The 72,089-nt window shown below is 46.1% G+C and overlaps 1 protein-coding gene and 2 pseudogenes across 1 annotated transcript; all 3 read right to left on the reverse strand.

Annotated features, from left to right (window-relative positions):
• Positions 1 to 16,406: 16,406 nt before the first annotated feature.
• LOC146188297 (uncharacterized) lies at positions 16,407 to 17,704 on the reverse strand (annotated as a pseudogene).
• Positions 17,705 to 17,709: 5 nt separating this feature from the next.
• LOC146188298 (uncharacterized) lies at positions 17,710 to 21,052 on the reverse strand. Its single transcript, XM_084605022.1, has 4 exons — positions 20,860 to 21,052; positions 19,524 to 20,759; positions 17,825 to 19,402; positions 17,710 to 17,729 (listed from the first exon to the last, which is right to left on the reverse strand). Exons 1-4 carry the CDS (start codon positions 21,050 to 21,052, stop codon positions 17,710 to 17,712), a joined length of 3,027 nt encoding a protein of 1,008 aa, XP_084461148.1.
• A 40-nt stretch (positions 21,053 to 21,092) lies between these two features.
• On the reverse strand, positions 21,093 to 22,045 carry LOC146188299 (uncharacterized; annotated as a pseudogene).
• Positions 22,046 to 72,089: the final 50,044 nt, after the last annotated feature.

The following is a 72,089-nucleotide window of genomic DNA, read 5'->3' on the forward strand; positions in this document are numbered from 1 at the left end:
AAGCTTGGCTTGTCTTACAGCCTACGAATCTCCCGGAAAGTGCGATATCCACAGATGGCCAGCCAGCTGGTAAGTAGGGAATATAGGTTTTTTTTTGCATTTTCGAGAAAAGAAGACAATTATTTTAAGGCTACCATTGCTGTTGACAGCTCGTACTCCAGTTTTAGAACTTGTACAGGTGGTCGGAAGACAATTATACCTCCCTTTTTTGAAGCTTCCAAATTTATCCCTCTAATAGTTATTCCAGCTACAACTTCAAAAATTTTCTAAGCAGAATTATTATGATGAAAAACAAATATTTTGCCTATGCACTTACTTCCACGACAGACATCAGCTATTATAAAAATAGTCCTCTATTTATGTTGATTATACCTTCAAATTCTCTAATAACTGCTTAGCGAGCAGACTTCATTGATGAGTTTGGATAGGTACATTGAAGTCATAGACAAGAGAAATATATCACTTGCTGAAAATCAGAAAAAATTGTTCTATAAACAGCTGAATTATTTGACGCCAACCATCACACGAAAACATAATGAAGACGTGAATCATACAGGAACTGAACGCTGGCATATGTTGGTAACTATGGTGTCATATTCAGCGGTCTGTTCCATTTTTATTTTGCTAGCTGTATCACTTCGCACATAATGCCCAAAAAGTTGATGATATGCTTTCGCTTATTCCTGTATCGAACTTTTCTGAAAAGCAAGAAGAGTATCTGCATGATGAAGAACAATATTGCGAGCAGTTCGGATTGGGCACCGTACACAGGCACTGTAAAATGCCATCAGCAGACATTGCGTTTGCGCAGCGGTTTCTGTGTTCAAAGAATGCTGACAGGGACGCCGGAATCGAGGGTGGGGATAGGGGGGCAGGGGTGCGGGAGGGCCGATGTCCTCCCCATCTCCTCGCCCGGCTAGAAGTATTGTTAACGTGACTGCTTTAATGGCCCCGTTCATCGAAAATCGGCGAGCGTCCGCCGGCGTTGGCATTGTCACAGAAAAATTACGAATTCACGAGCATGGTTCTAGCGAGTAGCTGGCAGCTGACATAATCGTACACTGACTGGGCGTACTCGCTGCTCCCATTACGTTTGGCAGGAGCTGCCAACTTGGGCCTCTCCTTTCACATGTGACACCAGAATCAGGCTGCCAGCTGGGACTCTTGCATTCACGTAACCCTTAGGCCACGCAGGCACGTTCAAATGGCTAGGAGCGGGGCGTTATAATGTGGGCTGATCACCTGCTCTGTCGCGTCATACCCTTGTGTCTCTCATAATTTTATGTTGGTGCTCAGCCACTAATTCCTTCATCTGACTTGAATGCTTACATTTTTTTTTTCCTGTAGCCTAACCTCAGCCTTCCGCATTTTCATAATATTTTACATTGTTGACGCCCACAAAATACTAAAACAGGCAAGAATAAGAGATGCGAGCCGTAATTTTGGTGTTTATCAAACAGCATATTAGAATAAGAATAGGCTTGCGCAGGCACCAAGGTAAGCTAGCCTTGCTAGCTAGCTTCGTTCAGCGCAGTAACGTGAGAAAGGGTATGAGTGATCGAGTATTTTTCAAATATATAAAATTAAAAAACGAAGAAATTAAACACAAAACGGAGGTTTGTTCGCCCGCCACTTAAAATATGCTTTCGGAATCACTGAATACTCAGCCTGTAATGCAGAGAAATATGGTGCAGTTAAGATGTAAACAAGTCATACATAAAAACATTAAAAAAAATATCTTATGTTGCTTAAGTGGTGCCAATAAGTAGTGCAGGAAAATTTAATTTATTATTTTCTTTTCATAGCGTCTGGAACCTGCTCTGGAATGGGAGAAATGAGTCAACAGGTCCTGAAGCGCCCTTCAAAAGGTGTGTAAAGATTTATTAGCACGTTTGATATAAAAAATCCATACTAAGTTCAGCATGAAGGGGCAAATATAAAACGTCTGTGATGAAAGTGTCGGAAATGCTTAACAAAGCTTCTTTTTATACACTGGAAGCTGAAAACTGATAAAAATGTGCTGTTTTTTTTTTTTTTTTACCCTGGCACTACAATGTTTAAGAATACCTACTTCAGTTTCTCCACTTTGGACTATTGTCCATTTAAAAAAACTAGCATAGGTGTTTTTGTTTCAATTTCAGCCTTTTAGTGTTTTTAATTGTGCGCAGCGATAAAAAAAAGCTGGATTCAGTAATGAGTAAGAAGAAAATTAAATTCATGCCAGTATCCAATGTTGGGGAAGGAACCATTGCTGCACGTGCAGAAGCGCAGTTGACCATGAACATCAAATTCAGTTCAGTTTGCTTGTGCTTAGTTCTGGAGCTGGAAAAAGGCAGTCTGTCCAGCATGTCAGGAGTAGTAGGTGCCCATAACCACATTAGTTGTTCTTGTGTGCGTAAGAGAGGTAATAGTTGTATTTTAATGTTTTACAGTTTTGGGGAAAGCGGAACCAATAGATAAGACGGTTGGAACTGTCGGTGAAGATGGTCAGGTGAGTGCTGCTTTCCATTCATTACATTTAGGTTTTGTCTAATGATTGTTGGCTAAGTCCATTGAAAGGCACATGGAGACCTCATTGTCATTCTTCTCAATGTGTAATCTAGTCTGGTTAAGCAGACACTTCAGGCTCTAAAAAAACGTCAGAATTTCTGTACTGAGGTAGTGTCATTAAAAAGCATTATGCACATTTACTATAATGTCGGTCAATAAGTACAAGGGCATTCCTCTGGGCTGTGATGCATTTGAAACACTATTATATCGATCCCAACTCTGTTATTTATGGCCCGAAAAAAATCCTATACAACTTTACTGCTTTAATAGTAATGACATTTAAACTACACTGTGTGTAATTAGGAATGACTGCCTGGTTTCTGCCCATTAGCTGGAAGGGCATTTAACTTGTTGGTGCTGCTATATTTAATTATTTTAGCTTCAAACAATGTTCTGTTTGTAAGGCACATAACTGGAAGAGAAACTACAAGAAAGGATCTGCATTTTAGAGTGCATCTTGGCGAGCATATCAGCTTTTGCAAAATTGAAAGATGGCTATGGACAGAGGCAGTATAGACAAGAAAGCCATTTATGTCTTATAGTTTGTTGCATGTAATTTAAAAAAGAATGGTAGTGTTTTCATTTTAAACACGCGATCATCATCAGCGACACTGTATCAGCGGCACTGTACGAAAGATTCTCCCATATACAGTGCGTCCAAGCTAACATATCCTAGGGTTAAAAACTCCTACATTTGAGGTAGGCCAGAGAAACCACTCGTATACAGCTGCAGCGCACCGCAGGCAATTTCTTATTTTAAAAATAACTGATTATTAGATAAGAAAATTTTTTAATTTACTAACTATTGCCTTTAGACGATAAATATGATTTGAAAAGTTGGAAAGCACCTTCCGAAACCGCCACTCCATTCATTTCCAATAAAGAAAGGCTCACGCGTATGTTCCAAGTTCTAAAGAAAGCCCGTGAAATATGAAAAATATCACGTGACTAACGTATTCGCGCGCCACGATTTTGGTGCTGTCTGTCATGGTTTGAGTGAACGAAATTAGCTGCGGCTACGACTAGACGGCCCAGTTCCAGCAGTAGGCTGATATGTTGGCGATGGTTGTAGCGAGCGTGGTGAGCTCGCAGCAACAGCACCGTCACGTGCGCCGACTACCTGAAGCGAGCAAAGAAACCATCAAAGACATATCGGCCTGCGGCTACAATGGGGCTGTGGACACGACCCCAACTAATTTCGTTCATTTAAACTACGATTGAAAGCACCACAATCATGGTGCACGAATGCGTCAGTCATGTGATATTTTTGTATTTTGCGGGCTTTCTTTAAAGCTTGGAAAAATTATACATCTGAGGCTTTGTTTATCGGAAATAAACTAAATGGGGGTTTCAGAAGGTGCTATCCAACTTTGCAACTCACATTTCTTGTCGAAAGGTAATAGCAAATGAGAAAAACTGTCTGAATTACTTATTTTTAAATTTTATAATAGAAATTGCCTGCGGTTCGCCAGATGGCAAAATGTATACAAGTGATCTCTCTGGCCTATATCAAATGTTTCACTCTTCAACTATTGGCTGTAGTTAGCTTGACACCCTGTAGAACTCATATTGCGTTCCTGTGTTAGCTGTGCTAACCTCATCTTGGCAATTAAGCCTCCTAATTTTATCTACCTTGCTGAGCCTCCCCCACCTTCTAGGCATGACTTCTCTTGGAATACAGACCATCAACCTAACAACCTTTGGTTATCCTGGCTTTGCAAAACTACCGATCCCCATTTTTCTTCAATTCGATTTTTAAGTCTGTTTTCTGAACTCACATTTATGTGTTGACAAATCTTTACTTTTCTGGCCCCATATGCTACACCTACATTTTTCTTTTCCAAAGTTTGTTCCATTTTCCTCATTTTATGATGTTATTGTCCAATCCGATAGGTTACCTTTAATGAGTAAAGTAAATTATAAATAATCTGTTCTTGTTAGTTTTAAGCTTCGTTCAATCAGGTGCTATTGTCTCTTCAGCAAGTGGAATAAAATGTTATGAGTGAAACATGGTCAGATTTATTAAATATCAGCTGCATCAAGTGCCTCTTCTCATTATTTTGTTGTAAGCCACACTACAATTCCCTTATGTATTTACAGGTTCATCTTGGCCATGGAAGTTACATGGATCAAGAGACATGGTGTAGGCTTTTCAATCTCCCATCGGACTCTGCCTTCTGCAAGCAGATGGCTGTGTACCTGTGGGGGACTGAAGTCCTTGCCGGAAGGAGTGTGACTGGCGCCCTTTCAAACAAAGCAATCTCGAAGGGTGCGACAAAAGTTTTCCCACCACTTTCTCCTGTGAAAGTGGCGTCAGTGTCAGGTAAACAAAACACTTTTCTGTGTACTACACTAATGATTTCATTGGGTTTTATGGCTGCATGGCTTAAATAGTGAACACCAATTTTTGTTTTCGGTATATTTTGAACTGATGGTAGTAAGAGCTAATTAGTGCGCATCAACAAGCTGAAAAAACGTTTTGCTTATAACAGTTATAACAGTGGCTGCTTCTTTGGATGCTGTTCAGGGTGAGGTCGTTCGGAGCATGCAAAACTGCTTTGTCATCATCAGTGTCTGACTGCATTCGTGTGTGTGTTCGCTGGCAGGAACTCAAAGTTATAATAAATATTCTGTATCATTTTCATAGTCTAACTTGGTTAGCGCGAAAATAAAGCCATACCTGCATTGATTCCTCTGCAAGTCTTTATCAGTACAAAACAATATGCGTTTCTCAGTTACAAATCTGTACAAGGGAGTCACCTCATCGTGATCAGTGCAATAGATGCATTTTTACATACTAACACATGCAATAAACAGTTCAGCTTCTATGTAACGAACCTCCATGTAGCGAATTCCTCGATATTACGAAGATTTTTAATTCCCCGATGCCACCCCCTTTGAAGTGCATGCATTTCAAAACTTCATGTAACAGACATGTCGTGGCTGTTGAACTTGATATGAACTCGCAGCGCCAACTGTCTGTTAGCTAGTGCTGAATTACAGGCACTTTGGCAGACCCTCCAAGTTTGAGGACGTTAAAACACGTACTGAATTGAAAGGAACGTCTACGAGAGTAACAAGCGAACGCAGTTTATACAACGTGCCATGTTTCAGCGCCGACGCCGCATCTACGTGCCTGACACAGCAGTCTCCACTGCATTTGCTATCAGAACATTGTGTTAAAATGGCGCTAGAAACACGTACAGATAGAAAGACAAACACGCACTGCGCTGATCTATCTGTGTGTTTCTAGCGCTGTTTTAACATAATGTCCAACCAATTCCCCCATTAAGCCACTTCCCTATCAGAAGATTTCACTACAACAGTTCGCGCTTAATAGCGGCAAAAATTAACAGAAAAAGGCAGAGCGTGAGAAGTGCGCATCCATCGCTGCCACGCGGTTGCGGAGTGTGCCCGCGACGCGAGGCAGCGGCGATTTCGTGACGAGCGATGGGCCAGCGGGAACATACATGAACACGCAGACAGCTCCTCGCTCGGTGAGAATGGGGCGGTGCGAAAGCGTGTGCTCTCCCCAAAACTGTTTCCTCCTCCCCTCCCCTTTGTCTGCTCCCTCGTAAGTCTTGTATACATGAGCCCGACGCAAGCGGGTCGGGTAGGGGGGAGCCGGTTGTCGAGCTGAGCCAGCCCGACCCGTCCGGGTTTACATGAGCTCGTTTCTATCGGGCAAAGATCGCTGCTACACCGTGCTCAGACGAACAGCTCACGGTCCCGTCCCCGACCAGCAAGGAGGCAAGAGAGGAGGTGCCTACCCGACGCGTCAGAGTATACATGCCCCTCGCCCATCGGGTAGGGTCGAGCCAACCTACCCCCTGCAGTCGGGCTGGCGGGACCCGACCCGACGGTCCTTTAGCTCGACCCCCTAGCGTATGCATGAGCCCGATAGCCCGTTTTTAGCCCGACAATCCTCCCCGACCCGAATTTGTCGGTCTCATGTAAACCCCCTGGTAGATGAGTCGCGCGAGCTGCGGGGTGGAGGTTGCCGCCGCAGGCGCGCAGCGCCATTCGCTCAGTCGAGGAACATTTCACCGGTTCTATAACTACGAATGGTGCTCATTTACTGTGAACACTTCCATGGTGCACGGTTTCTTCTAGAATCAATTATTAATCTGGTTTCCTCCTTTTGGATCTACACGCGAAAACTGTGAATAATGAAAACCTAGATGCAACGAATAATCGCGGATATTTTACAATTTCGTTATAACCAGGGTTAACTGTAGTAGTCGGGGCTAAGCAGTGTTGAAGTAGTGGGCCAATTCTTCCAATAATATTTGCGGGAAATATTTAAAGTTAAAAAAACAGATAAAAGATTCTCTAGCAAATGTATATGTTATGAATGATTTTACTGTGCAGATTCCTTCTGGCATTATTTGGTGGAGCGGGGCTGCAGCGATGAAGAACTGACCAAGCGCCACAAGTTGTTGCCGCGGTACTTGGTCCAGAAATGCTCAGATCTTCGCCGCTAGAGTAAGTTCTGCAGCAAATTCCTTGTGCTGGGTAACAGAGCAATTGCGTGCTAAGCACTTTTTTCTGTGCAGTTATGCTTGCTTTGGGGTACGTATAGAAAATCAGAAAATGTGACGTTGCAGTAGACGACAAAAGCTAAAGTATGAAATAAGAACTACTACAGGCCGTTCTAGTAGAGAAACACTGGTTCGCATGAGCCGGAATCTGTAAGAGCTTTAAATGCTGACTGATCCTATGTAGGCCTGTGTAGATTGTTAAGGGCTTCAAGTGGCGAAATAAGTGGAACATATCAGCTCTTTGGTTTTTTTCTAATTAAGCTTTTTTTGTGAAACAGCTTGTTTGATGCCCGATACAGAAGCTTAGTGTTTTGGCATTTGACTGCTCATCTTGTAGTCCTGGGATTTATCCAGGCAATGCCAAGCGTGGTTTCCTGAAACTGAAAAATGGAAATTGTCGAGTGCTTTGCATTGACATGCTGTGATTTGGCAATGTACATTAACGAACACAATACCAGTGAAATTATTTTGGAGCCTTCCACTACAGCATTCCTCAAAGCCAGTGTCAAGAGCATTAAGTATTGTTTTCAACTCATAGGTACTTTCTTGATAACTGACAGCAGTCTTCCTTCATTGAAATCGATTTTTATAAAAGCACATTTAGTGGTTTATATATTTAATTGAAATCTGAATTTTTTTTTCATTCAGGTGTTCCTGTTCAAGTGCCAGGTGCTGATCAAGATGGCCCATAGATGTTAAATAAATGGCGGCAATTCTGACAGGTGTTGTTCTACATGTCTTTTTAGCAGGCTCGCAAATTCTTGTGGTGAGCTGCCTAATAATGACCATGATTTCATTAGAAAAGTTTTTCCGGCATGAAAGTATATGACGTCACAATATAAAAAGTCACAGTACAGAACAACACACTACAGAAAGTCAAAATACAGAACTACAGACAATGTACGACACAATACAGAACTACAGACAATTAACATCACAATTCAAAACTATAGACAACAGAACAACAGACCACAGAATGTCAAAATACAGAACGTCAGACTGCAGGTCAAAAATACGACAAGACTACAGAACATCAGAAATTTTCTGTAGTTTTTTTTTTACTGGGATGGACACGCCGAATGGCATGGGCGGGGGTGCTGTCTTCGCTCGAGTGGTCGTGAGGTCGGTTCGTCGTGGGGTCGGTAGGGTCGGCTTTGGGCTCTTCCTGGTGTTCGTGTGTTGTGGTCAGGGCTGGGGACGAGGCTGGGGACAGTGGCTGGTCGGGTCTGAGCAAAAAGGGCTGCGGCAGAGCTGGGCGGCGATCTCCACGGGCTTTCGGCAGATGGACCCGGCGTACTGTTGGCTTCGACGGTGCAAGGCGAGGATGGGGATGAACCGCACCTCTAACCAAATGTTACGTGGTGGCATGACAAGTGATGGAACACGGCGACATAACAAATACAGAACGACGCGATAACATGACAATCAAAAATGCTTTAATGGCCAGCGGGCCTGGCGCGAGCGCTCTGCCCCACGCCACTGCCCGCTTCGTCATCTTCGTAGCAATATAAACACCTATTGTGAAAGAATATAATGTCCTAAGCGGAAATACGATTATTCGGGCGAAAACAAATCGCTGACAAGCAGCGGGCACGTACCAGACCTTTTTTATTGACTACGAGCGAATTTGGGCAGTTCGCTTTTGGAAGGAAGGTTTCCACCAGCTACTGGGAACCTCGACTATCTTGCGTCAAGCTTCCCGTATGGTTACCACTCGAGCATAAGAATGCAAACCAATATTGTGAATATACTGCTGGGGATCAACGCACATATGAAAGCCAAAATTGTAAATTCCACTGCCCCACCTCTATTGCAAAAATCAGTGCTGCTGTGTCCCAGCGCCCCAGTGCCATACCTGATTATGGGCACAGTATGACGCTAGAGACTGGGCGTACTGGGTCGCGGCATACTGACACGTCGCACTGGTTGCACTGGTCGCCCGGAGAAAAAAAAGACGCCTCGGACAAAAAGTAAAAGCTGAAAAGCAACAAAGCACCCATGCTACATTTAAAAAGCTAAAGAAAATAAAAAAATAAGAACTAGGCAAAAACAGAAACTGCAGCACTAGCACGTTTCGAACTCAGTACCTCTTACTCCGCAGCTTTATATGCTAACCACTAGGCCGCGCTGAGGATTTCTTTTTCTTTCGAGCAATTTAACCAGGTCGCATTTCCCAACCTGTCAATACATAGTTACACCAGCATCAAGCTCTGACTATCACACATCAAAATTCCGGGAGACATATACATGCAGCAAGTAAATGTAACCAGGCAGGAGGTCGAACCTGCGCAGCATATACCCACCGCAACATAGCATATTGTTCTCTGAACAGACACTTCGATGAATGTGGTGGCTCTGAGTGGCGATCGTTCATGCAGCTCTTCCCTCTTCCTCATGCTTTGTCCCATGAGCACGAAAAGGTCACATGGCGCCTCAGAAGCTTCTTTTGTAGGCAAAAAAAAAGGTTATAGTATAGGCCGTAATATAAATGTCCTTCTTGAGAGTCCGTTGAAGAACGTCCAAAAAACCACTGTATCACGGCAATATACAAAGCAATGATCTATAGTTTCTAGCTGCTGACACAGGCGACAGTCTACTGACCATGGCACAAAAGTCTCTTTTGCAAGGAGCCAGGTTTTGACAGGCAAGGTTGATGTGTGAAGTGAGGACTGGGAACATTTGAAACATTTTTGCATGTTATGTCATGATCATATTCATAGGATTGGGACTTCATGTTTCGAATGTACAGGCTATTGCTGCCGCTCTAACAATTACAATTTCTTGACCATTGCAGCTTGCTGCCTTCTCTCACGACTTGTAACTAATGTTCTGGATGCCTATGCGCACTATTTTGTGCGCAGGAATCATTTTAACATGTTGCCTTTGGAATCGCTGGTGAATGTAACAGCGCCGGCTCTTCGGTGGTGCTCTGCTACTGTGGCCGTAATTCTCGCTGAACAAGTAGCTGTAGCCCAAACCTCCAAGGAAAAAAGTGTGACCAAGCTTCAATACCGGCAAGCGCAGCAGCGAGGACATTATTTTGCTGGTAAATAGATTTCCATTATATGTAAACATTTCTGAAACTGATGCGATGGCCGAGTGCTCGGATAATTTATACGCATAACAAGAGGTCAGAAGCTTCAGAAACACGCAAAATATCAAGCATTACAAGCACTGTATGTTTTTTTCTGTCATGGCCCATCGGTCGGTAAACTACTCTCTTCCTTGCTTTATTTTTTTCTTTCTGCTGTTTATACTGGGCCGCGCTGTACGCTACTCTCTGTAATGCGTAGGCCCTGTTTGGAGCCTGCATTGAACATTTTGGCTGTAAACATTATGTCAGAGTGCCATCAAGATCAGCTGTGAAGTTTGATATGCATGGTAGCACACATTATTCAATTCCAGTATTGGTTGCACGACATCATTAGTGTGTCATGAGATATCAGAGGCGCGGCGATTGGGGTCTCTTACGAAGCGCTCGAAACGACCTACCGAAACATGAAAACTGGCAACAATATACTGCTTTTGTTTTCTTACAGGTGCGCCACAATTTCGCAGCAGAAAGCGCCTACTTGAACCATATTTTCCATATGCGCCCCGATGGTCGATTGCGAGTACGCTGTTGCCAGGTTGGCCCCTGAGGGATGCTAACCGGAACCAGTGCGGCCCCAGAACACATGCAGCGCTTCGCGGATGCCAGTGACACACCCAGTGTCAAAAAGCTAATCCCAGCGTTTTTCTCCCATCGTACCAGGGCAACAAGTGTCTTCCCGCCACTGCTTCAGTGAATATCGCAGACCTCCAGCATACCCAGCAGATCCAGTGCGAAACAAGCGCGAAACATTTACTGGTTTCGCACTGGAAGACGCTGGTAGACGCTGATTTTTGCTAGGTTCAAAATATGGGGCTGGAACATGCAGTCCCGAATCATCGGTCTCACCATTCTCGAGAGAACCGAAAACACTCTACACCACTATCAAGAATACACCGAGTACTCGGTTCGCAAGCAGCAAGGCAGTCAACAAGCAAACACCTCAACGGGTTTCGTCCCTTCTCTACTAGGCAGGGCGTTAGGGGCGCCTGAATCTGCTCCCACACATGCATCTAATTTCGGCTAATAAAAACATATGCAGCTTTGCAAATTGCTGTTTTACATGCCAGATCCACATTTCGATGCCAGTAGACGCTGATGAGTGGCATTCGCTCCGTCGATGCTGCGTCGTTTGCGGCAGTATCTGGTGCGTATACATACGACGAGACCCAGATAGTCACTTTAGCCTACCGCAACCGCTTTTGTAACGTCGCAGAGAGCTGTGACGGCTGCGATCTCCATGCAGCGCAGCGCAGGATGCATATCGGCAACGTCTCGGGCCCTCACGACTGCGTCACGACAGCTCGACCAATCGCAGGCGGCGGCGCGGCCCGCGGTGTGTCTCGAGTTGCTGGCTGTGCCGGTCGCATGTTTTAACTAAGAAAACGACAATTGACACTTGTTTCTGTTTAAATTTATTTAGACAGTCGAGTTCGCGTCGTGAGAAACTGTTATAAGCTATAAAATTGCGATTGCTGCAAGAAGTGCTGCAGTGTCCCTTTAAAGGTATACTGAATAAAAAAATTGCTGCCGAGATTTCCAGCGGAGATTGTAGCTATCGCATTGGGAGCGACCAAAACAATCCACTTTATGAACAGAAATGACCGGAAAGTAAGTATTTTAATGAATATTTCTTAAATCGCCGCACCTAGCGGGCTCCTGTACCACTATAAAACTGGGAAACAGCTGTCAAGAAATTTATATATTCATTCATGCTTTTACTATTTCTTACACATCAGAGTTGTAAGGGTGGCTATTCTTCGTGGCTGCAGACAACACATAGCTAACATCTATACCAAGAGTGATATCTTTTCTTTTTTTTTCATTTTTCATGCCTACTGTGGCCCGTCTATAAACATGTGTGACTTCAGATTTCAGTTTGGTGCATGTTTCACTGCTTTTCCTTTCCTGGTTGGTGTCGAATGTGCCTGGGGACAAGGTACCTGTACTGGCAACAGTAAACCACCAGGTAAGGAAATTACATGTTTACCGCTCTTATACTTGTGCTGACAGAAATACGCTGGGAAAAGGCTATAATACCCAGATTAACTGTTTTTACATTTTGTTTTGTGTTTGTTGCTATGCCATCTCATTTAAAAACTGGGAAAGACTGGTCAAGAATATATTTTTTTATCTATTCTTTGTAGGAAGTTTATGCATTCATGTTTTTACTGTTGCTTTTGCCAGGTGCTTGGATATGCATGGAGATAACCGCTTATTTCACCGCATTTACCATACAACATATATTAAAACACTACTTGGCTAGTGATCAAACTGTAGGGACTAAAGCGGCTCATTGTATGGCACATACAACATCAGCCTACAGTCGCTCGTACCAGAGAAAGCATAGAGGATTATTTATTTTGTTTAACAATATCGAAAATCATGAGTCGTTTGATACTCCAAATACACTAGTTTGTGTCTTCTACGATCTGCCATTTCTTCTAGAATATTTGTGGCTTTACTGAACGGTTCAAAGCCGATTTTCTTTAAATGTGGTGTCACGTAACACCCCTTTGAATTTTTTAGTCTAATGAAAAGTGAAATTGTGATTTCGCACTCCATATTTTTTTGTAGGCAATCTGTGAACAAAAGTTTTTATTAGGCACCAAAAAGTGGCAGTGGAGTAATTTTTGTAACTGAAGATGCACTTGTTTTTCATCGTTTTTCAAAACATGGTAAATTGGTGAGCAATAAGAGGCCTAATCAGTTTGTCATAACATGTATACCTTGGAAAAATATTTATAATAATTTTTAGCTCAACTGCCTCATGACTGATAAATATCCTCCCAAGAAATATTAAGGAAACTTGCCTTTTTCTTAAGGGCACTGTAAAGTGTAGATTTTATCTTTTTTTTTGCTACATATTTATCTTTGCATGAATGCAGAGGGTAATGCTTTTCTCTGTTCCATGCAGGTTCACCTCGGCAAGGGAGTGTACATCCCAGTAGAGAGATGGCAGTGGCTCCTGACACGGCCCAAGGATTCTCTGTTTTGCAAAGAAACAGTGAAGGCGCTTTGCCTGTGTTAGAGCTCAAAAATAGGAGTGTGACAGGGGCCCCATGTCGCCGCTTTCTGAACGCGGACTCCATTCAGCCTCCAAAAAAAGCCTTGACCCCTCACAAGTTGGCAGCTGTAACAAGTAAGTGTTTGAACATTGACCTAACTATCTTTTTTCCAGTCATTTTCATGTTGTTTTAAGCAGCACAACATCCTTCACATTTGTGGAGAATAAGAATTCCTTCATATTGTTTTGGTGTTTCTTGACGGATTTCAACAACTCATTTGTTTGCTTTGCAGATGGATTTGCTGCATATATTAGCAGGAATGCAAGTGATCAGCTGCCTCCAAGCAAGCGCATGCAGAAAATGAATAGATATATTGCAGAAATGCTAAAAGACATGAACAGATGAAAAATCGAATCATGCATATTGGAAGACAAATAAATAATGCCGATATGGCAGTTATTACCAACATTCTCTTATTGTATATTGTAGAACACCTGAAAAGGAATTATATGGTCATGGATTCCAAATCACCTATCCTGCTCAAATCACCCATAATGCCCGTATTGCACAAAATGCCTATATCGCCCATCGCCCATAATGCCCATATTGCACATATCACCCATATCGCCCATATCGCACATATTGCACATATCACTCGTACTCCCCATATGTCAGCATACCACATATCCCCCATATCCAATAATATCGTATGTTCAAAATTCATATGGGAGATTTTCAGTAGGTCCTGCACTCAGCTACTGGTCGCAAAATAAACCCAACCCTAGTATCTTTAAGGGCGGCTTTTATTAAAAGCTGGCAAAGAAGGTGGCACTGAAAGGGAGCGAACCTGCACCTCTGGGAAAAGGATAAGCTCAGAGCACTTGTTATAGCACGACCTGTAAAGTGCTGGTGTAACCGCGTGAAGCGCAATATATCATCCAAAAAGTATGGTTCGTACGTATTCGTGATTTATTACATCGATTTCACGAATGCGATGATCAAGCATACCAACAAAAGCTACAACACAGCCAGCACCGGCCAACATATATGTAACCAATGTTCAGACGAGAGCTCGCGTGCGAAGGTTTCGCGGGAAACAGTGTAGTGCGACACTGACGGTAAAGTTCATTCACGCCGCATCAGTCGTTTGCATGCCCCGACCTCAGTTCTAGAACCGTCAAGCGCTCTGAAAGGGAAGAAAAGCAGGCCATAATCGCTCAACAGGATTTAGCGCTGGCCACACGTAGAAAGAGAAGACGACGCATTTACAAAACTAGGAAGCATCCTACCACATTGTAATGACAGCGAAGCAACTTGCATGCAAGACGATAACTTTGCAACCACACTATTGAGGCAAGCGAGCTAACTTTGTACCATTTCCGGGAGCACCATCGCAGACAGCGCAGGACAACAGCGATTAGGAACTCGTTCGTGGCATCCTGCACCTAAAAAAGCCTGCAGTGGCACCAATGCCGATGAAACATTAAGAGTCATGCACAAAAAAAGAAAAGAAGCATTTATTGAAAGCCTAATTGCTTTATAAAACAATGTGTCAAAACGTTTATTATTCTTATGATTGTGTATAGCTTTTTAATTTGTAGTTTTACTAGTTAGTGTTTGACCTTCCTGTACTGCAGTCGCACTAAACCACTTTTGGTCTCAGCCTTTGCCACCAGTGGACTTCTGCCTTAACCTACCCTTGAGGGCAACATTTTCAATCGACAACCGCTGCTGCAAAGACTAAAGAACATGCAGATGTACAGGCTGTCCAAGGTAATTTTAGCCAAGGGTTTAAAATAAATCATTTGAGGCAGGCCAGGGAAACCAGTTCCATAGAGCTGCCATACGTCTTGCGCACTAGTTTCAAAGTTTTGTTCTTCGATTTATTATTTAGATATTAAGGTTTTTCTCAATGATTAAATATTGACTTCAGAAAATAAATGTGATTTGTGAAGTTGGAAAGCACCTTAAGAAACCCCCATTCTATTTATTTCAGATAAAGAAAGCATCATATATGTTTTTTTTTTATCTCTAAATAAAGCCCGTTAAATACAAAAAGATTGCCGACGATTACTGTACTTCCTAATGCGGAATTTGAGCGCAGCTCAGCAGCTGTTTCACTTTTTCGATAGATTGAGGAAAAGATTTCGAGCAAGATATGTATGTACAATTAAAAACATTTTATTTTTTACTGATATTCATTGAAGAAACACTCCACTGTGATGGACTGTGATGAAGAAAGCCTCGCGTTCGGAGAAATGAAGAGAGAAATTAAGTTATCGGGAGGTCGCAGAAGGCAGCGCGTGGGCCCCTAGGAACGTTGCGGGGCGAAGAGATAGCAGCGACTGACTGATGCCGCTGACACCGCTAGCGAGTCAAACCAACCTTGCTCTGCATTCCAGCTTGGGATGCACGCAGCGTGATCCGCTGATGCCGAGCGAGCCGGCGCTTCGCCAACCAGCAGGAACTCCGGAGCCGTGGAGGCAGAGGAGGGCAGCAGCCCCCCCCCCCCCCCCCCGCCACTATTTATTCAGACAGGGCAGCGCCGCTCCCCTCTCACCGTTTCACTTTCCGACAGTTCACACAAAAATGAGACTTTTGACAAGCACAAAATTCTTTGAAACGAATGTTCTGAGCAAGTTAGGATGCCGCGCCAACAGAAATTACTGTTATAACTGTCAACTACTATCAAAGTACTGTCCCAAGCACAACCATTACTGTCAAAACAAAAATATTTTACTCACTGATCATTTTCACCGGAACTGAAATATACCGTGGGCAAACTACTTTAAACCACATGGTGATCGTTGGCGTGTATGCTCAAGTTTTGTTTGATGTTTCAAATTCATTAGCTGACCTTTTAAGCGCTTCAGTCCTTGCATACATTTCGTTCACTGAGTATTAGGACAGTCTAAAATATTGTGCGAGCGTTTAACCTTTGTTTTGCATATTGCACGGGTAGCACATATTTATGGATAAATTTATTTTGTATTAATTACCCACTGTGTTTTCTGATTTCCAAATCCATTCGAGTAAGCTCCATAAAAGAAAAAAAAATTACCGATGATTACGGTACTTCCTAATGCGAAATTTGAGCGCAGCAAATAAGCTGTTTCGCCTTTTGGATAGATTGAGACAAAGAAATCGAGCAACACATGTATGCGCTATCACAGAATTTTTTTATTTTTCACACGTATTCCTTTAACAAAGACTCCACTAACAGTTCTTGACAGTCAAGAAAGGAAGCTTTGTGGTCGGAGAAATACACTGATATATGTTCGACTTGGTACACCAATGCTTGATTCTCAAAGACGAGATCTATAGAAGTGCCTCGCAAGGTTGTCACAGCCATGGGACGCGTTACGAGCGAGAGGAACGGGATGTTCTCCCGCATAAGTGTGAAGAAATTCCTGTTTGTCTTTATGTCAACATTAAAGTCCCCAACACTAACATCGGTGTGAATCGATGGACGGTTAATGCGAGTTGCAGGAAGTGCACGACGTCTTTCGTAAGTGCCGTAGGGACGAAGTAGGCAGCTACTACCAGCAAGCCGTTGGGCAACTTTGCGGCGCACAGTTCGCCAACTTTATGTGACGTGCCAAACATTTCGACTGGTATTGCAGAGAGACCTGTGCGCAAGTAGATAGCGACTCTCGCCGCTCTGTTGTGGTCTCTGCGAGCACCACAGCAGTATAGGAAATCTATGATTTCGAGAGGCTCTTCGGGATCCATCCAGGTTTCAGCAAAGCAAAGTACAGAAGAATGGCGCAGAATGTGATCGTGGTGTACGTCCTTGGCATGTGCGGCAAGGGAGCGTACGTTAAGAGCGGAGATCAATAAGTAATGCGGCTGTTCAGTCATGGCGAGGCACTTGGCGGTAATGGTGTCAAGTTTGTGGGACTGCAACCGACGAAATTCATCGGCTAGCTTTCTGTCCGGATTGGCTTTTCCGTGGTAGAATGTGAAGTCGTTGTCAGCATTGGTCAGGTAGAGTCCGTTGATGTCTGTAGCGCGACTCAGGGCCATGTATACCAACTTCTGTGGATGATTCTTGGCGTAGGAGTACACGACTTCATCATATGTGCCACCCTGGGATTTATGAATAGTAATGGCGCTCGCCTGCACAACGGGAAGCTGGCATCTTCTTACCGATACCTTCGTCTTCTTGTCGATAACGCAGGTGACGGTACGCCTTTCAATCGGTATCCAGTTGGGTTGAATGTTTCTGTTGAGCTTGCGTAACTGGTGGGATATTGCGGCCGCTACGGTTCCGATCGCAAGTTTGGAGCCAAGCTCCCCGAACTGCAACCATATGCGTAGCGGTTTCCCATGGGTGTCGTTTTCGATGCATTTCAGTGTTCCCACCGATCCATTAACAAGGCCATCGGAAACATCCACGTTGAGGGTGATCATGTAAGGCTTGCCAACGCAAAGCATTATATTTGCTGGCAAATTTCCTATTTCGGCCTTGGGTAACGTTTCGACCTTACGCATGGCCTCTGTTTGCTCTTGCATAGACCTACACCCAACGATTGTATCCTGTGCCGTGCATGGTACAGCATTATCCTGTGCTACTATGGCCTTTGTTGTGTTGTAGTAATCAGATTCCTTGTTGGAGTAGAAGAAGCGTATGCCATCGGGGCAAGAAGCTTCTGCTTCCTGCTGTGGAACGAACCGACTCTCGATAAGTTCGATTTCCTCGGGGTCTAATTCGACACCATCTCCAATTTTGGTAAGCAACGTGGAGAACCTGAGATTGTTTTGTCGTACCACTTTAATGAGTGCGAAGTAGGCGAGATGGTGCCACGCGATTTCTGTGTTAAACACGTCGTCTGTTTTGACGCGCTTGAACACCTCAGCTGCACGAACGGGGGGAAGCTGACGCAGGTCCCCACAGAGAATGACGTCCAACCCTCCTAAGGGCTGCAGATATTTGCAGGTGATGGAGCGGAGCCGCGAGTCGATTCTGTGAAGTATATCAGCAGACATCATGCTAACTTCGTCGATAATCACGCAACTGACATTCCTGAAAGCATAGCGGGAGGTGTTCAACTCGTTGTCCCTGAGTCCGCTGTCTGTCTTGAGGCTAAGCTTGAACGCTGCGTGCACAGTTACTCCGCCTAGTGCCACCGCCGCCTTTCCTGTTGTAGCGCAAGCCACATATGCGTTTAGATTGTATGGGCCAGCAGGGTTACAGCACCTGTTGTAGAGGTCCATGATCAGGCGCAGTACAAATGTTTTGCCGCATCCAGCCACTCCCGTGAAGAATATTTGCAGTGGTGGAGAGTCCGGAGTTGTCAATCGGTGTAGGACTTCTCGGACGATCTCGTACTGCTCATCATTTGTCTTCCGCATGGTGTCCAGGTATTGATCTCTGCTCATGACGTCTCGGCGCGTGCACACGGCGGGGCATTGTTTAAACGGGGCATTGGACTCGACTGCACCAATGTCTAGGAGATCAGAGTCGTCGTTCTCCATGGCTGCCGGGTGCACGGTCACGTCGGAAATCTCAGAAGCCGTCTCCCGTTCCTCGTTATTGGGTCGTATCAGGGAATTACAAACAGCACGGAGGTCTTCAGTATTTACATCACTCTGGTAGCATGATTTGTGCTCCCGAATGACGTCAGTGTTTTCCTCGTATAGCCGCTCGAACCAATTTTGGTCTAAGATGTTCACCTCCTTACAAAACGGAAACAAGAGAAGGACATGTTCTCTCTTGAAGTTAACTGTATCGTCGATGGAGTAACCGCGGTAGCGAAGTATCACTCGGTGAACTCTCTTCTTGCAGATGTAGATGTTGTAGTCTGTAGCGAACTCTGCCAGAGTGACGGCTTCCAATTCAGGCGCGCGGTCTTCGTAGCGCTCGATCATAGTCCTTTTCCAAACGTCCGTGCTAGATTCGTCCAAGCGTTCCTCCTCCACTTGAGCGTTAGACTTCCGGATGCGCGTCCTTTCCTCAGGCCAGGCAGTGTTTACAAAGACAATTTTGCGACTGGCCTGCGACATGTCCTGCTTGAGCAAACACCATGCGGCCTCCTGTGCTGAGAGCTCGATCGCATTGAGCATCTTCACGCCCAAGTGTCTCAGTACCTGCGTGTAATCCACGTCCCCCTTATCTTTGACAATTTCTTGCACCGCACGGTTCAGATTGGACATACCTCGATTGGCCTTATTTACATACTCTAACGCGTACCTGTCGAGCACACGCGTACCTGTCGAGCACGATCTGAAGATCCAAGTTTGAATCTAGAACGGGCGCCACCCATGGGTTAAAGTAATTAACCCGCTTTTGCTGCACGGTACGGGGTAGCATGACGGTGGGACGAGGTGTACCTGCTCGGAGAACCGAAATGTACTGCTCCCTGTCCGTGATGCCGTGATGTTCCCAGAACTGCTGTAGTGAATCATAGATGGTCGTTTCCAACGCCTGGTGCATGGCTTGGTACTTGATTTGGAGCATCTCGATGTGTTTCTTCTGCGCCTCACTCTCCACACTCGGGAAAGGCACTACGACCATGGGTTCATCAATGGGCATGAAAGGGACGTTAAAGCGGCACTTGGTGCTGTTGCGCTTGTAGCAGGCGTGGGTGTGTTGGTGCACCTGTGTGCGCTCCCGCTTCAAGTACGTGGTGTCCAGCGAAAGCAGAGTAGTGGCCATTTCCAGAGTTCGCGGCATGTGCTTGGAGAGTTCCTCATCGGGGGTATTATCAAGGCAGAGAAGAATGTGCGCGTGTGCCGACCCGCGATGCTGAAATTCGATGAGTTTAAAGTAGTCGACCAGTACGTATGGTGTGAAGGGGGATATCCGGGTATTCTGGAGTATGTTTAGAATGATGCGCACCAGGCGGTCGAAGTAGATGGCACAGACTACGGGATCGTCATTTACTGACTGGGCACGATAAATGCTGTTCATTTCCTCTACGGCAACTACAGTCTCATCAGATTGTAAACGAAGTCGCTGAAGCAACACTAACAGCTCGGGCCAGTGCAATTCCGAGGCAGACAGTGTGAGGAACGCCATAGGCTTACCCAGTTGGCGGATCATGGCAAAGAGGTCTTTCTTGCGCCTGGCCCAGTACTGCACGGTATTGGGTATGCCATGCATAAAAGCCATGTCATGTTCTACCGCTTCCTGAACGAAGTCCTTGTCGAGTAGCTGTTGTTTCGTTGGGGTTTCCACCGCTCTGACGTTGCGGAAGGCCACAGACATGTCGCTGGCTCCTCGGTGCCCAAACACTTTCATGGCTATGTGCAGTACGTGTTGTGGGGTGGCACCTCGACGATCAGACCTGCGGATCTCGCTCATGGCGTGCGTGAAGACGGTTGGTTTGGCACTGGCGTCTACTCGGCGTGGTTCACCGAGGTAAATCTGTGGGAATGAGAGCTCCTCCGCATGTTCGTCGTAAATGATGCTCAGGGGCTTCTTTCCCTCACCGGGAGCAATGACGAGAAACTTGTCTTCATCCCATATCAAGGTGTGCTGAGCCAACGTCATGGCTGTGGCCGCCTGGATGGGATCGTTGAGGTCCGCGCATTCCGGGAGCGACTCAATTTCGTCCTGCTTGTCCACTTCAAGTGATATCACCCAAACGGGCAAAGTCGCACTTGATGTTGTAGTGCTTGTATAGGGTGCTATCGCAAAGCACCTTGAGCCACGGCAGCAAATCACATTTTCTCACTGCCCCCGCCAAGTACGTCGTCTTCGCGAGAATACGCCGCTTCAGATGCACATTGAGAGCGCGGTCTTGTTCGATGGCACGGGGCAACAATGTAACCATCTCGTCCACGTCAACGCAAACGTTCACAACTGGACCCTTAATGCCATATTGGCCTCCGCCGTGCATCAGTCGTCGCACTTGCATGAATGGGATTCGCGGAGATACGAGTCTTACACTCACCGCATTAAGTTGTGGAAGGTGCGCTGGCCTCGAGGGATATTTGTAACCGTTTGTTGTCGAAAAATTAGGAATGTCACCTTTCCGCACAGATTGCATGCATGAAGAACACAGTCTGAATTGACACAAGTCCGAGTTGGGAAATGCACACTGGAGATTCTCACGGCAGGTATCCGGAAGCGGTTTCACGTCATTTTGGAACCAGAGCCGATCACACACTGAACACACACTTCCAAACGGATTGTCTCTAAACTGTCGCCGGAAAGCAGTTGTTGCACCCTGACTTTGCAAGCCTTTGTTTGCGTTTGGCCTCGGCCTCGGCCGCGCGAACGGTAGAGTCTTCTCGGCGACGGCGATTAGCTTCTGCTTCAGCCTCGCTTACTGCTGGTTGCTCTCGACGGCGGCGATGAGCCTCCGCTTCGGCGGTGCGAACGGCAGGGTATTCTGAACGGCGGCGATGAGCTTCTGCTTCAGCTTCGCTTACTGCTGGTTGATCTCGATGGCGGATGAGCCTCGGCCTAGGCCGCGCGAACGGTAGAGTCTTCTCGGCGACGGCGATTAGCTTCTGCTTCAGCCTCGCTTACTGCTGGTTGCTCTCGACGGTGGCGATGAGCCTCCGCTTCGGCGGTGCGAACGGCAGGGTATTCTCGACGGCGGCGATGAGCTTCTGCTTCAGCCTCGCTTACGGCTGGTTGCTCTCGATGGCGGATGAGCCTCGGCCTCGGCGGCGCGAACGGCAGGGTCTTCTCGGCGGCGGCGCTTAGTCTCTGCTTCGGCGACGTGTACTCCTGGATCATCTCGACGGCGGCGACGGTAAGCTTCTGCTTCGGCGGCACGCACCTCTGGATTCTGGCGGCGACGGCGCTGGGCCTCTGCTCTAGCAGCAGCAGCAGCAGCAGCAGCAGCAGCAGCAGCAGCAGCAGCAGCAGCAGCAGCAGCAGCAGCAGCAGCAGCAGCAGCAGCAGCAGCAGCAGCAGCAGCAGCAGCAGCAGCAGCAGCAGCAGCAGCAGCAGCAGCAGCAGCAGCAGCAGCAGCAGCAGCAGCAGCAGCAGCAGCAGCAGCAGCAGCAGCAGCAGCAGCAGCAGCAGCAGCAGCAGCAGCAGCAGCAGCAGCAGCAGCAGCAGCAGCAGCAGCAGCAGCAGCAGCAGCAGCAGCAGCAGCAGCAGCAGCAGCAGCAGCAGCAGCAGCAGCAGCAGCAGCAGCAGCAGCAGCAGCAGCAGCAGCAGCAGCAGCAGCAGCAGCAGCAGCAGCAGCAGCAGCAGCAGCAGCAGCAGCAGCAGCAGCAGCAGCAGCAGCAGCAGCAGCAGCAGCAGCAGCAGCAGCAGCAGCAGCAGCAGCAGCAGCAGCAGCAGCAGCAGCAGCAGCAGCAGCAGCAGCAGCAGCAGCAGCAGCAGCAGCAGCAGCAGCAGCAGCAGCAGCAGCAGCAGCAGCAGCAGCAGCAGCAGCAGCAGCAGCAGCAGCAGCAGCAGCAGCAGCAGCAGCAGCAGCAGCAGCAGCAGCAGCAGCAGCAGCAGCAGCAGCAGCAGCAGCAGCAGCAGCAGCAGCAGCAGCAGCAGCAGCAGCAGCAGCAGCAGCAGCAGCAGCAGCAGCAGCAGCAGCAGCAGCAGCAGCAGCAGCAGCAGCAGCAGCAGCAGCAGCAGCAGCAGCAGCAGCAGCAGCAGCAGCAGCAGCAGCAGCAGCAGCAGCAGCAGCAGCAGCAGCAGCAGCAGCAGCAGCAGCAGCAGCAGCAGCAGCAGCAGCAGCAGCAGCAGCAGCAGCAGCAGCAGCAGCAGCAGCAGCAGCAGCAGCAGCAGCAGCAGCAGCAGCAGCAGCAGCAGCAGCAGCAGCAGCAGCAGCAGCAGCAGCAGCAGCAGCAGCAGCAGCAGCAGCAGCAGCAGCAGCAGCAGCAGCAGCAGCAGCAGCAGCAGCAGCAGCAGCAGCAGCAGCAGCAGCAGCAGCAGCAGCAGCAGCAGCAGCAGCAGCAGCAGCAGCAGCAGCAGCAGCAGCAGCAGCAGCAGCAGCAGCAGCAGCAGCAGCAGCAGCAGCAGCAGCAGCAGCAGCAGCAGCAGCAGCAGCAGCAGCAGCAGCAGCAGCAGCAGCAGCAGCAGCAGCAGCAGCAGCAGCAGCAGCAGCAGCAGCAGCAGCAGCAGCAGCAGCAGCAGCAGCAGCAGCAGCAGCAGCAGCAGCAGCAGCAGCAGCAGCAGCAGCAGCAGCAGCAGCAGCAGCAGCAGCAGCAGCAGCAGCAGCAGCAGCAGCAGCAGCAGCAGCAGCAGCAGCAGCAGCAGCAGCAGCAGCAGCAGCAGCAGCAGCAGCAGCAGCAGCAGCAGCAGCAGCAGCAGCAGCAGCAGCAGCAGCAGCAGCAGCAGCAGCAGCAGCAGCAGCAGCAGCAGCAGCAGCAGCAGCAGCAGCAGCAGCAGCAGCAGCAGCAGCAGCAGCAGCAGCAGCAGCAGCAGCAGCAGCAGCAGCAGCAGCAGCAGCAGCAGCAGCAGCAGCAGCAGCAGCAGCAGCAGCAGCAGCAGCAGCAGCAGCAGCAGCAGCAGCAGCAGCAGCAGCAGCAGCAGCAGCAGCAGCAGCAGCAGCAGCAGCAGCAGCAGCAGCAGCAGCAGCAGCAGCAGCAGCAGCAGCAGCAGCAGCAGCAGCAGCAGCAGCAGCAGCAGCAGCAGCAGCAGCAGCAGCAGCAGCAGCAGCAGCAGCAGCAGCAGCAGCAGCAGCAGCAGCAGCAGCAGCAGCAGCAGCAGCAGCAGCAGCAGCAGCAGCAGCAGCAGCAGCAGCAGCAGCAGCAGCAGCAGCAGCAGCAGCAGCAGCAGCAGCAGCAGCAGCAGCAGCAGCAGCAGCAGCAGCAGCAGCAGCAGCAGCAGCAGCAGCAGCAGCAGCAGCAGCAGCAGCAGCAGCAGCAGCAGCAGCAGCAGCAGCAGCAGCAGCAGCAGCAGCAGCAGCAGCAGCAGCAGCAGCAGCAGCAGCAGCAGCAGCAGCAGCAGCAGCAGCAGCAGCAGCAGCAGCAGCAGCAGCAGCAGCAGCAGCAGCAGCAGCAGCAGCAGCAGCAGCAGCAGCAGCAGCAGCAGCAGCAGCAGCAGCAGCAGCAGCAGCAGCAGCAGCAGCAGCAGCAGCAGCAGCAGCAGCAGCAGCAGCAGCAGCAGCAGCAGCAGCAGCAGCAGCAGCAGCAGCAGCAGCAGCAGCAGCAGCAGCAGCAGCAGCAGCAGCAGCAGCAGCAGCAGCAGCAGCAGCAGCAGCAGCAGCAGCAGCAGCAGCAGCAGCAGCAGCAGCAGCACGGAGGACTTCCACCGGTCGTCTCGCTCATGGCTCAGAAAGAACTGGCAGATAATTTCGCAGTGGCGAACGGCAGCGGCAATTTCGGCTCGGGCGGTGCACATATACAGATCCGCCGCCACCGATCTGGCTCTCTGATTGCCACCGCACAGGGGTTGCATTGGAGAAGGAGCGAAGAAAGGAATTAAGTTCGAGCCGGCGCTTTGACAACCGGAGACTCGCAGGAAGAGGGGGGAGGAGGGCGGCGTGTACACCCAGCGGCAAAGGATGGGGGCAGAAGCGCGCGCAGGAAGCGGACAACGCGATAAAGGGAGGAGGGAAGAGATAGCAGCGACTGACTGATGCTGCTGACGCCGATAGTGAGTCGACCCCAGCTGCGGAGTTGGTTTCAGGGACAACGCTGCCGATGCCGATGCAAACAACATGATACCCTCGCTTCCGCAGCGCCAAGAACCAGGTCTAGCCGTGGGAAGGTGGTCACGTATTCGTCGACGTGCCGGGGGCCTACGTGAAATAACCGGCGCGTCGGCAACTGAAGAGCACCCTATCCGCCACACAGGAACAGGGGGGGGGGACCCTCCCCTCCTCTTTCTGCATGGCGGCGACGGTGTTCTATGCAGTCACGTTCTCTTGACTCTCTAGCGGCGTCAGCGGCATCCAGTGGTATCAGTCGGTCGCTGCTAGCGCTGGGGGGATGAAAGGGGGGCGGAGCTGGTTACGAGGCCGACAACGACGCCGACGCGAAACCCAGGAACGGACGCCAAAGAGCTGCGCCCTAAAAAAAGAAAATGACAGCCATAACAAGGTACGACAAAAATGTAGCATCCGCATTTTCATTTCATTTTAATGTAGTCTATCTTTTATCTTTGTTCTAACCAGATTTTTAGATATTTCTCGTATGTCCATGGGTAAACAGGATACCTTTTCGATGCGCCGTCATTTTCTTGCTAATAAGCCATATGTCCACAGTGATGATCACTGGCGAGCTTCTGGGTGTGACACACACACACACACACACACACACACACACACACACACACACACACACACACACACACACACACACACGCGCGCGCGCGCGCGCGCGCACGCACACACACACACACACACACACACACACACACACACACACACACACACACACACACACACACACACACACACACACACAGTGCTTTGGTCAGGTACCAGAGCAATAGGGGAGCGAACATGAAGTTTGATCCCACTACACCAGCGCCGTCTCTCCCCTGGCAATCATTTCTGAACTCTTGGTCGGGGCCGTCTCCGGAGGAGCGCATTGAACCTCCCTGGTACGTGCGCTGCTCACGACGCTCTCACCTGCCCTTTCATAGTGCGCACGTGCGGTCATGCTCGCGGCTGCAAAGGAGAGCATAGTATTTTACCTTTCAGATATGGCTGTAATTTCACGCCGCTCAAAGAGGGGAGAAATTTATTGTTGTGTCCTGGGATGTCACAATAGTTCCGTGAAAACCAAGGGCTGAGAGCTGAAGGTGAAATTCTACCGATTTCCTGGGAAATTGTATGAAAAAGAGAGACAGCAAGCCTGGATAAATGCTGTGCCCAGAGTCAAGTGTTTCTTTTTGTTTTCTTGCTAAGCAAACTTGGTATGTTGGAAATGTACTGTTATTTCTGAGCAGTGTTCATTTAATTCCGTACCTTTTAATTCCGAGCTCAGGCTAATGGTTGTTATTTCTTTTTTTTTTGCCAGTAAGCCCTCCGCGTGTCTGGTAATGCAATAATTATTTTGGGGGGACTGATATCAACATATTTCTTATGCAGACGCATACCAGGCAAGGTTAGAGACTGCCACAGTGCTCCGACTTTCGAGGACCAGCTCAGTATCTAAGCCTGTTTTACTGCATGTAAACTTAGTAGTAATTGGCATGGTGTTCACGCTTACTAATGGTATTTACTTATAAACATTAAAGCGTTTAGTGTGAAAGCAAGTTATTAAATACTGAATGTTGTATGCTAGTTTAATATAATTTTTTCCTGTCTTGATATAGCCCCGATGGAACACCGTGGGTTCCAACAGCGGCGGCTAGAGTTTGCAGCGCTCACTTTGTGGACAACTGCAAAAGCGGCATACAGGATCATCCATCATACATTCCAAATATTTTTCCATCTAAGTACAGGAAGAAAGCCCAGAGCCAAGAAGGGACACAAAGGTATGAGCAGCGACTGAAATATTTTATGTGGCTGTGGTGCATGCATTATGGCAGACGTAGCGATTCATTAAAATGCCAGAAAGCTGTGCATGACAAATATATGCTGCCTACAATTTTTTTTAGACACTTTGTGGCACGAATGCCTGCTTGATGAATTATGTTTAGAGGGAGTTTTAGCTCAAAAGGAACAAGGGCAATAAAGGCACACAGTACAAGCACTGTGTTCCTATTACGTCCTGTTTTCATTTGTATTACCAACTGGCTCAAACTGCCGCTTCGTCCTGAGGGCTATGCACCCTCGTTTTGATTCAGATGGCAAATTATTATGTATGAAGGATATCAAAGAGGCTTTTACTGTGTACTGTTTATAGTCATGATGATGATGAATAATTTTGTTGATCTGCTTATCCTGCCTCGGGAAGATTTTGCTTCGGCGCATCATTTGTTCCTGAGGTGCACAGACTAGTCAATAAAACGCACTGCATATTGCTCTTGCCGGGCTGTATTGCCCAAGCTCACATTGGCGAAAATTCATTTACAAAGGGGCGGTTGGCTTGGCGAAGGTCATTGGCCTCAGTCCCTGCCCGTGGACAATGGGCTACCTCAGTCGTCCTGGTGTACATCTCTTCTCTTCTTCCTTTTCTGACTGGTTCTCCTCATTCAAGTCCCCCTTTCACTCCACCCGACCCCTACTCCAAACAATGCATCCCATGGCAGTGTGACAAAGGGATGTTTCCCTTCGCCTGCCTACCTTCAGCTGCAGAGGCACGAAAACCTGCCAGCCAGTATTTAGAGTGCGCACAGGCATGTGAGATATCTGCGGACCCACCTTAGAGCACTTTCGCGCTATATGTTATTCTGGCACAAAAGGACACTGGCAAACTTGACCAGGCATTCCGGCTTGAGAAGTACAGGCGGAGAGACCCGATGTGCATTTCTGAAAGCCTGGAATGGGTTTTCGCTGCACCTAATTCATCATCATCATCATCATCATCAGCCTGATTATACCCACTGCAGGGCGAAGGCCTCACCCATATTTCTCCACTTAACCCGGTTCTGTGCTAGCTGCATCCACTCACCTCTGCGAACTTCTTAATCTCATCCACCCACCTAACTTTCTGCCGCCCCCTGCTACGCTTTCCTTCCCTTGGAATCCAGTTTGTTACCCTCAGCGACCATCGGTTATACTCTCTTCGCACTACATGTCCTGCCCATGTCCATTTCTTCTTCTTAATTTCTACTAGAATGTCGGTAACTTGAGTTATTTCTCTGCCCACTCTGCACGCTTTCTATCTCTTAATGTTACCCCTACCATTTTTCGTTCCATAGCCCTCTGGGTTGTCCTCAACTTAAGTTGGACTCTTTTGGTTAGCTTCCACGTTTCAGCCCCATAGGTGAGTACGGGCAAGATGCAACTGTTGTATACTTTCCTCTTGAGCGATACCGGTAAGCTGCTAGTCATAATCTGCGAGTGCTTGCCAAATGCGCTCCATCCCAATCGTATTCTTCTTGTTATTTCCTTTTCGTGGTCCGGATCTGCGGTCACTACCTGTCCTAAGTAGACATATTCGCGTACTACTTCCAGTATTTCACTACCTAATGTAAACTGCTGTTCCCTCCCGAGGCTGTTGAACATTACCTTAGTCTTCTGCATATTGATTTTCAAGCCTACCTTTCTACTTTTCCTGTCTAGGTCATCAATCATTATTTGCAGTTCATCCCCCGAGTTGCTTAGCAAGGCAATGTCATCAGCAAATCGCAGATTACTGAGGTATTCTCCATCTACCCTTATCCCTAACTGCTCCCATTCCAAGTCTCTGAATACTTCCTCTAAACAAGCTGTGAATAGTACTGGGGAGATTATGTCTCCTTGCCTAACACCTTTCTAATTATTCTCTTGCACCTTGTCAGCGCGATGATCAAGGGAACGTTTGGTAAAAAGCTCTTGAAGCGAACTTCTCCATTTTCGCCTGGAATGGTGAGCAAGTATGGGAGCTGAAAAGTTCTCGAGCATGCGCATGATAGGAAATGGTCAGTATGACCGCAGCTTTTTCACAAAAAGAATCGAAGTGACTCAAAAGTCTTGCAACTGCAGTCCGAGAAGCTGTACTCACTACGTACTTTGCTGCGCGATTTTCTTGCATACATCAACCCCCCCCCCTTCCCCCCCCCCCCCCACACACACACACACACACACCACACACCACACACACCACACACACCACACACACACACACATAGCCCCATCACTGCCATGTCTGTGGGCCGAAGGAATCCGGTATTTCTGTTTACTTCTAGGCAAGCGCTTCTCTGCTATGCTGTCTTTTTATTATCGCACTGAAATGCTCCCAGCTGTCCTCTCAGCGGCGTCGCTTTGCTTATGTTATGTTGTCTGAATTCGAGACTGTTATTTCCACGCAGTGCAGTACGGTCCACGGCAGCATTTCTGCAAAGTTGACTATAGAAGCTGAGTGTTGTAAGTAATTAAAATAAAAATAAGAAAATAAAATTCCGGCACTTCTGATGATCTGTTGAGAACGGATTTTATACCGTTCATAACCATATGCAACAGCAGTGCCCCCCCCCCCCCCCCAAGAAAAAAAAAATCAGCGATTGAAGAAATTGATGTTGCGCTTTACTGCAGCTTCTTCAGCGAATAATGTTTTCGAAAATTTAGGCTACATAAACCGTTCTACAACTGACTTGGCATGCAGGCAGTGAAAAAAATTACAAGAATGCTTGTCCTGTGGGTGCGCACCACGAAACACGCACGTTTGTGTTTCGTTTATTTACTTCGATATTTCTCTCTACCGTGTGTCGGGCCGGACTTTTCGGCGCGTACTAATAGGCGTTCCAGTACCCGGTAACGTTCACCGGACGTATGCGTACAAGTTCATTTTTCACTTCTGCATGTTGCTCAAACCTTTCGTTTTTAATCGTTATGCGAACTCAGACTAAGAATTTTTATGAATACACGTGTTCTGTGTCATGCTCCCTCCTCTCCAAACGCTTTTGAGCAACCGTCTACAGCGGAAGCAAAGCATAATTACCACCTTATCCAGAACGAGCACGTGAGAACGGTACGCGGTATCCATGCCAATATTGACCGCTGCTGTTTGCACTCTGTGCTCTACGGGATACAAAAGGTCATAGCATTTTCAATTTACTCCAAGTAGATGCGTCTTTGGGGGCGCACTGGCACTCGGTGCGCTATAGCGTGTCTCAATGCCCTCTCTTGTTCGGTAGCTGAGCGCGTCACCTCGCACGGCTGTGTACTCCATTCGGATCACCTGGTTCAAGCGGAGATACGTCTTTTATACATGACTAGTGATTCAATCAAACACCAAAAGAAAAGTATCTTTGGCGGTTATATTTAATTGCTCATTGGGCCGTCTGCAAAAATTCGAAAGTAGTAGTCTGTTAGTTTGCAGAGCGAGAACCCTTTTATCACGACGGCATGGGCAATTCTGGGGCAGATATCAGGAGCAGCGCTCATAATCTCTACGCACAATTCCATGCGCCTTTTTTTCCCACGTTTTCGCCGTGTGTTGCAGTCTCAATAAAAGGACCTCTATGAAACCACTGTTTAGAAATTAGAACACAAATACTGGTTGTTGCACCACGAATGCCCCATATGGAAGACACCCGTCCACAACACCCCACGTTGTTATATCACCTTCGCAATGCCTCCGTAACGATTTCCCGGTGCCACAATCCTCGAATGTCCAAAGCCCTGTATCAGAATCTCTGTGCAAGAAGCACCTGGTACTCTCATTCTATAATAATAGAGTAGATTGTTGAGCTAGCTGGTGTAACATGTGCGGGTTGAGATCAATATAGTTGCCAGTGCAGCGCTTTCCTTGTGTCTGTGTGTGCCTCTTCTGTCGATGAGCCGATGAATGGATAAACATACAGAAAGGGCGCTTTGAGAGGCGACTGAACATTCGGCTATTTTCTAGGCTCTTTCCAAGCGCTTTCTCACAGCGCATGTGGACACTGTACATCACAGTGGGTATTCCCGGCAATCCCAGCGCGACAGGGATATGCGATAGGACGGTCGGCGGGGGAAGGGGGGGGGGGGGTCGTCGGCAGCGGGAGGGGATGCGGCTCGTAGACAGTATTTTGCTCTTGCACATGGATTGGCACGGGCCGACGCGTCGACGTAGTACATAGCGAATCAAGCAACAGATGCTATGTATTGCCATAGTTCATGACGTCGTGATTCCTGTACTTCTTTTCCTGAATAAATTTAGTTGGGATTTGTTTTACAATGCTTTATTAATGTAATCCTGTGTGATCGACTGTTAGGCTACGCTAAGCTCTGAATATCGTGTGGCAATATGTGCAGTGTTCCAAGTTGGTCTTCTCATTGCAGTGCAGTGCTCGTAGTCTATAAGGCGCTTGGTGTAACCCCGAAAAATCTGACAAAGTTCTTATGGCCACGGAGTAGTGCGTGCACCCGTGAGCGAACGATGGTGAGCCTTTGATTGTATTTCGAGCAGAAGACCTCCATGCCCCGACTGCTCCTTGCCAGACAGTCCCGCGTAGTGCCGCCCCACGTGCGTTACCAAGGAATGCGTTCAATCATCCTCCTCCCTCTTGCTGGCATCCAGGGTTGCTGTGTTTAGTGCTCTGAGCGGTTTTTTTTTTAGGTGACAATACATAACACGCACGCTCGTGCAAGCACTGCTTATGCATGCACGTGCTTTGCGCCCAGGTGCACTGTCGTTTATGCCGGGGCTATTCGCTCGCACAAAGATCCTGAACATGGTCATCGCATACCATTTGCGCCCCTGCATTGTGTGCTAACAGTGGACGATCGCCTGCAGTGCTAAGCGGCCAACCTTCACGTGCAATCGCTGAGGGGCTTCGCACCATTTTGTGCTTTTGTGAATATACTTCTGGCCCTGTACTTTCTCCCTCACGAATTCATATTTCACTAGGCGCTTCAGGCTCGGATAGCAAGTGGCATGGCTAGCAAAAAAAGAACCGAATACGCAGAATCTTCGGGTAAATTTACATGTCTCGGGCGTGCTTTTCGGCTGGCGACAAATGTGCAAATTTATCAAAATGAAGACATGCCTTGACAGATTGCAGGTTACTTGGACGACAAGTTCCCAGTCCACTTACCTCTTTCAGGCGAGCTCATCTCAGATGCGTACAGTAAAACAGTAGAACACTGCCCTGCTTTCTGGCTGATAAAGTGAGGTTCTTCAGCCGTGCGCGCTGGTAGCCAGTGGCATTTCTCGCAAAATATAGAGATTATGTGTTTGACAGTGAGTGCTACGGATGTCGCCACGTTATGCTGCATGGTGGGCTGGCAAAAGGCTCCCACGGGACATTACACATATGATCCATCGTTTAGATGTAATGTGCGTAATTCGACTCTTAAATATTGGTCGAAAAAGGAATACGCCAGTGGACCACAGGAAATAGTTAGTTTCGGCCGGCGGTATCCAGCGGTTGTCTCGTTCACATCTTTGTTGGTGCGTGCTAGGTTCCCTAGAGCTTGCAGTGGCACACGTGCGCCTGTTCGAAGAGCACCGTTTTGAATATAGCTTCTCAGCCGCTACAAGAAACTCGACTGCAAAAGGACGACGTCGCACAAGGAGTGCAGATGAAAAAAAAATCCTTTACGATAGGCCGATGGGTATGTTTCGCTGGGCTAGATTCGCCAATACTCGCGGACATCAGAAATGTAGCTTGCAGGAGATGTGTGTACACGTATACCGGTTTTCCGGACCACTCCTGCTCGCGCTCGCTCGTCCACAGGGGTGGGGACAATAGCGGCCACCTCGCCTGCATGTCTAAGTTTGTACCTCTTGGGCAAGCTAAATCTCTCTATTGTGCCTGTAATGATAGGGCTAGGCAGGAAGGAGAACAGACTAGCTCATTCAGCTCCCTCTTCATCCCACTGCACCCCTTGTGCGAGCATTACATACATCAGCAGGGAGACAAAGGCATACATGCTTCCCTTTCCTACCTAGCTGTGAATTGTTTTCTTCCTGTGTTATGCATACATCAGGGTTCGTGTTTAGTATTACTACAACATAACTGAAACGACTTACTCCTCACATGAAATATTTGGGTAGAGGCAGCAACAGAATGCTCCATTCACTTCCGGCAATGTTTGTTTCTATAAGCAAAACATAGCACATAACTTGGGGAAGCCATTAATTGCAACATCTGCTGAATTCGTAAACACGACCTTGAAGAGACACCACTGCGCATTGCATGATGGTCGCCAGCAAGGAAATAAGTGGACACAGGTACATCACGTGCGAGATTTTTGTATTAGAAAGTGGAAAAAAAGCTAGTGCACACAAATACATTTATCTGCTCTCCGTACTTCTCAATCATTCACGTTACATTATGTAGGCGAAGTGACCCGACAACGTAAACAGACTAAGTAAGACATGAAAATCCGTCTGATGCTGAAATGAGCGTGGGCAGTAATGTTGCAGATTGTCACGAAATCGGCGCCCATTTTCATCAAGCCGGCACGGCGCGAGGCCCGCGCGGCGTGGCGTGGCAAGCATGTAGAGAAAGCCCCCTTCCCCGCGCGGGAGAGCGCGTAGCTTTGTACGCGTTGCCGTCACCCTCTTTTCCATTGCCCGGGGAGGACGGTGATTCATCGGACTGGAATCAGCCAGAAAATTCTAGCATCCTCTATGGGACCTAGCCAATGACGACGCGCGGCTCGACGGGAGGAGAAGAGGGAGCTACAACCAGCGAAGCTATGTGTGTGTGCGCGCTAGCTTTGGCGCGTGTTAACAAACAGACGCGGCGCGCCCTATTTAAAGCGACCGCGCCGCTTGTTGAGTCAGTCAGTCATTCAGTTCGTCAGCGTTTTGCTACGTGATCGCCTGCGCTTCGGCTGGACTCCCGGGGATCACCCGCTGCTGGCAAGCCCACGGACTTTCAAGGCAGCGGCGCTCGTCTCGTATGGCGGCCACATCGTGACTCTTGAGGCGTCGGACTGCAACAGTGCCCGGTGAACAATTTGGTGTTTGTTTATGTAACTCTCTCGTATTTGATCTATTGTAAAGCCTCTACGTTATTGGATACCTGTGTAATTGCATGCTTAGCGTTTGTATTCTGTGAACCTCTCGTCTATGTATTTCAAGTGATCTTGTGTATTCCTTTGTATCGTCTCTTGCTGTGCATAAATTGTGTTTTGTTTGTTACTTCTGACTCCGATCCTTTCTCTGGTTTGAACCGGCGACCGCTGGGCACCAAACGACCACCCCCTTCTGTCACCACGCCACGCAGGTCGAGGCCATCTCCTTTGCGACCGGAACAGCTACCCCCACTCACTCAAAGGGTGTCTGGGAGTGTGCGCACCGTTAAGGGCGCATCGTTAAGGGCATAAGGGCGCATAATACCCCCTTAATTATTAACGGGTGACACAGATGCATAAAATGTACAACTCAAGAGCCATTGGCGTATGAAAAAATCCAATCTTCCACTGTAAAGGTGAGGTGATAGACTAGTATTCTGTGCTGCCACATTACAAGAAAGCACACCATGCATGGTGAAACAAAGGAATTTGGGGGGCAATGATGCAATGCTTGCTTCAATGTGTCATCAGTTTGCCATGAGAGAACTTGACTGCAAACAGGTGAATCCTAATGAATATGCAGCGATAAAAAAAAGGCATGGTGAGCAAATTATAGTGCTATTAGATGAATATGATTTCCAAGGCGTATGCAACAAGCTGGCCACTCTCGAAGGATGGGAGAGAAAACAAGAAAATAATGGGCATGTAAAAGGAGGACCTCGTGTCAAACACAATTCAGCTCGTTTGGAATAAAAAACACAACATAAGATACTGAACATATGCTGCCTTGCAATCTAGAATAAAAGCAAAATCTAGAATAATCTACAATAAAAGCAAAGCGGACGGAGCGAAACTGCGGGTTCATTATGCGAGTGGGTTCATTATGCGAGTAAGTAAAGTATGCGAGTAATTACGGTACGTGCATGAAGATAACAACACTACAAAATGGGACGAAGAATGAAAAAGCAGGCTTACCTCATACGGCTCTAGCGCACAGATCTGAGGTGCGCCCGTTGCTTCCGCGATGTTCTGCAAGCCTGTTGGCGACTCCCACTCATGGCTTTACAATAATACTGCCGTCGTAGTGATTCAAGCAAGGCGACAATACTCACCGCACCTCGCACTAACACTCACCTCACAAACAACAATGCAAATGTCAACAAGCAAAACGCAAATGAAAAACGCTTCACAGCACAAAAGTAGTTATAGCGCGGAGAGATGACTGGCTTCAATACTTTGAAGAAGTGTAGTCACGCGCGCCTCTCCTGGCAATTGAATGAACTCACACTTTTGTTGCTTTTACCTAGAAGGCGCTAGCAGTAAAAAACCTTTAATGACCGAATACAGGTGCAAATACTAATTATCACCATGGTTTGTGCTTCTTATTTTAACTTTATTTTACAGTAATACAATATATAAAAAAAGTCAACTCAAACAAGGCTCATGTTGTTGAGTATGACGGCCTTCTCGACTGAATGTCGTATAGGAAAAATTGATTATATTTGAAGGCTCAGTATAATCGTGCTAATTGTATAAAGCGCAATTCACGCTTATATGGACCAAGAACTACTATTCTAGTTTCGCCATGCATGATTCCTAGGCTGTAGAATGAGCGGTTTTTCTGGTCAAGGTATGCGATGTAAGGCAGCATTACGGAAATCTTCAAATTGGAAAGGTAATAAAAAACGAACTAGCGAATAAATTTCGATGAAACTTCGTACACTGAACTATTATAATGTGCGCCCGAAGTGGCAAACATTTTACTGCTGTGCACGTTGATAAAGCACAGATATTCGTGCCCAAAATAGCCAAACTTTACCATATTTAAAAGGCTGCCGACCAAATACTGATTAAATTAAAAGAATTTTGCTTCATAAAAGCTGAGATAAGTACCCATTCTATGTGTAGGCCAAAGAAAACTGTTCTAAGTGCAGCAGTTTCTTCACCAAATTAATCCGAAGTAGGGTATATCAACGACGATAGCGAATTTGTCATCTGCAATACCATCTCTCATACAGTTGATAACGTTGGCACACTAAAGCAGCGCACATCATTTGACAGAGCGCATATTAAGCTTCCGAATGTTGCCTACCATTGTGATGTTCGAAAAAGAACAGCGCGCAGAATGCTCACGCAAGCATTGCCTTAGATGGCACATTCGCGCTGCCAGAGTGGGACACCCGCCTTTGTGACATGCGCTTGGTAAGGTGCATTTCGACATGTGCAAAAATTCTTCACATCGAGTCTTAGCATGTCTGCTTATGTCATCATGCCACAATGTAAATTATTACAGCAGGTTTTTATCAAGGTAGCTTATACCTCATTGTGACTTATGCCTCACCTCGAAAGCTAAAGTTGCTTCGACAGTGCATTTCACACGATTGGCACAAAAGTTTTGTTCATTAGTATAGAGCTTTAGATGCATGGATTGCTATACTATTTAATGCAGTTGAATTTGGCCTTTGAAATATTACATTTATATTGTATTGTATGCTGTCACTTGCCCAGGATTTTAGTTCAATATGTGCTATGCTTTCCAATTCAGGGCACATACTCAATGGTGCTCATGGCAGTTGTTGACAGCACTGAAAGTACATCCTCGTTGATGTCGGTGCAGAAGGCCGGCTCTGTGATGGTGGAACTTTAAGAAATGTGACTTTGGTCGCGACCTTAATGATGGCATTCTTACATCCCCAGGTTTGGGAAACTGCCCAAGTCATGAACAGTTGCACCGCATGCCTTCGTCGGTGACGAGGCATTCCAGCTGCCCATTAATTTCATGCGGCCGTACCCGTCAAGGTGCCTAAATTAGCAGAAGCGGATCTTCAATCACAGAATTAACAGAGCAAGGTATAAATTAGCATTGTTTGATCTTACTTTATGAAGCATAATTGTAATCAGGTTATAGCAATTTTCTCACTTTATCAAAACTTGAAATTAGATATTTTTCAATAGTCTCCATGGTTAGTCCCCAAGCATCTGTGCAAAAGTAATTAGAATAATTATTGTAAAAACCAGTGTCCTCCAGCACCTTCCAGTGTGAAGCCAGTATGGTTTTCACACTGCTTTTGGCTGGGGATGCTAGAAATCGGACACTGATAGAAAATGCTGGCAAAGCAGCGTGCACCTGCTGGAGCCACGCTTGTCCTAGTATCATTTTGGTAATGGTTGGAAGGTTTGAAACTGGAAGCCTAGACATATGTAAAATGAAAAATGTGGTCTCGGTAAGCATTGTTTGAACTCATTGCACACCTGGATAAAGAATGAAGACAGCTTCCTTTCGAGCATTTAGGTCGGAAAGTTGGACTTTCATAAGAAACCACAGGCTTCCAACAAGACCTTCACATCAGTGAGCTTGTCCTTGCACCAGCCAAGTTGAAACAGCAGAACAAAAAACTACAAAAGAACAGCCTTTCTTTATGGTATAGCACCAGGACGCTGGCACCAGTGGTGCTGGCTCTTGCCAGTGGGTTAGAAGCCAGAAGTTCGAATAAATGTATTTTTATAGTATCATATTCCCTTGACTGTATCTGTATACCCCTGTCTGCATGTATTTAAATATATGTTTGCTGAACATGGTAAGCTTTTCGCTGTACTATGGGCTGAATTGGTCTTCTTTTTTTGAGAAGGTGTGCTGAAAATGCTTTCAGCATAACTGCAGCAAGGTGGCGAGTACTATTGCGGACTATCCCACTGCGCCTCGAGAATGTTGACTATGTTGTCAAAGCCGCTTGTGTATTGCACAACTTCCTAACTGTGAGATATCCTCGAGCGTACTCGTTCACAGACAGAGAGGACGCATTTGGGAACGCATCCAAGGGGCATTTGGGGGTGGTTCGCAGCCCCGGAACTTCTCACTTGCTCCAACCCATGCCAGAAACCACCATTCTGATGCCGCTACAGCCAGAGATTTGCTTGCTGCCTACTTCTACAGCGCTGTTGGCGAAGTCTCCTGGCAGTGGCAACAACCAGGAATCTCGATGGATGCTGCATTGAAACGAGTGCCAAACGAGTAGCCTCATGCGTGCTAACAAAGGTAACATGCTTAAGCATATAAAGATGTACTGCTCTAACTTGTGCCTTCTACTTACAGGCTTTGCTATTTGGGAACTCAGTTGTGGTAGTACAGTCGAGCCCACTTTGTTATGGTTACAAAGTATTACCTGTTTCCTATAGCAAAATCTGTTCACTACAATGATGTCTTGTTGCATTATTGCTAACAGCAGACAACACCAACTGGAGCCACCAGTAAGGGGAAAAGCTGGCGGTTCTAGTGGAAATTCGAGCATCCACAGCAGACTGCACACCAAGCATATATCATTTCACGTGAGGCTCTTCAACACCTTAGGATCAGCCGAATTATGCGTACTAATGTAGAGAAAAGAGCCCGCATATCTTTCTTTTTTTTGCTATAAGCAACGTGCAATGAAGCTTGCTGTGTCGATCGCCACGCCGGAACACATATCCTAGCGAGAAGAGCAAATACTTATGAGCCGACTTTTTAGCATTTTGGGGCATTTTCACGCCGCCTGCACGAGCTTGCAGGATAATAGTGCACGCTCTGTCGAAGCTTTGCGTGGCGTGTGTCGGATAACTGCACTAGATCCAGAGGTCTCGGCAAGGACGTTATCTGTCAAACGCGTATTTATAATGCTGCTGATCATGCTCGGTCGTTTGTCGCGAACCAAATTGCTAACAGCAGCATTTTTGAGTCACGCTTCAGGACAATTGCAGTGCTTTCTATGCAGTGCAGGTTCCCTATGTGCAGTACCTATTTCTCTGTGACAAAAATCTTCGATAGCTTCGTGTACAGCAAGCAAAGCTGATAGGCTATGGATTTTCTCTAAACCAGGTAACAAGTTCCTGTCAGGCTTAAGTGCTTGAATATTCATGTATATTGTGTTTCTATCGCAATAAGCTGACAGGAAGTGAAGTAGCAGGAATCCATGAGCATAGTAGGGCCAAAGTTTTGAGCAGGCCAGAAAAGCTTTGGGTTGATGAAGTTTGCATGCATGCATGCATGGCTTAAAAAAAGCAATAAATGCTACGCATGAAAAAGTTGGGCAGGATGAGAATTTCCATCCAATTTAGATTTATTGATTGAAAGTATGCTCTTTGTTTGCATGCCATGTCTTTTACAAAAGAAGAGAAAATTGTTCTTGGAAATTAGCATTGCTCTTAGCATCATTAAAGTTATCTGTTAAGGGCACATTGGGGCTGGCTGCTTTAACTGTGTACACGTATTTAGCATGTTACTTTCATGGACTGTTGTTTTGCATCATGGCGTTCCTGCAAGCTTGTGTAGGGATTTTAATGCATTTATGTTTCTTGAAACACTTCTAATGGTTTTAGCCATATTAGTGCTGCCTTTGCACTAGAGATAATTGATTTTTTTTTACAGAAACAAAGCAGCTATTCGTGCTTTTTTCATATTCTGTGTATCAGATGAAAAGTCAGTTAAATGTTCAAGCAAAACTCATTCACTCATATGTGGGAATGCGTATCTATATGCCCACTTTTTATTGGGACAGGTCCTGGAACAGTTCCAGGATGCGGATTTGTTCTGCCGCCGATAGCCTTCTTAGTCTTTTTGCTGCAGATAGAGCGAAAAGGTCGCATAAATCATGCTCATTGCTTATTGTTTGGTGTGCTTCTGTCAGTTTCCCAACATGGCTGGCTAATTTGGCATCGTCAGCCTTATATGGTCGTTTTTTATGTCTCTTTTCTCTCCAAAGCTATGCTCAGACTTTTGTTTCTCACCGCCTATCCATTTTTGGCCAAGAACAGGCATGCAACATGTTTCTGGCTACAAAAATTTGTTATGTTTTACAGGTAATCCATTGCGCAAGGAATTACATCCAAAGTTTTCACCGAATGTTTGAGACGTTCATATGGCAGTCCAGTTTTGAGCCGATGCCGCGCGATAACTTATTCAGGCCTCTTTCTGCTGGCGTACTAGGTTTGACACATCTCTATGTCAGACAGTTTCTTGTTTCTTTTTTCCGTAGTACCTACTGTGAAGTTCGGTGAAGTTTCGGGCCAATCGGTTTCTCGCACAGAGCTTACGACCCGAGGTATATAGGTTAAGATGTGCACCTGCCCGTGTTGAAGGGTTACTAAATTGGTGGAACCACACATGCATGACCAAGGTGCGGTGACAGCTCTATTGTACGCGTCTTTCCTTCTGCTCATGTGCATACAACCTTTGTGGGGTAGCAGGTGTGCGGTCGCTGACCAGCGCGCGATGAGGCGCAATGGGTCATTGGTTTGGTTTGGCAAAACTTTATTTCCCACAGTAGGGGTCCTGGAGGACACTCGGCTAGGCGCCAGGTGTAGAGGGCAGCTCCCACGTCGGAACAGAGAGCCCGAAGCTCTCCGCCTCCACGCGGGCCTCCTGGACAGCCCGAAGCTGATCATGTAGTGAAGCACTTTTTAAAACTTTGTCCCAACGTTCCTTGTTCTTGGCGTAGGCGTCGCTCGATGCACAACCACACAGCATATGGTTTAAGTCTACACGGTCACTGCACCGTTCACACACATGTTGTCCGTCGTAGTCTGGGTCAATGTGCTTCATGCGCCAGGGGTTGGGGTATGAGTTCGTTTGGAGCAGGCGTAACGTGACTGATTGGCTGCGGGTTAATTTCTTATCCGGGAGGGGAAATGCTCGTCTGCCTAGATAAAAGTGCTTAGTGAGCTCGTTGTACGTGAATAATTGATCTCTGTACTCTATATGTGGAGTAGCAGGGGAAACCGGAGGGACGCGGTCGATGAGTCCTCGCGCCGCCTCGTGTGCGATCTCATGGAGATTCCGCAGGCCGCCCCCTAAGCTGCCCATATGTGCCGGGAACCATACGATGGAGTGATCGGTGATGTTACTTCCGCCTAAGATCCGTAGCGTCGTCTTGTCTATCCCGCCCTTGGCGAAAGCTCGAGTGGCTGCTCTAGAGTCGCTGTATACAGTTGTGAAGTCCGAGTCCTTTAGGGCTAGTGCTATCGCTGCTTGTTCAGCTACCTCTGGCTTCTTGGTGTAAAGTGTGAGTGAGTTGCGCGTACGCCCGTGTCCGTCGACTACTACTACCGAGTAGGCATGCTTTCCCGGTATGTATGCTGCATCCACGAAAGCTGTCTGGTCGGGGAACTGTGCCGCGTCCGCAGCGAGGGCTTTGGCGCGGGCGAGCCTTCTTCCTTGATTGTGGATCGGGTGTACATTTCTTGGGAAGGGGGACACTTTGATCGCTTCTCGCACGACTTTAGGTAACTGCAGGACGTTGTCCTTTTCTACTATGGTGTTCAGGCCGAGCCTAACGAGAATCTCTCTGTCCGCTTTGGTGCTTGATAGGCGTGCAATCTGTGCCGTGTGCTGTGCCTCGATGATTTCAGCAATGGTATTGTGCACTCCTAGCTGTAAGAGTAGTTCAGTGGAGGCATTATCGGGGAGCCCCAACGCTGTCTTGAAAGCTCGGTGTATGTGTACCTCAAGCCTTTTCTGATGTTCATTTTTCCAGTTGAGCATTGCAGCCACGTATGTGATGTGACAGAGTACAAAAGCATGGACCATTTGAATAGCGTTGTCCTCGCTCAGTCCCCTGTGCCTATTCATGATGCGCCGAAACATCCGGATCACCTTTGCAATCTTGATCGTGATGCTTTCAAGCATCGCCCAGTTGGACCCGTTGCTTTGGATGATTAGTCCTAGAATTCGTATTTTATCGACCGTGGTTATGCGATTTCCATCCCTGTCGTGTAACTCTATGCATCTATGCATGGTGTGTGGTGTCGGCGCCAGTCGTTGGACGGGCGGCCTGGTCTTGGGGGGTGATTGAGCCACAGTTGTTCAGAAGAAGCCCTTGCTCAATTGGGAGTTTCCACATGGCGTTTTACCCCTCAGTGACAGCTTTCTGTTTTTTTTTATAAGAACTTAAGCTGTTGTTCACACGGCAAACATTGGTCCCGCATGTACGTGTGCAAAAGAAAACAAGGGAAGGCAGAGGTTTGGAATGTGGTGATGCCGTTCATATGTTTGCGTGGGACCTCTCCTTTCCCAAGTGTTGTTAGTTAATATCCTTTCCCAAGTCTTTGATTGATGAGAAAAGTTGCCTTATTGGTTATTGGTGGCTGTCCCCGCTAAGGGCGGAGACATATGGCTTAAAAGTAAGCGCTCTGGATTAAACCAGGGCTGATTTCGTCCTACCAACGGGTAAGTCATGTAAATAGTTTTCTCCTCACTTGCGTCTCCTCGTTTTATTTATGAGTAAATAAATAGTTAATCTTTCCGTCGTGCCCTCAAGTAACGTGATTGTTGCGAGTCCGAATCTTCAATTTATAACAACATCGATATCGTCAAGTGTTTCCTCACCTCGCTACCTGAAGGGGAAACTCAACTCCTACCATCCAATTACCAGAGCATCCCTGCAAACTAACCTTGTGAACCTTCTTCCAAACTTAGTGGTCTCTTCCAATTTTACCGATCGGCATTATTATTTCGTTTTATGAAAGAAGTTTACGATACAGTGCGTTTTCTCGCAGTTCGCCTCTCTTATGAGCACTCATTCTCTGTTCAAGGAAACATGTACACAAAGAATAGATATCTATGTTTTTCCCGCCTCCCTTATATCGTTCACTCTATTCTAACTGTATGGGGGCATGATATTTTAAAAAGGGTGCGCAAAATGCCAGTCTCGCCTTCTAGTAAACCGTTTTTCTTTAAATTTCATGCCGAAGTTTTTCCAGTTAAAGTGTGCCTTCACAAAAAAATATTTTCGTTTCTGCTCTTAATTGTTGGTTATGTGATACACCTAAAACCATCGAACACTGTTTCATTGCCTGCAAAGATGCAATATTATTTTGGGACGTTCTGCAGAGAACATTGAAAAAAGGCTTTATTTTGAATTCCCACAGTGTGCGTTACTTGATGCCCATCGAACATGACCACAAACCCTATGACATGATTTCCCTCCTTGGACTGCACACCTCTGGAAAACGCATATGTTGGATCGGAATTTTGAGCCTCTCGTCTCCCCCGTTACACATTTTGGCCAAATGGTGCACGAACTTAGAGAAAGAACGAAGATAGTGACTATCAACCGGACTGGCTGCCATTGTTGATGTGTTGTCTTCCCTTGCCACCGTTTTAGTGAAGTTGTGCTAAGTCGTATTCTAGCTGTGTGATGCTGTGTTGTATGCTTCAATTGGAATTTTCGCCTACAGGCTGATTACTTTGTAAATAATGTATATAGCTCTATGCTTAATTTAAAGACATGTAATAAATACCATGCTGAAGAAACAAAATTCTCGGCATGACCGATTGGTTAGCGTAGCAAGCTACTAAGTATGAGCTACCGAGTTCGAGGAGCGCTGTTGCAGACTTTTCTTTTTTTTTTTTTTGTCCCCTAGTTGTTGTTTTTTCCACGTTTCAGATTATTTTAATGTATTTTAGGTGCTTCGTTACTTTATAGCTTTTACTTTTTATCTGTGGCCTTTTTTTTCCGAGCCCCCAGTGTCAACAGTGCGAAGTGTGCCAGTAAAAACAAAAAAAAAAACGAAAAAGGGTCAAATATTAGTCTCTTGGGGAGCATCTGCAAGAAGCAACCGTTCCTCCTCCTACAGTTCATCCTTTGGAGACTAAATGTTTATCCCCTTGCAGTTGGTCCCCAAAAGGATTAATGTTTGTGGCAAACCAGTTGGCTCCCAAAAAAACTAACCTCACTACCCCTTTAAGTTCTTTTTTCTTGGAGTGATGCTTTATTGGATTTGCCGCGTGCTAATATTGTTTTTCCTTTGTTTCGAGTCTCCGTGCTATTCTTCAGACATTTGTATAAGATGCGATAATGGCCGATAAATTGCGATGCACTGTGCCATTTTTATATAACTCGGAACAGTATATATTGATCATGTGATTTCTTACATACTTACTCCTCATGCATGGCGACTTCGAAATGTGATGCAGATATTATGTTTCAGATACAAATCACAGCCGCTTTTGCACACCCGAGACAACTCGGTTATGCACAGCGGGTTTTTAAGACATACTCCCCTACGAAGGGCCACGGCGTGCAGCTGGCTACCTAGCGGCCTCAATTCGACGAATCTCTCTCCTCTTAACACTCGTGATTCACAACACGTGAGCGCTAGTCAGGACATTGTGATTGAGAGCACCGGAGAAAGCGCGCGTGCGTGTTTCGCGAGAATACTAGCTGCTACTTCTCCCGTCTTGGCATTTTTTTCCTCCAAGCCATCGTACCCGTCCTGCGGCCTCGTTTCATTGCTGATAAAACAGACGCTCGCGCTGCGTGATTATTCCGGCGCTGTCCACTACGGTACCTCGCTTGGTTTTCGCTCACGGATTTGTCGCGGCGTTCAGTAAGTGGGGGAGTTATTTTGCTTTTCATTTCATTTTATTACCTTAAAGACCCTTGAGGGGTATTTACTTAAGGGTCTTACTTTGTGCTCTTCCCTTTCCTACCATTCTTGTTTCTTTTTACGTGAAGACGCAAAAGGTATGCAAAGTAAAAACTCTGCTCAGCTTTTGGTTTATTGATGTGCAGCGTTTAATGACTGCAGTAATGCATATTATGCATTTACTGCTGCTCGGCGGTAATTTCATTAAAGCTCTAGAGTTACATTTTTTTTTAATGATACAGTGTTGTATTTTGTTGACTTGTTCATTTACTCTAATCCCGTGTTTTGATTTTTATTTTTATTTGTTGTTTTAATGCCTTGTATATCCACTCCTGCCTGGGCCAAAATATTGGCCTGCAGTATTTTGAAATAAATAAATAAATACAACGCACGAACCGCGCGTGAGAAAGTAGAAATTTTTGAAGTGTGATTCCTAACCTGGGAAATTACCTTTTCTTACCTATTCCAGGTAGGGAAACATTTGGCGTGTTCCTCAAGAAGTTGGTACAGCGTATGAAGGGAGTAAGCGACCCCTTGAACGAGAGAATTGAACTGATGGACAAAAAAAGCAGCCAATCAGGAAATGCAAGAGAACTAGTGGGCTGCCGCCTTTTGATCAAGGAGGTTACTTGTGACTAATAAATAGTTTTGCTCTCGCTCTCTCTGTCAAGGTGCTGAACAAAGCTCAAGCATGAAAATATAATTGGGGGGCAGGTGCTTAGGATCAAGTAAATAAGGTAAGTTTTTTTCAATTAGTGTGATGAGCATGCACACATGGGACGAGCTCACCTAGCCTTTTTGGGAACAATGCCTCCTCTATTCTAACAACAAATGAAAGAGGTGTTGGTGCGGATCGCTAGAGCACTGAATCAGATAAAAACAGAAATTGTACGGCACACCACGTGGTTTGATTTCGAAATGGTGCTGTCGGCTCGAGGGCTACGCAGATGCCTGGTATATAGCGAGTTTTGATTCGATATCAGCAAATGAATCGCGCGAACTCTTACATGCATATCAAACGAACGGAACCATTTGTTTTGGCGAATGTGCCGATGTCGCTTTCAATGGCAGCCGAGTTTGAAATGGGTGAAAAAAAAAGAAAAACGAGAACATAAAAGAAATACGTTGTACAACTTTGTTTCGTATTACTGTCCTGGATATGTGTCCTGCAGTACCTGCTTGTTAAAACACTGGCAAAGACATCCTTGTGACGCGGGCTTTTTTTTTTGGTAGATAATTTAACATGTGATTTGACTGCATTTTCCCGAATCAAAGAAAACTGGCAGTCGGCTGAGGTAGAATCTTGCTTTGTTTTCAACGTGATGGGCGCAATGGTCGCCTCTGCTCTGCTCAGTGATCCATTGCGTCGCACTTCGCCCAGATAATGAGCGCATATTCAGGTGATAAATCACTTATCGAAAACATCGACCACCACGCGGTTTACTAGTTTGCGTGGGAGAATGTTCTACAACAGATGAATACGGAACTCAGTACAATACGAACGAATGAAGTCCGCTCGCTGTCTTTCGTATGTGCCATGCTAATCTTTCTTTTCGGAAAATTACCTATGAAAGCGCACGCCTGCATAGGCAGTGATTCGAAACCAGCTGAATGACCCAGCGTTGCCGGTAATCTCGGCCGTCGGTTAGACCGCGGTTGTGTCATGCACGAGTATTACGTTTGTTTACACGCTCTGCAAGAAATAGGCTTCTAAAGCAACGTCGACTGGCGCTGCTGCTTCTGACAGCGAGCGCCATCTCTGACAGAAAAATAGAAACTGGGGATACACGCGGTGGTACCACCTAGGCATCACGTCCAAGTTTTCTCCTTTCGCTCGCTCGATTCCGCGCAGCAGACGTCTCGTGCTGCTTTGTTGCGCGGGCGCACACTGGACGCTGCCGGCTCAGCTCGCTGCGTTCACGGTGTGCGCCGTGCGCTCTCTCTCGCACGAGCACGCGCCTTGACGCGCCCCCGCAGGTGCACCGCGACATGCCACCTGCATTCAGTCTTGGTTATGTGATACACCTAAAACCATCGAACACTGTTTCATTGCCTGCAAAGATGCAATATTATTTTGGGACGTTCTGCAAAGAACATTGAAGAAACACTTTATTTTGAATTTCCACAGTGTGCTATACTTGATGCCCGTCGAACATAACCACAAACCCTATGACATGATTTTCCTCCTTGGACTGCACAGCCTCTAGAAAACGCGTATGTTGGATCGGAATTTTGAGCCTCTCGTCTCCCCCGTTACTCATTTTGGCCAAATGGTGCACGAGCTTAGAGAAAGAACGAAGATAGTGACTATCAACCGGACTGGCTGCCATTGTTGATGTGTTGTCTTTCCTTGCAACCGTTTTAGTGAAGTTGTGCTAAGTCGTATTCTAGTTGTCATTCTACTTCCGGCCACCGTAGTGAACGGTCGCAGAATCATGTGCTCCAGCGGAGCGGCGATAGCAGCCCTTTCCAGCCGCGGAAACAGGCTTGAGGACATGGATGATAGCGAATATCAGATTATTCTGCCAACTTTGCCCACCGGACGCGTTGTTTTTAACACGCTTTTTTTGCACGGCGATGTGCGAGTCAGGCCATACAGGGTCGAGGATTTCCGCGACGCCCTTGCCAACGCTGGTGCGCTCCCCGACGTTGTGGCGTTTGGGGCGTATCAGATCAACCATGTTTGGGCGGTCACGTTAAGCAGCACAGAAGCAACGAAGAAATTGGCGGCTTTCAAGGAGCTCGAAGTTAAGGGACGCCGTTGCCTTATTATCGATCCCGAGGACCAACAGGTGAAGCTGCGACTTCACTGGATGTTGTACGGTGTGGCAGACGACGACATCCGGACGGCTTTTGCGGCTTTTGGGAAGGTGACCGAGGTGACCCGGGAGAGGTGGAGAGTTCAAGGCGTCAGGGAGAAGGGGTCCACCTCGAGGACTGTGCTCCTGAAATTGAAACCCGGCATTAAGGTCGATGACTTACCTCACCAGCTGCGAGTGGCCGGAGAGCTGGCCCTTGTCGTGGTGCCTGGACGAGCGATGCAGTGCCTGCGCTGCCGCGGTACCGGTCACGTTCGACGAGAATGTAAGATGCCGCGTTGTCCAAAGTGTAGACGCTACAGTCATGACGAGGCTGCCTGTGTGCTTTCGTACGCTTCGGCCGCGGGACATGGAACTGCGGAACGGTCGGCGGAGCTCACCATGGACGTGGTCGAGGCGGAGGAGGCGGCGAAAGGTGCCGGAGAAGTGAGAACGCAGACACGGGAGACAGATTCGTCGGTGGACTCGGCAGAAAACAGCAATGCTTCGAGAGAGGTGGGGAGAGCAGACTCGAAACCTGAGCTCCCTAGCAATGAGGAAGGCACGTCACTGGAGCCGGCGAACGGTATGGAACAGGATAATGCGGAGGAGCACTCGGACACCAGCGGTGTTCGTAAGCCAGGCGTCCCAGCCCTAGCCAAGCGATCCCACACGCAGTCCGAACCCGAAGGTAACCAGGCGTCAGCCCCCAGCGTCGACGAGCCACCAGCAAAAACGGGGCAATCCCAGCGGTCCACGCTACGTCCGAGGCCAAACATTTCATCGGAGAGACGGGCAGCGGATAAAGTGCCCCCGCTGCCGGGTCAGCCACTCGCACCGGACGGGGATGGATCCAATGACGGCGTCTAGCAACGCGCTAGACGGGAAAGGTAAGCACCATGCTTTCGGTCTGTTCACCCTTGATGAAAATGGCGCCCGAAACCACCTTAAGAGTAGCCACGTTAAATGTCAGGGGATTGGCAGGCAAAAAGAAGCAGAGCCAGGTGCACCGGCTCTTAACTGACCACGATATTGACGTGCTTGCCGTGCAAGAAACTAAGGTTGATGGGGAGGAAGAGACCGGGAGCATGGTGCGACGTTTCACGGTTAGATTTTACGCCATTGTTAGCCACGCAGTTGGGACATCGGCCGGGTGTGTATTGTTCGTCAAAAAGCTGCCTGGTCTGGTGTAAAGGGCTACTCCTCATGCTCTTCTGGACGGTGTGTAGTGGCTGATTGTGTATACAGCGGAGTTGAGTGGCGCATTATTTGTGTGTACGCTCCTAACTGTGTGGAGGAAAGAACAGTGTTTTTCGAGAATGTTATGCAGCAGTTAAATACGGAAAAGCAGGTAGTATTGCTGGGCGATTTTAACTGTGTACTGAATGCTCGAGACAAAACCAGCACACGCGGATTCAGAGACAAGAGCACTGAAGTGTTATGCCAGTTAATAAGCGAATGGAATATGGAGGATGTGGCTGATTGCTTGGAAGGGCCGCGTGCCGTTCAGTACACGCACTTCCAAGGTTCTAGCCACGCGCGTCTGGACAGAATTTACGCGTCGCTGGATTTGATTCATTCATGCAATGAATGCCGAGTTGTGCCTATGACATTCACGGATCACTGTTTGGTGCAATGCTTATTCGGCACCAAAAAACGAAGCAATGCATTTAGCTGGGAGTTATGGAAATTTAACAATAAATTGCTTAATGATGATGCCTTTAGACGCGTGGTATTGAATGAATTGATTAAAGTGAGGCCAGGGACTTTGCTCGAAATCTGGAAACAGTGGGGGGTGTGCAAGGAACAGATTAAAATTGAAGCCATTGACAGATCAAGTTGCCTGGTGTACGAGAAGAAAATTACAGAAACCCAGCTTAAGGCTTTGCTTGCAAAACTACACGAACAGGAATGTAAGGCACCCGGCAGATGGATAGAGGATATTCGAAAAATAAAAGAACAGATTAACTTGATAGAAGAAGACAGATACCAAGGAGCGTTAGTGCGTGCAAGAGCGGAAAAATTGGACATGGATGAGACGCCGACAAAAAGATCGTTGGGAATAGAAAAAGCAAATGCAAGGCGAAATCACGTGGCAGAGGTAGATTGGGCAGGACGCACAGAAACCGATAACGAAGGAATCGCGAAAGCTTTCCGGGAGTATTACGAAGATCTATTTTCGTCCCGAGAGGTTTATTTGGACCGTTTTAAAGAATCATTTCTTGACGCGATGCCAAAAATTGACGAGGAACAAAAAGAAAGACTGGAGCGGCCAATAAGCGAAAAAGAAGTGCAGCAGGCAATAGAAAATTTAAACCCAGGAAAATCACCCAGGCCTGATGGCCTGACTGCGGCTTTTTATAAAGCTTTCAAGGAACAGCTATCTCCTTTGTTGTGTGCCTTATTTAATGAAGCGTATGAACTGAAGGCACTGCCTGCGTCTTTCGGATCGTCGCACACAGTACTTATTCCGAAAACTGACCAACCAGATAAGCTTAGGCAGTTGTCGTTTTACAGGCCCATTGCTCTGACAAACGTTGATTACAAGATTTATATGAAGGTGCTTGCTGGCAGACTACAAACGGTTATATGCGAACTAGTGGGCCCTCACCAAACGTGCGGTGTCAAAGGGCGATCTATCTTTCAGAACATTCACAAAGCGGGAAGGGTGCTCGAATGCTGCGATGCAACTCATGCATGTGTTGCGTTACTGCAGTTGGACTTGGAGAAAGCTTTTGATTGTGTGGCGCATACTATTCTGTTCAGTATATTAGACTATGTTAATGTCGGCTCTTTTATTCGAGAGGGAGTGGCTTTGGCGTACCGTAACTGCACTACGAGATTAATTGTCAATAAGTCACTGGGGGCCCCCATCAACGTACGACGTTCAGTGCGCCAAGGTTGCCCTCTCAGCCCTCTTTTGTTCGGCATTTATATTGAAAGTTTGTGTTTAAGCATCCTACAAAACAATGACATTGATGGTTTTCGACTGCAGGAGTCAGAAGTCAAATTGCTGGCTTATGCAGATGACGTTGCGGTATTTTGTGTGAATAAAGAGAGTATAAAGAGGACAGTGGATGTGGTAAAACATTTTAGCAAAGTCACAGGGAGTAAAGTTAACTGGGGTAAGTGCCTGGGATTTTGGCACGGAGAATGGCAGCTGACCCCCGACATTTTCGCTAATGTATCGTGGGTTACAACGCCTGCAAAGTACTTGGGTGTGCCCTTGAAATTTTACAAGGAAAGCGAGCCATACTGGCTAGAGCAGGTCAAAGAAACCCGTGAAAAAGCAGAAAAATGGAAAAGCGCTCAATTATCAATATTTGCAAGAGCCGCAGTTTGCAACCTGTTTTTAATTAGTAAGTTATGGTATGTTATGCAAGTGTTGCATTGCTCCCGTGTAAATGTGCAAAAATTGCATCGAGTTTTTGCGGTGTTTGTTTGGGCCTCGAGTTGGGAGAGGTGCAGTCGGACAAATTTGTTCCGGCAGGTGAAGCATGGGGGGCTTGGTCTGGGTCATTTGTTTGTGCGACAGATTGTCAACAGGTTTATGTTTTTTAGGGATGCCAGCGATCCATTCCTGCGCACAGTGTGTCAACAAAGACTTGGTCGAGCTTTGCCTGATTTCGTAGTTTATACTCAAAGTATGCCGGGTTCTCTTTTTGGATTCTTTAGGGAAATTGTTTTGAGCGCGAAATTCTTAAGCGCACGGTTTTCGAAAGAGTATTTAAGTAATGTTAACAGGAGAACATTATACAAGGATGTTTGTGAAGTGGTCTTCCCGGTGCCCTTGTACCGAGCTTTATACTATGGAGGCACAGGAAGTAATGTATTAAAACGCGTAAAGAAAATGCAAGTTGCTCCGGGAGCTAAAACGTTTTTCTTTATGCTACATACCGGTACTTTGAGTGTAAAATCATTTATGGAGGAAAAGGGTATGTTCCTACCGTGGGGGGCCCAATGTTTCATCTGCAAACAGCCAGAGACAATAGATCACGTGTTTTTGCATTGCTGGGAGGGGGTATATTTGTGGGATGTTCTGCAAAGGACAATAAAAAAACAGTTGCCACTTGATTCCCATGGCATTAGGTATTTGCCATTGGATAACCACGATGATATGCCGTTAGACCAGGTTATGTTAATGTGCCTCCACAGTATATGGCGCGCACGAATGGCTGGTTATCACTGCGATCCAGATGCACGGCCAGCCCGCATGTATTTCCGTGAAAGTGTGCAGTGATGGCTCGACGTGCTTAAATTGCAACCATGTGCTCCTGAGTGGCTGTCAAAGCTGGAAACTTTGACGGTGCTCAAGGAATTTTAACATGACAATGCCTGCCCCTCAGTGGGTGTTAGGCAACGCTAACTACCTTAGTGTACATATATTATTCCTTTGTTCATGTTGTTTTGAGTTCCAATGCGGTGTATTTGTGTCAAAGCCAGGCAATAAAGAAAAAAAAAAGGGAAAAAAAAAGAAAAAAAATTCTAGCTGTGTGGTGCTGTGCTGTATGCTTCAATTGGAATTTTCGCCTACAGGCTGATTACTTTGTAAATAATGTATATAGCTCTATGCTTAATTTAAAGACATGTAATGAATACCATGCTGAAGAAACAAAATTCTCGGCATGACCGATTGGTTGCCGTAGCAAGCTACTAAGTATGAGGTAGCGAGTTCGAAGAGCGCTATTGCAGACTTTTCTTTTTTTTTGACTCCTAGTTGTTGTTTTTTTCCACCTTTCAGATTATTTTAATGTATTTTAGGTGCTTCGTTACTTTCTAGCTTTTACTTTTTATCTGTGGCCTTTTTTTTTTTTGTCCGAGCCACCAGTGTCAACAGTGCGAAGTGTGCCATAAAAACGAAAAAGGGACAAATATTAGTCTCTTGGGGAGCATCTGCAAGAAGCAACCGTTCCTCCTCCTACAGTTCATCCTTTGGAGACTAAATGTTGATCCCCTTGCAGTTGGTCCCCAAAAGTATTAATGTTTGTGGCAAACCAGTTGGCTCCCAAAAAGACTAACCTCACTACCCCTTTTAGTTCTTTTTTCATAGAGTGATGCTTTATTGGATTTGCCGCGTGCTAATATTGTTTTTCCTTTGTTTCGAGTCTCCGTGCTATTCTTCAGACATTTGTATAAGACGCGATAATGGCCGATAAATTGCGATGCACTGTGCCATTTTTATGTAACTCGGAACAGTATATATTGATCATGTGATTTCTTACATGCTTACTCCTCATGCATGGCGACTTCGAAATGTGATGCAGATATTATGTTTCAGATACAAATCACAGCCGCTTTTGCACACCCGAGACAACTCGGTTATGCACAGCGGGTTTTTAAGACATACTGCCCTACGAAGGGCCACGGCGTGCAGCTGGCTACCTAGCGGCCTCAATTCGACGAATTTCTCTCCTCTTAACACTCGTGATTCACAACACGTGAGCGCTAGTCAGGACATTGTGATTGAGAGCACCGGAGAAAGCGCGCGTGCGTGTTTCGCGAGAATACTAGCTGCTACTTCTCCCGTCTTGGCATTTTTTTCCTCCAAGCCATCGTACCCGTCCTGCGGCCTCGTTTCATTGCTGATAAAACAGACGCTCGCGCTGCGCGATTATTCCGGCGCGGTCCACTACGGTACCTCGCTTTGTTTTCGCTCACGGATTTGTCGCGGCGTTCAGTAAGTGGGGGAGTTACTTTGCTTTTCATTTCATTTTATTACCTTAAAGACCCATGAGGGGTATTTACTTAAGGGTCTTACTTTGTGCTCTTCCCTTTCCTACCATTCTTGTTTCTTTTTACGTGAAGACGCAAAAGGTATGCAAAGTAAAAACTCTGCTCAGCTTTTGGTTTATTGATGTGCAGCGTTTAATGACTGCAGTAATGCATATTATGCATTTACTGCTGCTCGGCGGTAATTTCATTAAAGCTCTAGAGTTACATTTTTTTTTTAATGATACAGTGTCGTATTTTGTTGACTTGTTCATTTACTCTAATCCCGTGTTTTGATTTTTATTTTTATTTGTTGTTTTAATTCCTTGTATATCCACTCCTGCCTGGGCCAAAATATTGGCCTGCAGTATTTTGAAATAAATAATTAAATAAATACGACGCACGAACCGCGCGTGAGAAAGTAGAAATTTTTGAAGTGTGATTCCTAACCTGGGAAATTACCTTTTCTTACCTATTCCAGGTAGGGAAACAGTTGGCGTGTTCCTCAAGCAGTTGGTACAGCGTATGAAGGGAGTAAGCGACCCCTTGAGCGAGAGAATTGAACTGATAAACAAAAAAAAGCAGACAAACAGGAAATGCAAGAGAACTAGTGGGCTGTCGCCTTTTGGTCAAGGAGGTTACTTGTGACTAATAAATAGTTTTGCTCTCGCTCTCTCTATCATGGTGCTGAACAAAGCTCAAGCATGAAAATATAATTGGGGGGGGGGGGGTGCTTAGGATCAAGTAAATAAGGTAAGTTTTTTTCAAGTAGTGTAATGAGCATGCACACATGGGACGAGCTCACGTAGCCTTTTTGGGAACAATGCCTCCTCTATTCTTACAAAAAATGAAAGAGGTGTTGGTGCGGATCGCTAGAGCACTGAAGCAGATAAAAACAGAAATTGTACGGCACACCACGTGGTTTGATTTCGAAATGGTGCTGTCGGCTCGAGGGCTACGCAGATGCCTGGTATATAGCGAGTTTCGATTCGATTTCAGCAAATGAATCGCGCAAACTCTTACATGCATATCAAACGAACGGAACCATTTGTTTTGGCGAATGTGCCAATGTCGCTTTCAATGGGAGCCGATTTTGAACTGGGTGAAAAAAAAAAGAAAAACGAGAACATGAAAGAAATACGTTGTACAACTGTGTTTCGTATTACTGTCCTGGATATGTGTCCTGGAATACCTGCTTGTTAAAACGCTGGCAAAAACATCCTTGTGACGCGGGCTTTCTTTTTTTTTTGGTAGGTAATTTAACATGTGATTTGACTGCATTTTCCCGAATCAAAGAAAACTGGCAGTCGGCTGAGGTAGAAACTTGCTTTGTTTTCAACGTGATGGGCGCAATGGTCGCCTCTGCTCTGCTCATTGATCCATTGCGTCGCACTTCGCCCAGACAATGAGTGCATATTCAGGTGATAAATCACTTATCGAAAACATCGACCACCACGCGGTTTACTAGTTCGCGTGGGAGAATGTTCTACAACAGATGAATACGGAACTCAGTACAATACGAACGAATGAAGTCCGCTCGCTGTCTTGCGTATGTGCCAGGCTAATCTTTCTTTTCGGAAAATTACCTATGAAAGCGCACGCCTGCATAGGCAGTGATTCGAAACCAGCTGAATGACCCAGCGTTGCCGGTAATCTCGGCCGTCGGTTAGACCGCGGTTGTGTCATGCACGAGTATTACGTTTGTTTACACGCTCTGCAAGAAATAGGCTTCTAAAGCACCGTCGACTGGCGCTGCTGCTTCTGACAGTGAACGCCATCTCTGACAGAAAAATAGAAACTGGGGATACACGCGGTAGTACCACCTAGGCATCCCGTCCAAGTTTTCTCCTTTCGCTCGCTCGCTTCCGCGCACGTGCAGACGTCTCGCGCTGCTTTGTTGCGCGGGCGCACACTGGACGCTGCCGGCTCAGCTCGCTGCGTTCACGGTGTGCGCCGTGCGCTTTCTCTCGCACGAGCACGCGCCTTAACGCCCCCCGCAGGCGCACCGCGACATGCCACCTGCATTCAGTCTTGGTTATGTGATACACCTAAAACCATCGAACACTGTTTCATTGCCTGCAAAGATGCAATATTATTTTGGGACGTTCTGCAAAGAACATTGAAGAAAGACTTTATTTTGAATTTCCACAGTGTGCGCTACTTGATGCCCATCGAACATAACCACAAATCTTGTGACATGATTTTCCTCCTTGTACTGCACAGCCTCTGGAAAACGCGTATGTTGGATCGGAATTTTGAGCCTCTCGTCTCCCCCGTTACTCATTTTGGCCAAATGGTGCACGAGCTTAGAGAAAGAACGAAGATAGTGACTATCAACCGGACTGGCTGCCATTGTTGATGTGTTGTCTTTCCTTGCCACCGTTTGAGTGAAGTTGTGCTAAGTCGTATTCTAGCTGTGTGGTGCTGTGCTGTATGCTTCAATTGAAATTTTCGCCTACAGGCTGATTACTTTGTAAATAATGTATATAGCTCTATGCTTAATTTAAAGACATGTAATAAATACCATGCTGAAGAAACAAAATTCTCGGCATGACCGATTGGTTGGCGTAGCAAGCTACTAAGTATGAGGTACCGAGTTCGAAGAGCGCTATTGCAGACTTTTCTTTTTTTTTTGACTCCTAGTTGTTTTTTCCACGTTTCAGATTATTATAATGTATTTTAGGTGCTTCGTTACTTTCTAGCTTTTACTTTTTATCTGTGGCCTTTTTTTTTTGTCCGAGCCACCAGTGTCAACAGTGCGAAGTGTGCCAGTAAAAACAAAAAAAAAACGAAAAAGGGTCAAATATTAGTCTCTTGAGGAGCATCTGCAAGAAGCAACCGTTCCTCCTCCTACAGTTCATCCTTTGGAGACTAAATGTTTATCCCCTTGCAGTTGGTCCCCAAAAGGATTAATGTTTGTGGCAAACCAGTTGGCTCCCAAAAAGACTAACCTCACTACCCCTTTTAGTTCTTTTTTCTTGGAGTGATGCTTTATTGGATTTGCCGTGTGCTAATATTGTTTTTAATTTGTTTCGAGTCTCCGTGCTATTCTTAAGACATTTGTATAAGACGCGATAATGGCCGATAAATTGCGATGCACTGTGCCATTTTTATATAACTTGGAACAGTATATATTGATCATGTGATTTCTTACATACTGACTCCTCATGCATGGCGACTTCGAAATGTGATGCAGATATTATGTTTCAGATACAAATCACAGCCGCTTTTGCACACCCGAGACAACTCGGTTATGCACAGCGGGTTTTTTAGACATACTGCCCTACGAAGGGCCACGGCGTGCAGCTGGCTACCTAGCGGCCTCAATTCGACGAATCTCTCTCCTCTTAACACTCGTGATTCACAACACGTGAGCGCTAGTCAGGACATTGTGATTGAGAGCACCGGAGAAAGCGCGCGTGCGTGTTTCGTGAGAATACTAGCTGCTACTTCTCCCCTCTTGGCATTTTTTTCCTCCAAGCCATCGTACCCGTCCTGCGGCCTCGTTTCATTGCTGATAAAACAGACGCTCGCGCTGCGCGATTATTTCGGCGCTGTCCAATACGGTACCTCGCTTTGTTTTCGCTCACGGATTTGTCGCGGCGTTCAGTAAGTGGGGGAGTTACTTTGCTTTTCATTTCATTTTATTACCTTAAAGACCCATGAGGGGTATTTACTTAAGGGTCTTACTTTGTGCTCTTCCCTTTCCTACCATTCTTGTTTCTTTTTACGTGAAGACGCAAAAGGTATGCAAAGTAAAAACTCTGCTCAGCTTTTGGTTTATTGATGTGCAGCGTTTAATGACTGCAGTAATGCATATTATGCATTTACTGCTGCTCGGCGGTAATTTCATTAAAGCTCTAGATTTACATTTTTTTAATGATACAGTGTTGTATTTTGTTGACTTGTTCATTTACTCTAATCCCGTGTTTTGATTTTTATTTTTATTTGTTGTTTTAATTCCTTGTATATCCACTCCTGCCTGGGCCAAAATATTGGCCTGCAGTATTTTGAAATAAATAATTAAATAAATACGACGCACGAACCGCGCGTGAGAAAGTAGAAATTTTTGAAGTGTGATTCCTAACCTGGGAAATTACCTTTTCTTACCTATTCCAGGTAGGGAAACAGTTGTCGTGTTCCTCAAGCAGTTGGTACAGCGTATGAAGGGAGTAAGCGACCCCTTGAGCGAGAGAATTGAACTGATAAACAAAAAAAAGCAGACAATCAGGAAATGCAAGAGAACTAGTGGGCTGTCGCCTTTTGATCAAGGAGGTCACTTGTGACTAATAAATAGTTTTGCTCTCGCTCTCTCTATCATGGTGCTGAAAAAAGCTCAAGCATGAAAATATAATTGGGGGGGGGGGGGGGGGGGTGCTTAGGATCAAGTAAATAAGGTAAGTTTTTTTCAAGTAGTGTGATGAGCATGCACACATGGGACGAGCTCACATAGCCTTTTTGGGAACAATGCCTCCTCTATTCTTACAAAAAATGAAAGAGGTGTTGGTGCGGATCGCTAGAGCACTGAAGCAGATAAAAACTGAAATTGTACGGCACACCACGTGGTTTGATTTCGAAATGGTGCTGTCGGCTCGAGGGCTACGCAGATGCCTGGTATATAGCGAGTTTCGATTCGATTTCAGCAAATGAATCGCGCAAACTCTTACTTGCATATCAAACGAACGGAACCATTTGTTTTGGCGAATGTGCCAATGTCGCTTTCAATGGGAGCCGATTTTGAACTGGGTGAAAAAAAAAAAAAAGAAAAACGAGAACATGAAAGAAATACGTTGTACAACTGTGTTTCGTATTACTGTCCTGGATATGTGTCCTGAAATACCTGCTTGTTAAAACGCTGGCAAAAACATCCTTGTGACGCGGGCTTTCTTTTTTTTGGTAGGTAATTTAACGTGTGATTTGACTGCATTTTCCCGAATCGGAGAAAACTGGCAGTCGGCTGAGGTAGAAACTTGCTTTGTTTTCAACGTGATTGGTGCAATGGCCGCCTCTGCTCTGCTCAGTGATCCATTGCGTCGCCCTTCGCCCAGATAATGAGCGCATGTTCAGGTGATAAATCACTTATCGAAAACATCGACCACCACGCGGTTTACTAGTTTGCGTGGGAGAATGTTCTACAACAGATGAATACGGAACTCAGTACAATACGAACGAATGAAGTCCGCTCGCTGTCTTGCGTATGTGCCATGCTAATCTTTCTTTTCGGAAAATTACCTATGAAAGCGCACGCCTGCATAGGCAGTGATTCGAAACCAGCTGAATGACCCAGCGTTGGCGGTAATCTCGGCCGTCGGTTAGACCGCGGTTGTGTCATGCACGAGTATTACGTTTGTTTACACGCTCTGCAAGAAATAGGCTTCTAAAGCACCGTCGAGTGGCGCTGATGCTCCTGACAGCGAGCGCCATCTCTGACAGAAAAATAGAAACTGGGGATACACGCGGTGGTACCACCTAGGCATCCCGTCCAAGTTTTCTCCTTTCGCTCGCTCGCTTCCGCGCACGTGCAGACGTCTCGCGCTGCTTTGTTGCGCGGGCGCACACTGGACGCTGCCGGCTCAGCTCGCTGCGTTCACGGTGTGCGCCGTGCGCTTTCTCTAGCACGAGCACGCGCCTTGACGCGCCCCCGCAGGCGCACCGCGACATGCCACCTGCATTCAGTCTTGGTTATGTGATACACCTAAAACCATCGAACACTGTTTCATTGCCTGCAAAGATGCAATATTATTTTGGGACGTTCTGCAAAGAACATTGAAGAAAGACTTTATTTTGAATTTCCACAGTGTGCGCTACTTGATGCCCATCGAACATAACCACAAACCCTATGACATGATTTTCCTCCTTGGACTGCACAGCCTCTGGAAAACGCGTATGTTGGATCGGAATTTTGAGCCTCTCGTCTCCCCCGTTACTCATTTTGGCCAAGTGGTGCACGAGCTTAGAGAAAGAACGAAGATAGTCACTATCAACCGGACTGGCTGCCATTGTTGATGTGTTGTCTTTCCTTGCCACCGTTTTAGTGAAGTTGTGCTAAGTTGTATTCTAGCTGATTACTTTGTAAATAATGTATAATGCTCTATGCTTAATTTAAAGACATGTAATAAATACCATGCTGAATAAACAAAATTCTCGGCATGACCGATTGGTTAGCGTAGCAAGCTACTAAGTATGAGCTACCGAGTTCGAAGAGCGCTATTGCAGACTTTTCTTATTTATTTTACTCCTAGTTGTTGTTTTTTCCACGTTTTAGATTATTTAAATGTATTTTAGGTGCTTCGTTACTTTCTAGCTTTTACTTTTTATCTGTGGCCTTTTTTTTTTTGTCCGAGCCACCAGTGCCAACAGTCCGAAGTGTGCCAGTAAAAACAAAAAAAAAAACGAAAAAGGGTCAAATATTAGTCTCTTGGGGAGCATCTGCAAGAAGCAACCGTTCCTCCTCCTACAGTTCATCCTTTGGAGACTAAATGTTTATCCCCTTGCAGTTGGTCCCCAAAAGGATAAATGTTTGTGGCAAAACAGTTGGCTCCCAAAAAGACTAACCTCACTACCCCTTTTAGTTCTTTTTTCTCAGAGTGATCTTTATTGGATTTGCCGCGTGCTAATATTGTTTTTCCTTTGTTTCGAGTCTCCGTGCTATTCTTCAGACATTTGTATAAGACGCGATAATGGCCGATAAATTGCGATGCACTGCGCCATTTTTATGTAACTCGGAACAGTATATATTTATCATGTGATTTCATACATGCTTACTCCTCATGCATGGCGACTTCGAAATGGGATGCTGATATTATGTTTCAGATACAAATCACAGCCGATTTTGCACCACCGAGACAACTCGGTTATGCACAGCGGGTTTTTAAGACATACTGCCCTACGAAGGGCCACGGCGTGCAGTTGGCTACCTAGCGGCCTCAATTCGACGAATCTCTCTCCTCTTAACACTCGTTACTCACAACACGTGAGCGCTAGTCACCACATTGTGATCGAGAGCACCGGAGAAAGCGCGCGTGCGTGTTTCGCGAGAATACTAGCTGCTACTTCTCCCGTCTTGGCATTTTTTCCTCCAAGCCATCGTACCCGTCCTGCGGCCTCGTTTCATTGCTGATAAAACGGACGCTCTCGCTGCGCGATTATTCCGGCGCTGTCCACTGCGGTACCTCGCTTTGTTTTTGCTCACGGATTTGTCGCGGCGTTCAGTAAGTGGGGGAGTTACTTTGCATTTCATTTCATTTTATTACCTTAAAGACCCATGAGGGGTATTTACTTAAGGGTCTTACTTTGTGCTCTTGACTTTCCTACCATTATTTTTTCTTTTTACGTGAAGACGCAAAAAGTATGCAAAGTAAAATCTCTGCTCAGCTTTTGGTTTATTGATGTGCAGCGTTTAATGACTGCAGTAATGCATTTATGCATTTACTGCTGCTCGGCGGTAATTTCATTAAAGCTCTAGAGTTACATTTTTTTTTAATGATACAGTGTTGTATTTTGTTGACTTGTTCATTTACTCTAATCCCGTGTTTAGATTTTTATTTTTATTTGTTGTTTTAATGCCTTGTATATTCACTCCTGCTTGGGCCAAAATATTGGCCTGCAGTATTTTGAAATAAATAAATAAATAAATACGACGCACGAACCGCGCGTGAGAAAGTAGAAATTTTTGAAGTGTGATTCCTAACCTGGGAAATTACCTTTTCTTACCTATTCCAGGTAGGGAAACAGTTGGCGTGTTCCTCAAGCAGTTGGTACAGCGTATGAAGGGATTAAGCGACCCCTTGAACGAGAGAATTGAACTGATGGACAAAAGAAAGCAGCCAATTAGGAAATGCAAGAGAACTAGTGGGCTGCCGCCTTTTGATCAAGGAGGTTACTTGTGACTAATAAATAGTTTTGCTCTCGCTCTCTCTATCATGGTGCTGAAAAAAGCTCAAGCATGAAAATATAATTGGGGGGGGGGGTGCTTAGGATCAAGTAAATAAGGTAAGTTTTTTTCAATTAGTGTGATGAGCATGCACACATGGGACGAGCTCACCTAGCCTTTTTGGGAACAATGCCTCCTCTATTCTAACAAAAAATGAAAGAGGTGTTGGTGCGGATCGCTAGAGCACTGAAGCAGATAAAAACAGAAATTGTATGGCACACCACGTCGTTTGATTTCGAAATGGTGCTGTCGGCTCGAGGGCTACGCAGATGCCTGGTATATAGCGAGTTTTGATTCGATATCAGCAAATGAATCGCGCGAACTCTTACATGCATATCAAACGAACGGAACCATTTGTTTTGGCGAATGTGCCGATGTCGCTTTCAATGGGAGCCGAGTTTGAACTGGGTGAAAAAAAAAAAGAAAAACGAGAACATGAAAGAAATACGTTGTACAACTGTTTTCGTATTACTGTCCTGGATATGTGTCCTGCAGTACCTGCTTGTTAAAACACTGGCAAAAACATCCTTGTGACGCGGGCTTTTTTTTAGTAGGTAATTTAACATGTGAATTGAATGCATTTTCTCGAATCAGAGAAAACTGGCAGTCGGCTGAAGCAGAAACTTGCTTTGTTTTCAACGTGATGGGCGCAATGGTCGCCTCTGCTCTGCTCAGTGATCCATTGCGTCGCACTTCGCCCAGATAATGAGCGCATATTCAGGTGATAAATCACTTATCGAAAACATCGACCACCACGCGGTTTACTAGTTTGCGTGGGAGAATGTTCTACAACAGATGAAAACGGAACTCAGTACAATACGAACGAATGAAGTGCGCTCGCTGTCTTTCGTATGTGCCATGCTAATCTTTCTTTTCGGAAAATTACCTATGAAAGCGCACGCCTGCATAGGCAGTGATTCGAAACCAGCTGAATGACCCAGCGTTGCCGGTAATCTCGGCCGTCGGTTAGACCGCGGTTGTGTCATGCACGAGTATTACGTTTGTTTACACGCTCTGCAAGAAATAGGCTTCTAAAGCACCGTCGACTGGCGCTGCTGCTTCTGACAGCGAGCGCCATCTCTGACAGAAAAATAGAAACTGGGGATACACGCGGTGGTACCACCTAGGCATCACGTCCAAGTTTTCTCCTTTCGCTCGCTCGTTTCCGCGCAGCAGACGTCTCGTGCTGCTTTGTTGCGCGGGCGCACACTGGACGCTGCCGGCTCAGCTCGCTGCGTTCACGGTGTGCGCCGTGCGCTCTCTCTCGCACGAGCACGCGCCTTGACGCGCCCCCGCAGGTGCACCGCGACATGCCACCTGCATTCAGTCTTGGTTATGTGATACACCTAAAACCATCGAACACTGTTTCATTGCCTGCAAAGATGCAATATTATTTTGGGACGTTCTGCAAAGAACATTGAAGAAAGACTTTATTTTGAATTTCCACAGTGTGCGCTACTTGATGCCCATCGAACATAACCACAAATCTTGTGACATGATTTTCCTCCTTGTACTGCACAGCCTCTGGAAAACGCGTATGTTGGATCGGAATTTTGAGCCTCTCGTCTCCCCCGTTACTCATTTTGGCCAAATGGTGCACGAGCTTAGAGAAAGAACGAAGATAGTGACTATCAACCGGACTGGCTGCCATTGTTGATGTGTAGTTTTCCTTGCCACCGTTTGAGTGAAGTTGTGCTAAGTCGTATTCTAGCTGTGTGGTGCTGTGCTGTATGCTTCAATTGGAATTTTCGCCTACAGGCTGATTACTTTGTAAATAATGTATATAGCTCTATGCTTAATTTAAAGACATGTAATAAATACCATGCTGAAGAAACAAAATTCTCGGCATGACCGATTGGTTGGCGTAGCAAGCTACTAAGTATGAGGTACCGAGTTCGAAGAGCGCTATTGCAGACTTTTCTTTTTTTTTTTGACTCCTAGTTGTTTTTTCCACGTTTCAGATTATTATAATGCATTTTAGGTGCTTCGTTACTTTCTAGCTTTTACTTTTTATCTGTGGCCTTTTTTTTTTTTGTCCGAGCCACCAGTGTCAACAGTGCGAAGTGTGCCAGTAAAAACAAAAAAAAAACGAAAAAGGGTCAAATATTAGTCTCTTGAGGAGCATCTGCAAGAAGCAACCGTTCCTCCTCCTACAGTTCATCCTTTGGAGACTAAATGTTTATCCCCTTGCAGTTGGTCCCCAAAAGGATTAATGTTTGTGGCAAACCAGTTGGCTCCCAAAAAGACTAACCTCACTACCCCTTTTAGTTCTTTTTTCTTGGAGAGATGCTTTATTGGATTTGCCGCGTGCTAATATTGTTTTTCCTTTGTTTCGAGTCTCCGTGCTATTCTTAAGACATTTGTATAAGACGCGATAATGGCCGATAAATTGCGATGCACTGTGCCATTTTTATATAACTCGGAACAGTATATATTGATCATATGATTTCTTACATACTGACTCCTCATGCATGGCGACTTCTAAATGTGATGCAGATATTATGTTTCAGATACAAATCACAGCCGCTTTTGCACACCCGAGACAACTCGGTTATGCACAGCGGGTTTTTAAGACATACTGCCCTACGAAGGGCCACGGCGTGCAGGTGGCTACCTAGCGGCCTCAATTCGACGAATCTCTCTCCTCTTAACACTCGTGATTCACAACACGTGAGCGCTAGTCAGGACATTGTGATTGAGAGCACCGGAGAAAGCGCGCGTGCGTGTTTCGCGAGAATACTAGCTGCTACTTCTCCCGTCTTGGCATTTTTTTCCTCCAAGCCATGGTACCCGTCCTGCGGCCTCGTTTCATTGCTGATAAAACAGACGCTCGCGCTGCGCGATTATTTCGGCGCTGTCCAATACGGTACCTCGCTTTGTTTTCGCTCACGGATTTGTCGCGGCGTTCAGTAAGTGGGGGAGTTACTTTGCTATTCATTTCATTTTATTACCTTAAAGACCCATGAGGGGTATTTACTTAAGGGTCTTACTTTGTGCTCTTCCCTTTCCTACCATTCTTGTTTCTTTTTACGTGAAGACGCAAAAGGTATGCAAAGTAAAAACTCTGCTCGGCTTTTGGTTTATTGATGTGCAGCGTTTAATGATTGCAGTAATGCATATTATGCATTTACTGCTGCTCGGCGGTAATTTCATTAAAGCTCTAGAGTTACATTTTTTTTAATGATACAGTGTTGTATTTTGTTGACTTGTTCATTTACTCTAATCCCGTGTTTTGATTTTTATTTTTATTTGTTGTTTTAATTCCTTGTATATCCACTCCTGCCTGGGCCAAAATATTGGCCTGCAGTATTTTGAAATAAATAATTAAATAAATACGACGCACGAACCGCGCGTGAGAAAGTAGAAATTTTTGAAGTGTGATTCCTAACCTGGGAAATTACCTTTTCTTACCTATTCCAGGTAGGGAAACAGTTGGCGTGTTCCTCAAGCAGTTGGTACAGCGTATGAAGGGAGTAAGCGACCCCTTGAGCGAGAGAATTGAACTGATAAACAAAAAAAAGCAGACAATCAGGAAATGCAAGAGAACTAGTGGGCTGTCGCCTTTTGGTCAAGGAGGTTACTTGTGACTAATAAATAGTTTTGCTCTCGCTCTCTCTATCATGGTGCTGAACAAAGCTCAAGCATGAAAATATAATTGGGGGGGGGGGGGGGTGCTTAGGATCAAGTAAATAAGGTAAGTTTTTTTCAAGTAGTGTAATGAGCATGCACACATGGGACGAGCTCACGTAGCCTTTTTGGGAACAATGCCTCCTCTATTCTTACAAAAAATGAAAGAGGTGTTGGTGCGGATCGCTAGAGCACTGAAGCAGATAAAAACAGAAATTGTACGGCACACCACGTGGTTTGATTTCGAAATGGTGCTGTCGGCTCGAGGGCTACGCAGATGCCTGGTATATAGCGAGTTTCGATTCGATTTCAGCAAATGAATCGCGCAAACTCTTACATGCATATCAAACGAATGGAACCATTTGTTTTGGCGAATGTGCCAATGTCGCTTTCATTGGGAGCCGATTTTGAACTGGGTGAAAAAAAAAAAGAAAAACGAGAACATGAAAGAAATACGTTGTACAACTGTGTTTCGTATTACTGTCCTGGATATGTGTCCTGAAATACCTGCTTGTTAAAACGCTGGCAAAAACATCCTTGTGACGCGGGCTTTCTTTTTTTTGGTAGGTAATTTAACGTGTGATTTGACTGCATTTTCCCGAATCGGAGAAAACTGGCAGTCGGCTGAGGTAGAAACTTGCTTTGTTTTCAACGTGATTGGTGCAATGGCCGCCTCTGCTCTGCTCAGTGATCCATTGAGTCGCCCTTCGCCCAGATAATGAGCGCATGTTCAGGTGATATATCACTTATCGAAAACATCGACCACCACGCGGTTTACTAGTCTGCGTGGGAGAATGTTCTACAAAAGATGAATACGGAACTCAGTACAATACGAACGAATGAAGTGCGCTCGCTGTCTTGCGTATGTGCCATGCTAATCTTTCTTTTCGGAAAATTACCTATGAAAGCGCACGCCTGCATAGGCAGTGATTCGAAACCAGATGAATGACCCAGCGTTGGCGGTAATCTCGGCCGTCGGTTAGACCGCGGTTGTGTCATGCACGAGTATTACGTTTGTTTACACGCTCTGCAAGAAATAGGCTTCTAAAGCACCGTCGAGTGGCGCTGATGCTCCTGACAGCGAGCGCCATCTCTGACAGAAAAATAGAAACTGGGGATACACGCGGTGGTACCACCTAGGCATCCCGTCCAAGTTTTCTCCTTTCGCTCGCTCGCTTCCGCGCACGTGCAGACGTCTCGCGCTGCTTTGTTGCGCGGGCGCACACTGGACGCTGCCGGCTCAGCTCGCTGCGTTCACGGTGTGCGCCGTGCGCTTTCTCTAGCAAGAGCACGCGCCTTGACGCGCCCCCGCAGGCGCACCGCGACATGCCACCTGCATTCAGTCTTGGTTATGTGATACACCTAAAACCATCGAACACTGTTTCATTGCCTGCAAAGATGCAATATTATTTTGGGACGTTCTGCAAAGAACATTGAAGAAAGACTTTATTTTGAATTTCCACAGTGTGCGCTACTTGATGCCCATCGAACATAACCACAAACCCTATGACATGATTTTCCTCCTTGGACTGCACAGCCTCTGGAAAACGCGTATGTTGGATCGGAATTTTGAGCCTCTCGTCTCCCCCGTTACTCATTTTGGCCAAATGGTGCACGAGCTTAGAGAAAGAACGAAGATAGTCACTATCAACCGGACTGGCTGCCATTGTTGATGTGTTGTCTTTCCTTGCCACGGTTTTAATGAAGTTGTGCTAAGTTGTATTCTAGCTTATTACTTTGTAAATAATGTATATAGCTCTATGCTTAATTTAAAGACATGTAATAAATACCATGCTGAATAAACAAAATTCTCGGCATGACCGATTGGTTAGCGTAGCAAGCTACTAAGTATGAGCTACCGAGTTCGAAGAGCGCTATTGCAGACTTTTCTTATTTATTTTACTCCTAGTTGTTGTTTTTTCCACGTTTTAGATTATTTAAATGTATTTTAGGTGCTTCGTTACTTTCTAGCTTTTACTTTTTATCTGTGGCCTTTTTTTTTTTGTCCGAGCCACCAGTGCCAACAGTCCGAAGTGTGCCAGTAAAAACAAAAAAAAAAAAAACGAACAAGGGTCAAATATTAGTCTCTTGGGGAGCATCTGCAACAAGCAACCGTTCCTCCTCCTACAGTTCATCCTTTGGAGACTAAATGTTTATCCCCTTGCAGTTGGTCCCCAAAAGGATAATTGTTTGTGGCAAAACAGTTGGCTCCCAAAAAGACTAACCTCACTACCCCTTTTAGTTCTTTTTTCTCAGAGTGATCTTTATTGGATTTGCCGCGTGCTAATATTGTTTTTCCTTTGTTTCGAGTCTCCGTGCTATTCTTCAGACATTTGTATAAGACGCGATAATGGCCGATAAATTGCGATGCACTGCGCCATTTTTATGTAACTCGGAACAGTATATATTTATCATGTGATTTCATACATGCTTACTCCTCATGCATGGCGACTTCGAAATGGGATGCTGATATTATGTTTCAGATACAAATCACAGCCGATTTTGCACCACCGAGACAACTCGGTTATGCACAGCGGGTTTTTAAGACATACTGCCCTACGAAGGGCCACGGCGTGCAGTTGGCTACCTAGCGGCCTCAATTCGACGAATCTCTCTCCTCTTAACACTCGTTACTCACAACACGTGAGCGCTAGTCAGCACATTGTGATCGAGAGCACCGGAGAAAGCGCGCGTGCGTGTTTCGCGAGAATACTAGCTGCTACTTCTCCCGTCTTGGCATTTTTTTCCTCCAAGCCATCGTACCCGTCCTGCCGCCTCGTTTCATTGCTGATAAAACGGACGCTCTCGCTGCGCGATTATTCCGGCGCTGTCCACTACGGTACCTCGCTTTGTTTTCGCTCACGGATTTGTCGCGGCGTTCAGTAAGTGGGGGAGTTACTTTGCATTTCATTTCATTTTATTACCTTAAAGACCCATGAGGGGTATTTACTTAAGGGTCTTACTTTGTGCTCTTGACTTTCCTACCATTATTTTTTCTTTTTACGTGAAGACGCAAAAAGTATGCAAAGTAAAATCTCTGCTCAGCTTTTGGTTTATTGATGTGCAGCGTTTAATGACTGCAGTAATGCATTTATGCATTTACTGCTGCTCGGCGGTAATTTCATTAAAGCTCTAGAGTTACATTTTTTTTAATGATACAGTGTTGTATTTTGTTGACTTGTTCATTTACTCTAATCCCGTGTTTAGATTTTTATTTTTATTTGTTGTTTTAATGCCTTGTATATTCACTCCTGCCTGGGCCAAAATATTGGCCTGCAGTATTTTGAAATAAATAAATAAATAAATACGACGCACGAACCGCGCGTGAGAAAGTAGAAATTTTTGAAGTGTGATTCCTAACCTGGGAAATTACCTTTTCTTACCTATTCCAGGTAGGGAAACAGTTGGCGTGTTCCTCAAGCAGTTGGTACAGCGTATGAAGGGATTAAGCGACCCCTTGAACGAGAGAATTGAACTGATGGACAAAAGAAAGCAGCCAATTAGGAAATGCAAGAGAACTAGTGGGCTGCCGCCTTTTGATCAAGGAGGTTACTTGTGACTAATAAATAGTTTTGCTCTCGCTCTCTCTATCATGGTGCTGAAAAAAGCTCAAGCATGAAAATATAATTGGGGGGGGGGGGGGTGCTTAGGATCAAGTAAATAAGGTAAGTTTTTTTCAATTAGTGTGATGAGCATGCACACATGGGACGAGCTCACCTAGCCTTTTTGGGAACAATGCCTCCTCTATTCTAACAAAAAATGAAAGAGGTGTTGGTGCGGATCGCTAGAGCACTGAAGCAGATAAAAACAGAAATTGTATGGCACACCACGTCGTTTGATTTCGAAATGGTGCTGTCGGCTCGAGGGCTACGCAGATGCCTGGTATATAGCGAGTTTTGATTCGATATCAGCAAATGAATCGCGCGAACTCTTACATGCATATCAAACGAACGGAACCATTTGTTTTGGCGAATGTGCCGATGTCGCTTTCAATGGGAGCCGAGTTTGAACTGGGTGAAAAAAAAAAAGAAAAACGAGAACATGAAAGAAATACGTTGTACAACTGTTTTCGTATTACTGTCCTGGATATGTGTCCTGCAGTACCTGCTTGTTAAAACACTGGCAAAGACATCCTTGTGACGCGGGCTTTTTTTTTTGGTAGATAATTTAACATGTGATTTGACTGCATTTTCCCGAATCAAAGAAAACTGGCAGTCGGCTGAGGTAGAAACTTGCTTTGTTTTCAACGTGATGGGCGCAATGGTCGCCTCTGCTCTGCTCAGTGATCCATTGCGTCGCACTTCGCCCAGATAATGAGCGCATATTCAGGTGATATATCACTTATCGAAAACATCGACCACCACGCGGTTTACTAGTCTGCGTGGGAGAATGTTCTACAAAAGATGAATACGGAACTCAGTACAATACGAACGAATGAAGTGCGCTCGCTGTCTTGCGTATGTGCCATGCTAATCTTTCTTTTCGGAAAATTACCTATGAAAGCGCACGCCTGCATAGGCAGTGATTCGAAACCAGCTGAATGACCCAGCGTTGCCGGTAATCTCGGCCGTCGGTTAGACCGCGGTTGTGTCATGCACGAGTATTACGTTTGTTTACACGCTCTGCAAGAAATAGGCTTCTAAAGCACCGTCGACTGGCGCTGCTGCTTCTGACAGCGAGCGCCATCTCTGACAGAAAAATAGAAACTGGGGATACACGCGGTGGTACCACCTAGGCATCACGTCCAAGTTTTCTCCTTTCGCTCGCTCGTTTCCGCGCAGCAGACGTCTCGTGCTGCTTTGTTGCGCGGGCGCACACTGGACGCTGCCGGCTCAGCTCGCTGCGTTCACGGTGTGCGCCGTGCGCTCTCTCTCGCACGAGCACGCGCCTTGACGCGCCCCCGCAGGTGCACCGCGACATGCCACCTGCATTCAGTCTTGGTTATGTGATACACCTAAAACCATCGAACACTGTTTCATTGCCTGCAAAGATGCAATATTATTTTGGGACGTTCTGCAAAGAACATTGAAGAAAGACTTTATTTTGAATTTCCACAGTGTGCGCTACTTGATGCCCATCGAACATAACCACAAATCTTGTGACATGATTTTCCTCCTTGTACTGCACAGCCTCTGGAAAACGCGTATGTTGGATCGGAATTTTGAGCCTCTCGTCTCCCCCGTTACTCATTTTGGCCAAATGGTGCACGAGCTTAGAGAAAGAACGAAGATAGTGACTATCAACCGGACTGGCTGCCATTGTTGATGTGTAGTTTTCCTTGCCACCGTTTGAGTGAAGTTGTGCTAAGTCGTATTCTAGCTGTGTGGTGCTGTGCTGTATGCTTCAATTGGAAATTTCGCCTACAGGCTGATTACTTTGTAAATAATGTATATAGCTCTATGCTTAATTTAAAGACATGTAATAAATACCATGCTGAAGAAACAAAATTCTCGGCATGACCGATTGGTTGGCGTAGCAAGCTACTAAGTATGAGGTACCGAGTTCGAAGAGCGCTATTGCAGACTTTTCTTTTTTTTTTGACTCCTAGTTGTTTTTTCCACGTTTCAGATTATTATAATGCATTTTAGGTGCTTCGTTACTTTCTAGCTTTTACTTTTTATCTGTGGCCTTTTTTTTTTGTCCGAGCCACCAGTGTCAACAGTGCGAAGTGTGCCAGTAAAAACAAAAAAAAAAACGAAAAAGGGTCAAATATTAGTCTCTTGAGGAGCATCTGCAAGAAGCAACCGTTCCTCCTCCTACAGTTCATCCTTTGGAGACTAAATGTTTATCCCCTTGCAGTTGGTCCCCAAAAGGATTAATGTTTGTGGCAAACCAGTTGGCTCCCAAAAAGACTAACCTCACTACCCCTTTTAGTTCTTTTTTCTTGGAGTGATGCTTTATTGGATTTGCCGTGTGCTAATATTGTTTTTCCTTTGTTTCGAGTCTCCGTGCTATTCTTAAGACATTTGTATAAGACGCGATAATGGCCGATAAATTGCGATGCACTGTGCCATTTTTATATAACTCGGAACAGTATATATTGATCATGTGATTTCTTACATACTGACTCCTCATGCATGGCGACTTCGAAATGTGATGCAGATATTATGTTTCAGATACAAATCACAGCCGCTTTTGCACACCCGAGACAACTCGGTTATGCACAGCGGGTTTTTAAGACATACTGCCCTACGAAGGGCCACGGCGTGCAGGTGGCTACCTAGCGGCCTCAATTCGACGAATCTCTCTCCTCTTAACACTCGTGATTCACAACACGTGAGCGCTAGTCAGGACATTGTGATTGAGAGCACCGGAGAAAGCGCGCGTGCGTGTTTCGCGAGAATACTAGCTGCTACTTCTCCCGTCTTGGCATTTTTTTCCTCCAAGCCATCGTACCCGTCCTGCGGCCTCGTTTCATTGCTGATAAAACAGACGCTCGCGCTGCGGGATTATTCCGGCGCTGTCCACTACGGTACCTCGCTTTGTTTTCGCTCACGGATTTGTCGAAGCGTTCAGAAAGTGGGGGAGTTACTTTGCTTTCCATTTCATTTTATTACCTTAAAGATCCATGAGAGGTATTTACTTGGGGGTCTTACTTTGTGCTCTTCCCTTTCCTACCATTCTTGTTTCTTTTTACGTGAAGACGCAAAAGGTATGCAAAGTAAAAACTCTGCTCAGCTTTTGGTTTATTGATGTGCAGCGTTTAATGATTGCAGTAATGCATATTATGCATTTACTGCTGCTCGGCGGTAATTTCATTAAAGCTCTAGAGTTACATTTTTTTTAATGATACAGTGTTGTATTTTGTTGACTTGTTCATTTACTCTAATCCCGTGTTTTGATTTTTATTTTTATTTGTTGTTTTAATTCCTTGTATATCCACTCCTGCCTGGGCCAAAATATTGGCCTGCAGTATTTTGAAATAAATAATTAAATAAATACGACGCACGAACCGCGCGTGAGAAAGTAGAAATTTTTGAAGTGTGATTCCTAACCTGGGAAATTACCTTTTCTTACCTATTCCAGGTAGGGAAACAGTTGGCGTGTTCCTCAAGCAGTTGGTACAGCGTATGAAGGGAGTAAGCGACCCCTTGAGCGAGAGAATTGAACTGATAAACAAAAAAAAGCAGACAATCAGGAAATGCAAGAGAACTAGTGGGCTGTCGCCTTTTGGTCAAGGAGGTTACTTGTGACTAATAAATAGTTTTGCTCTCGCTCTCTCTATCATGGTGCTGAACAAAGCTCAAGCATGAAAATATAATTGGGGGGGGGGGGGGGGGTGCTTAGGATCAAGTAAATAAGGTAAGTTTTTTTCAAGTAGTGTAATGAGCATGCACACATGGGACGAGCTCACGTAGCCTTTTTGGGAACAATGCCTCCTCTATTCTTACAAAAAATGAAAGAGGTGTTGGTGCGGATCGCTAGAGCACTGAAGCAGATAAAAACAGAAATTGTACGGCACACCACGTGGTTTGATTTCGAAATGGTGCTGTCGGCTCGAGGGCTACGCAGATGCCTGGTATATAGCGAGTTTCGATTCGATTTCAGCAAATGAATCGCGCAAACTCTTACATGCATATCAAACGAATGGAACCATTTGTTTTGGCGAATGTGCCAATGTCGCTTTCAATGGGAGCCGATTTTGAACTGGGTGAAAAAAAAAAGAAAAACGAGAACATGAAAGAAATACGTTGTACAACTGTGTTTCGTATTACTGTCCTGGATATGTGTCCTGGAATACCTGCTTGTTAAAACGCTGGCAAAAACATCCTTGTGACGCGGGCTTTCTTTTTTTTTGGTAGGTAATTTAACGTGTGATTTGACTGCATTTTCCCGAATCGGAGAAAACTGGCAGTCGGCTGAGGTAGAAACTTGCTTTGTTTTCAACGTGATTGGTGCAATGGCCGCCTCTGCTCTGCTCAGTGATCCATTGAGTCGCCCTTCGCCCAGATAATGAGCGCATGTTCGGGTGATAAATCACTTATCGAAAACATCGACCACCACGCGGTTTACTAGTTTGCGTGGGAGAATGTTCTACAACAGA

This window comes from Amblyomma maculatum, chromosome 5, assembly GCF_055883805.1.
Source record: "Amblyomma maculatum isolate TAMU_Amacu chromosome 5, ASM5588380v1, whole genome shotgun sequence".
Taxonomy (NCBI): Eukaryota; Metazoa; Arthropoda; class Arachnida; order Ixodida; family Ixodidae; genus Amblyomma; species Amblyomma maculatum.

What these genes read in the sequence shown, in the direction of transcription:
- LOC146188298 (XM_084605022.1), bottom strand. Translation starts at nt 21,052, where the DNA reads ATGCAAGTGCGACGACTGATGCACGGCGGAGGCCAATATGGCATTAAG. An exon ending in GGCGGGGGCAGTGAGAAAAT is followed by an intron (nt 20,760 to 20,859) that starts GTGATTTGCTGC and finishes TATCACTTGAAG; the next exon opens with TGGACAAGCAGGACGAAATT. An exon ending in AGAAGCTTCTTGCCCCGATG is followed by an intron (nt 17,730 to 17,824) that starts GCATACGCTTCT and finishes TGCACGGCACAG; the next exon opens with GATACAATCGTTGGGTGTAG.